This window comes from Bombina bombina, chromosome 2, assembly GCF_027579735.1.
Source record: "Bombina bombina isolate aBomBom1 chromosome 2, aBomBom1.pri, whole genome shotgun sequence".
Lineage (NCBI taxonomy): Eukaryota > Metazoa > Chordata > Amphibia > Anura > Bombinatoridae > Bombina > Bombina bombina.
Window position 1 is genome coordinate 1,340,549,646 of NC_069500.1, and position 72,089 is coordinate 1,340,621,734.

Genomic DNA, 72,089 nt, shown 5'->3' on the forward strand with positions numbered 1-72,089 from the left:
AAGCAAATAGCTATTAAGTAGAAGCTTGAGAGCTTGAGAAAGGCCATCTGCCAAAACGCGTTGCTCTAAATCTGCCCTGTCAAGGTATCCGTAGTTTGTTTTTCCTGACGCTCATGACTATAGTGGGCATTTGAAACTCATAGAGTGAAATTTTCCAGCTCACCGAAAAGGAGTCCTAGGAGAGGGACTAGCCAAAGGAGGTTTGCTGCATAACTAGAGACCACTACCCCAGAAGGGAATCACTGAGGGAGGACATCTTTTGAAATTTATGTACCTAATAACACCTAGATTTAAAATTACTTCCATACTTATGACAAGGATTTCCTGTCTCACTACAGGAATCAGGGATTTTTCTCCTGCTTCTACTTAATAGCTATTTGCTTTTCCACCTGGATCCCGGAGTGAATTTGTATATTCTATTGGCCACATTTCAACGTTCAATTTATGAACTCATTATGAACTCATTGTGACAATATTCATCTATATAGTGGATCTACACATTGAGGCCTATTTATTAAAGTTCATGCGGACCTGATCCAACAGTGCGGATCAGGTCCGCAAGACCTCGCTGAATGCGGAGAGCAATACGCTCTCCATATTCAGCATTGCACCAGCAGCTCACAAGAGCTGCTGGTGCAACACCGCCCCCTACAGACTCGCGGCCAATCAGCCACCAGCTGGGGGTGTCAATCAACCCGATCATACTTGATCGTGTTGAATTGTGACGAGTCCTGTCCGCCTGCTCAGAGCAGACGGACAGGATTATGGAGCAGCGGTCTTTAGACTGCTGCTTCATAACTGCTGTTTCTGGCGAGTCTGAAGACTCGCCAGAAACACGGGCCCACAAGTTCCATAAGGAGCTTGATAAATGGGCCTCATTATCTGGCTCACAGCTGAAGTCCGGTTTTTAACTTAATAAATTGTTTTATATAGACGCATATATTTGCAAACACCGTCTTCACTCTTTCTATTTTAATCACAACACACAGTTACTACAGTGATCTAGCTTCTTTTAGCGCCCCGGCACAAAGGGATTTTTTGTGTTTCCACACTTATTATCTCTCACACCAGCTTTCAGTGACTGATAAAATATCAGAGCTATGACCTTTGCCTGATAATGCTTTTAACAAGTTTAGCAATGTTCCAAAAAGTTTAATGTTCAAAAAGATAGATAAACCCTTTATTACCCATTCCCCAGTTTTGCATAAACAACACTGTTATAGTAAAATACTTTTTATCTCTGTGATTACCTTGAGACCAATTTATCAAGCTCCGAATAGAGCTTGAGGGCCCGTGTTTCTGGCAAGTCTTCAGCAGTTATGAAGCAGCGGTCTAAAGACCGCTGCGCCATAACCCAGTCCACCTGCTCTGATGAGATGGACAGAGATCGGCACAATTCAACCCGATCGAGTACGATCCGGTTAATTGACACCCCCTGCTGGCAGCCGACTTGCCGCTTGTGAGCTGCTGGTGTAATGCTGAATATGGAGAGCGTATTGCTCTCCGCATTCAGCGATGTCTGTCGGACCTGATCCGATCAGCCAATAGAATGCGAGCTCAATCTGATTGGGTGATTGGATCAGCCAATCCGATTGAACTTGAATCAGATTTTTCCTACCTTAATTCTGATTGGCTGATAGAATCCTATCAGCGAATCGGAATTCGAGGGACGCCATCTTGGATGACGTCATTTAAAGGAACCTTCATTAGGCGAGTAGGCATCGGGGAAGAAGGATGGATCCGCGTCGGCTGGAAGAAGATGGCTCCACTCCGCTCCGGATGGATGAAGATAGAAGATGCCGCTTGGATGAAGATGTCTGCCGGTCCGGATGTCCTCTTCTGCCCTGACAGGATGAAGACTTCTGCCGCTCTGGATGTCCTCTTTTGGTCCATCGGTGCCCGGCTGGGTGAACACGACTCAATGTAGGGAGATCTTCAGGGGGGTAGTGTTAGGTTTATTTAAGGGGGGTTTGGGTTAGAGTAGGGGTATGTGGGTGGTGGGTTTTAATGTTGGGGGGTGGTATTGTGTTTTTTTTTACAGGCAAAAGAGCTGATTACTTTGGGGCATGCCCTGCAAAAAGCCCTTTTAAGGGCTGGTAATAGAGCTGTTCATTTTTGTAATTTAGATTAGGGTAGGGAATTTTTTTTATTTTGGGGGGCTTTGTTATTTTATTAGGGGGCTAAGAGTAGGTGTAATTAGCCTAATATTCTTGTAATCTTTTTTTATTTTTTGTAATTTAGTGTTTGTTTTTTTTTGTAATTTAGTTTAGTTTATTTAATTGTATTTAATTGTAGGTACTTGTAGTTAATTTATTTAATTTATTTATTGATAGTGTAGTGTTAGGTTTAATTGTAACTTAGGTTAGGATTTATTTTACAGGTAATTTTGTAATTATTTTAATTAGGTAGCTATTAAATAGTAAATAACTATTTAATAGCTATTGTACCTAGTTAAAATAAAAACAAAGTTGCCTGTAAAATAAATATAAATCCTAAAATAGCTACAATATAATTATTCGTTATATTGTAGCTATATTAGGGTTTATTTTACAGGTAAGTATTTATTTTTAAATAGGAATACTTTAGTTAATAACATTTAATTTATTTTGTTAGATTAAAATTATATTTAATTTAGGGGGGTGTTAGGGTTAGACTTAGCTTTAGGGGTTAATACATTAATTAGAGTAGCGGCGAGGTCCGGTCGGCAGATTAGGGGTTAATAAGTGTAGGTAGGTAGCGGCGACGTTGGGGGGGCAGATTAGGGGTTAATAAATATTATATAGGTGTTGGAGATGTTAGGGGCAGCAGATTAGGGGTTCATAGGGATAATGTAGGTGGCGGCGGTGTGCGGTCAGCAGATTAGGGGTTAAAAATTTTTATTATAGTGGCGGCAATGTGGGGGGACCTCGGTTTAGGGGTACATAGGTAGTTTATGGGTGTTAGTGTACTTTAGAGCACAGTAGTTAAGAGCTTTATAAACCGGCGTTAGCCCAGAAAGCTCTTAACTACTGACTTTTTTCTGCAGATGGAGTCTTGTCGGTAGAGGGTCTACTGCTCACTTCAGCCAAGACTCTAAATACCGCCGTTAGAAAGATCCCATTGAAAAGATAAGATACGCAATTGGCGTAAGGGGATCTGCGGTATGGAAAAGTCGCTGCTTGAAAGTGAGCGTTAGACCCTTACCTACACGACTCTAAATACCAGCAGGCGGCCAAAAGCAGCGTTAGGACCCCTTAATGCTGCTTTTGATGGTTACCGCAGAACTCTAAATCTAGGCGATATTTTTTAAAATACTTACCTTTGCGTTATAGTAAACGTAACACAATCCTCTGCTTTCATTAGCATATTGGTGACGATCCTGCTTCCTCGAATCGTTGCGTGCCAAAGGGGGCACACAACGATTGGTGGAAGCTGGATTCATCATCGCTCTGCTAAAGAAATTAGGAGCTGCGGGCGGAGGATTGGCATTATGTTTACCATAAAGGTAAGTATTTTAAAAAATAAGCATCTTTGTAAAGTTTAATGAATGAAAGTTCCACTTTTTTTTAAGAATTTTTTTAGATACCGGCCACTTATTCATTAAACATTACAATCACTTTAAGTTGATGCCCCTATAACTAGACTTATTAAGAGTACTATTATGCCTACTGATGGATCATGCCCTTTGATTCTATGGAGAAAAGAAGTTAAATCTGAGAAAACTAAATTCTCAGCAATCTGCCATGTTGCAAGTGTTATTGCCTTTGTTTTCTTTATACTTATTGTTAGATCTGCATGTTTATCTGTCCTTTGTTACTGAGCTAATTTCAAATGGATTGAAGATTATAGCTAGTTTCCTGGCTACATCAAACCTGGTAAGGAGAGCTTTGTGGCTGAAGCACTGGGAGGTGGATGCAGATTCAAAGGTAAACCGCTTTAATTTGCCATTTGACAACTCTCATCTGTTTGGAAAACAATTGAATGATTTTATATCTAAAAGGTCTGGAGTGAAAAGTATTTTCCTGCCTAAGTATTTAAGAAATAAATTTGTGTCTAGAGTTCATTGCAGGCAGTCTGATGGTAAGTTTTTCTGGCTTTAGAGATACATTTTCAGGTACAAGCACAGCAGTCCTTTCAGAGAAGAGGGACCTTACCTCAGAGAGGAATTAACAAGCCCCAGGTATCTGGTGCTTGACTATCTGGTTTCTATCCTAGGTCCTTTAGGCGCTCGTTTGCTGCAGTTTCATCTAGCATGGCTGCATTCAATTTCCTGGGTTTTGGAAAGAGTGCAAAAGGTTATTCTCTGGAGTTTGGAGAATGGACAAATAAAGCATAATTTTTTAAAGACATCTTTTCCTGCAGATCCTAAGAAAATGTTGGCTGTTCAAAAGTTTGTGTCATAACAGGCACTTGGCTAGATGAGTAATTTCTGTTCCTGCTGCAGTAAGGCATACTGTACCTTTAAGGAGGCCTAGAAGAACAATTAGGCCCTAATTGTAGCAGGCTTAATAAGTTTTCTGTTTTCAGCATGTGGCTGCTTGTGTATGAAGTTAATTCCTCTTACTCTGGCAATTACTATTTAGATATACTGGTTTGACTTCTGCTTCCCCTGACTACGCTTCTGTTTAACTGTATGTTTGGACTGACTCAGTTTATGACTTAAACTTGTTTGTGGACTCTGCATTTGTGTAATGATTTTGTGCTTCTTTTCCTTGTGAGGCCTTGACCCAGACTGTTTGACTTAGATTACCTTAACCCTGGATTCATCTGTTATCAGAACATCTGCATTTAAGTAACTTATATACAGTAAGGTTATATTTGTCTGCATAGCGAGACTAAACTTTTACATTGGTATGTGTTTCTTTGATATATGGATTTACAAACTTACAGTTACTTTCTAGTACTTAATTGTTGTTTGTTTTGTAGGAGCTGGTTAAAGTACTAGAGAGTGTTTGGCTACTAAGTTTAGTCTCATTGCTTTCTTACCTCTAGCCTTTGTTTGAACACTGTGTTTACGCCCAGTGCTCTATTAAGGGATTGTGGTGAGCTGGGCCTCTCAGCCATTGATTCCAGCTTGTTTCATTCGGAAACAACAACAACCACCTAACACTAAAATGATGTGTGCTTGGATGAGAAAGTGGTTTTCTGTTTGTTACAGTTTGTCTCTATCCTTCTGGAACAGAATGTTAAAGCAGAAGTCCCATTGGCTAAGAGGTGAAGGGGTGTTTACTCTCATCTATTTGCACCCTAAAAGAAGGGGAATACCTGTTCTGGATCTCAAACATCTCAATTCTTTTCCACAAAATGAAGTCTTTCCAGACTATAAAGCTGCTAATCCCTCCAGGTTCCTTTTTGGTCAGCATAGACTTAAAAGACGCTTACTATCATATACCAATCAAACAGTGTCATAAGTAGTGATGTCGCGAACCTAAAAATTTCGGTTCGCAAACAGCGGACTCGAACTTCCACTACTGTTTGCGAACCGGCGAACCGGGTGAACCACCATTGACTTCAATAGGCAGGCGAACTTTAAAACCCACAGGGACTCTTTCTGGCCACAATAGTGATGGAAAAGTTGTTTCAAGGGGACTAATACCTGGACTGTGGCATGCCGGAGGGGGATCCATGGGAAAACTCCCATGGAAAATTACATAGTTGATGCAGAGTCTGGTTTTAAGCCATAAAGGGCCTAAATCACCTAACATTCCTAAATTGTTTGGAATAACATGCTTTAAAACATCAGGTATGATGTTGTATCGATCAGGTAGTGTAAGAGTTACACCCGCTTCACAGTGATAGACCAAACTCCCCATGTAATGCACCGCAAACAACTGCAAACAGTCCATTTGATATGAGTGGTGGCAATGAGGATGAAAGTAGGCACAGTATATGCTGTGAGCCTGACACACAGACTGGCACTAGTGGCAGGCTGGCCTGGCAACTAAAATTAAATAACACTAGCAGACTGATGTAAAAGTTTTTTTAAAAAAAAGTTACACTAATGTTACAACAGATATGAGTGGTGGCACTGAGGATGGAAGTAGGCACAGTATATGCTGGGAGCCTGACACACAGGCTGGCACTAGTGGCAGGCTGGCCTGGCAACTAAAATTAAATAACACTAGCAGACTGATGTAAAAGATTTTTTTTAAAAAAAAGTTACACTAATGTTACAACAGATATGAGTGGTGGCACTGAGGATGGAAGTAGGCACAGTATATTTTGTGAGGCTGACACACAGGCTGGCACTAGTGGCAGGCTGGCCTGGCAACTAAAATTAAATAACACTAGCAGACTGATGTAATAGGTTTTTTTAAAAAAAAATTACACTAATATTACACCAGATATGAGTGGTGGCACTGAGGCTGGCAGTGGCAGGCTGGCCTGGCAACTGAAATTAGATTACACTAGCAGACTGATGTAAAAGTTTTTTTTTTTTTAAATTTACACTAATGTTACAGCAGATATGAGTGGTGGAAAACAGAGCAATTAGGCACAGTATATGCTGTGAGCCTCACACACAGGCTGACAGGCAGGCAAATGCAATTAGATTACAAAAAAAACAAAACGACTGAAGTTCTAGCCCTAAAAAGTGCTTTTTGGGCTGAAGTTCTAGCCCTAAAAAGGGCTTTTTGGGCTGAAGTTCTAGCCCTAAAAAGGGCTTTTTGGGGTGCTGTCCTTACAGCAGAGATCAGATGAGTCCTTCAGGACTGTAGTGGACACTGAATACACTAGCCTAGCTATCAATTTCCCTATAAAATCAGCAGCAGCAGCACTATCCCTCCTCTCACTAAGAATGCAGGATCATAATGAATCTAAAATGGCTGCTGCCCAGGAGCTGGGAGGGTCTGGGAGGGAGTGTCTGCTGCTGATTGGCTGAAATGTGTCTGCAGACTGTGAGATACAGGGTCAAAGTTTCCTCAATGATGACGAATAGGTGGCGGATCGAACATTGCATATGTTCACCCGCCGCGGCGAACGCGAACAAGCTAAGATCGCCGGGAACTGTTCTCCGGAGAACTGTTCGCGACATCACTAGTCATAAGTGTTTTCTACATTTTGCAATGGGCCAAAATCAATTCCAGTTCAAGGCTTTTTCACAGTCCCAATGACCTTTGCCAAGCTTCTCATTACTCTCATTACAAATTTGCACCCTGAAGGGATATAACATTTTATCAACTTGGACACTTTTCTAGTTGTAGCACATTCAAGAGAACAAGCAGCAGAATTAGATCAGGATTCAGTTCTTCATTATCTAAGTCAGCATGGTTGGCTGCTCATTTGGAAAAGAGTCACCTACTACCATCTCAAGAGTTGCAGTAGTGCTGCAGACATGTGCACACTCCTAAAATTACCTTTCTGATTTTCAACAAAGGATACTAAGATAACAAAAAAATTGATAATAGAAGTAAATTGGAAAGTTGTTTAGAAATTTTTATCTCCCCATAATTTCTTGTTTCATATATATATATATATATATATATATATATATATATATATATATGTATATGTATATATATATAGTATCTCACAAAAGTGAGCACACCCCTAACATTTTTGTAAATATTTTATTATATCTTTTCATGTGACAACACTGAAGAAATTACACTTTGCTACAATGTAAAGTAGTGAGTGTACAGCTGTATATAACTCAACACACAGTCATTAATGTCTAAGCCGTCGGTAACAAAAGTGAGTACACCCCTAAGTGGAAATGTCCAAATTGGGCCCAATTAGCCATTTTCCGTCCCCGGTGTCATGTGACTCGTTAGTGTTACAAGGTCTCAGGTGTGAATGGGGAGCAGGTGTGTTAAATTTGGTGTTATCGCTCTCACATTCCTTCATACTGGTGACTGGAAGTTTAACATGGCACCTCATGGCAAAGAACTCTCTGAGGATCTGAAAAAAAGAATTGTTGCTCTACATAAAGATGGCCTAGGCTATAAGAAGATTGCCAAGACCCTGAAACAGCTGCAGCATGGTGGGCAAGACCATACAGCGGTTTCACAGGACAGATTCCACTCAGAACAGGCCTCGCCATGGTCAACCAAAGAAGTTAAGTGCACATGCTCAGCATCATATTCAGAGGTTTTCTTTGGGAAATAGACGTATGAGTGCTGCCAGCATTGCTGCAGAGGTTGAAGGGGTGGGGTGTCAGCTTGTCAGTGCTCAGTCCATATGCGGCACACGGCATCAAATTGGTCTGCATGACTGTCATCCCAGAAGGAAGCCTCTTCTAAAGATGATCACAAGAAAGCCCACAAACAGTTTGCTGAAGACAAGCAGACTAAGGACATGGATTACTGGAACCATGTCCTGTGGTCAGATGAGACCAAGATAAACATATTTGGTTCAGATGGTGTCAAGCATGTGTGGCAGCAACCAGGTGAGGAGTACAAAGACAAGTGTGTCTTGCTTACTGTCAAACATGGTGGTGGGAGTGTCATAATCTGGGCCTGCATGAGTGCTGCCGGTACTGGGGAGCTACAGTTCATTGAGGGAACCATGAATACCAACATGCAATGTGGCATACTGAAGCAGAGCATGATCCCCTCCCTTCGGAGACTGGGCCGCAGGGCAGTATTCCAACATGATAATGACCCCAAACACACCTCCAAGACGACCACTGCCTTGCTAAAGAAGCTGAGGGTAAAGGTGATGGACTGGCCAAGCATGTCTACAGACCTAAACCCTATTGAGCATCTGTGGGGCATCCTCAAATGGAAAGTTGGGGGGCGCAAGGTCTCTAACATCCACCAGCTCTGTGATGTCATCATGGAGGAGTGGAAGAGGACTCCAGTGGCAACCTGTGAAGCTCTGGTGAACTCCATGCCCAAGAGGGTTAAGGCAGTGCTGGAAAATAATGGTGGCCACACAAAATATTCACACTTTGGGCCCAATTTGGAAATTTCTACTTAGGGGTGTACTCACTTTTGTTGCCAACGATTTAGACATTAATGGCTGTTGTTTGTAGCAAAGTGTCATTTCTTTCATGTTGTCACATGAAAAGATATAATAACATATTTACAAAGATGTGAGGGGTGTACTTACTTTTGTGAGATATTGTGTATATATATATATATATATATATATATATATATATATATACTATATATATATATATGTGTGTGTGTGTGTGTGTTAAACAGTATTCATTCCATAACTTGAATGCACTCACAAAGAGTTCTTCAAATCGTTATTTCAAATGTGCAAATAAATATATTTCCAGCCCTGTATATATTCTATCTATCTATCTATCTATCTATCTATCTATCTATCTATCTATCTATCTATCTGTCTATCTATCTATCTTGCTATCTATCCATCTATCTACTTATCAATCTATATTCTGTTGTAATTAACTCTATTTACATTTAAAAGTATGTAAGTATTAATCACTATTAAATACAGTATCAACATAAGCAATTTGTAAGCAAATAATGAATATTACCTTTTACTTATAAATTATATTTAAAAATTGGGTTATAAGAATTATGCAATATTCGAATTAGAAAAATTTGAATCTATATATTTGTTTCTAGTATGTATCAATTTACTAACCACGTGAACTATTGAACTTCTGAATAGAACCACGTGAACTATTGAACTTCTGAATAGTATTTGTTAAATTGAATGTTACAATTGAAATTTTGAATATGGATATTCTATCTAATTATGAATATTCAAAAATGAAAGTAATATTTGATTACCGGAAATATCATTCCATTACCGAATTTTAATGGATATTCATTCTTATCAACATTGGATTGTTTAAAACAAATATTCACAGCACTATTTACACTTTCACCACATTTGACCATCCCTATAAACGAACCAGGTCAAACTAAAATGAAGGGGTATGGAATCTGTTGGCGCTCTACAAATAACCGATAATAATAATAATGATAAAAGGGGGGGTTCGAAGCTTCTCCTCAGACGTTCTGTTCTAGAAATGAAGATCATTTCTGTTTCCTTCCTTTTTTCTCCCACTCAGATAACTCCACCCACTAACCTAACAATGACCTCTTCACATGGCCTACATGGGTGTCACAAACCCTTCATTTCTTTCATTCAGGGTTTCTCTTTATGTTATTTACCTAATTTCTCTACATCACTTTTAGCTGTGTTGAGGAACTTGTATGTAGATACACTAATGTGTACAGCATGTGTGGAAAATGCTGTTATCGAAATAGTCATTCCAAACATTGCACACTAGCATATCAGCATTTGACATTTACTTTTTTTTCTCAAAAGAATTAATATGATATAAATAGTTTAAATATATTATGATTTATATGATGACATTTAAATGTAAACATTAAGTGAATTTGTTCAAGTGTAAACAGCATGCATAATTTTTTTTTTTTTATGGAGTTCTGATAAGGCTTTTCAGAGCTGTCTGTTAATGGAGATTTAAAAAAAAAAGGTTTAGATTTGTTGTTAAGATATAAGGCTTACCATTAGTGCTTTTTTAATGGATTGAAACATTCTTTATATTAAAGTAATATGGAAGCTCAAATTAAACTTTCATAATTCATGTATAGCGTGCAATTGAAAATGCATTTCTAAAATTTACTTGAAATGTTACTTTTTTTCAATGAGAGCATACAGGTGTTTGTCTGGAGCACTATATCAAAAAAATATGTCAGATAATGCATCACTTCGCACAGAAAATTGTTGCAATTACAAATGGTTAGGCATCCTCGTGTTTATTTCTTTTGTTTGTACTGGTATGACACAAAAGGTGGAGAAAACAAAAACAAATTTGACACATTCCATGCAAAACTCCAAAAAATGGACAGGACAAAATTATTGGCACCCTCTCAAAATTGTAAGAAATAATTGCATTCCAAGTTAGTGATGCTCCTGTAATTTGTGATTAAACTCACCTGTATCAATTAACAGGTTCTGACAATATAGAAATCACACCGGAACCAGCTAAAATGGTGAAAAACGTACTCAATTGTTGTGTGTCTCTGTGTGCCATACTAAGCATGGAGAAAAGAAAGAGCAGCAAAGATTTGCCTGAGGATTTGAGAACAAAAATTGTAGAAAAGCATGGACAATCTCAAGGTTACAAGTCCATCTCCAGAGATCTTAATGTTCCTGTGTCCACTGTGCGCCACATTGTCAAGAAGTTTACATCCTATGATACTGTAGCTAGTCTCCCTGGACGTGGACGAAAGAGAAAAATTGATCAAAGATTGCAACAAAGAATTGTTCAAATGGTGGATAAAGAACCTTGATCAACTTCCAGACAAATTCAAGCTGACCTTCAGGCACAGGGTACAAATGTGTCAGCTCGCACTAGACGTCGCTATCTGAATGAAAAGGGACACTATGGTAGGAGACCCAGGAGGACCCCACTGCTGACACAGAAACATAAAAAGCCAGATTAGAGTTTTCCAAAACTTACCTGAGGAAGCCAAAATCCTTTTGGAAGATGTGCTGTGGACAGACGAAAAAAAAATTACAGCTTTTCAGTAAAGCCAATCATTCCACTGTTTTCAGAAAAAGAAATGAGTTTTTTAAAGAAAAGATAACAGTAAAAAAAAAAATTCAAACACAGTGGATGTTCACTGATGTTTTGGGGTTGCTTTGCTGCTTCGGGCACTGTCTTGACTGTGTGCATGGCATTATGAAATCTGAAGACTACCAAAGAATTCTGTGGTACAATGAAGGGTCCAGTGTCATAAAGCTGGGTCTCCATCAGAGGTCATGGGTCTAACAGTAGAACAATGACTGAAAGCACATGTCAAAAAGCACCTAGAAATTGTTTAAGACAAAGCACTGGAGAGTACTGAACTGAGAGACCTGGAGCAGTTGGTGAAGGAAGAGTGGTCCAAAATTCCAGTAGAGAGGTGTAAGAAACTCATTGATGGTTACAGGAAGCAATTAATTTCAGTTATTTTTTCCAAGGGGTGTGCTACCAAATATTAAATTGAGGGTGCCAATAATTTTGGCCCATACATTTTTGGAGTTTTGTCACATGGCCCAATATTGGAGGATGCAAATAAAGGTGTTTGATTAAATAGATACACTCACATTAGGTGAGGAACCCCTGATGGTGCAGAAGGAGCGGTCTGGGGTCAATAACAGTCACCAAGAAGACTGTACTCCTGTAGATGTTCAGTACTCTGCAGAAGGTGATACAGAACACAAAAAGGCACCTATATGGTATTAGTATTGTCTATATAGACAGAAAATGTATAATAAAGGTAAGTATTTCACTCACATTTAGTAGAGCACCTCCCTTGGTGCAGTCAGAGCAAGCTGGGATCAATATAATCACCCAGTAGACTTATATCCGGCAGTCTGGAGCTCCCAATGATCCAAAGAACAGGTGGTAATAGTGGTCTGGCAGCAAGGGGTAAGTATATAAAACTTACTTTATTAAAATGTTAAAATATATAATAGCAACGCGTTTCTCAGCCAACCAGTGGCTGTTTCATCAGGCTTAACAAAATGAGTGCTTCACACTTACTATATAGAATGCAAAATGTAGAGAAGGCGCTCTGGTAGAAAGGAAAACAATGCTGAAAGTGCTATAAAAAGCACTGTACTGAAAAGAGCAAATAATGTCGAGTTCCAGGCAGCAGGGTATATAAAAAGACGAACTTTTATTCCATAAATTAAAAAGGACAAAACCAGGATGTCCTATACACTTACTATATATGCCAGACATACAAACTTCAAGCTTAGATAATGGGCAACACCTGAGTAGGTGTTGCTCAAGTAGACAAGTCCTAAGGGTCAGTAGAACCAATCAAAAATAGGAACATATTATGTGACATAACAATGTAAACAGAGTTCAGTATCAAGACTAAACAACCAAGAATAAGGTATTCACAATACATAGATAATCATTGTTTTAACATATTGTGTATTTTAGCTGATGCAGATTATATCCTATATAATAAAAGGCCAAGTGTGTTTGTCTGAAGCTGTCATGCGCAGTAGAGACTGTGCACGAGGACAAACACATCTAGCCTTCTAACTGTCTTCCTCCTGGCTTCACTTGTGTTGGAGTGGGCGTGGCCGGCGGATGGGCGTGGTCGGCGGATGGTCAGGGCCCAGACGTGACATGGGCAGGGACAGGCGGGGTCGATCATGACGTGGGCGTGGCCGGGCGGGGTCGGACGTGACGCGGGCAGGGCTGGGTGGGGCCAGATGCCGGGCGAGTGCACAGTGAGTGATTGAGAGTAGACAGAGAGCTCTAAAAAGATGGGGATAGAGAGAACAGAAGAGGGGGATAAAGAGAGGGGGGATAGAGACAGCAAAAGAGAGGACGGAGAGTGAGCAAAAGAGAGGGGGAGAGTGAGCAAAAGAAAGGGGGGAGAGTGAGCAAAAGAGAGGGGGGAGAGAGCACAAAAGAAAGGGGGGAGAGAACACAAAAGAGAGGGGGGAGAGCACAAAAGAGAGAGGGGGAGAGAGCACAAGAGAGAGAGCACAAAAGAGAGAGGGGGAGAGAGCGCAAAAGAGAGGGGGGAGAGAGCGCAAAATAGAGGGGGGAGAGAGCCCAAAGGAGAGGGGGGAGAGAGCACAAAAGAAAGAGGGGAGAGAGCCCAAAGGAGAGGGGGAAGAGAGCGCAAAAGAGAGGGGGGAGAGAGCACAAGAGAGAGAGCACAAAAGAGAGAGGGGGAGAGAGCAAAAGAGAGAGAGCACAAAAGAGAGAGGGGGAGAGAGTGCAAAAGAGGGGGAGAGAGCACAAAAGAGAGGGGGGAGAGAGTGCAAAAGAGAGGGGGGAGAGAGAGCAAAAGAGAGGGGGAGAGAAAACGCAAAAGAGAGGGGGAGAGCGCAAAAGAGAGGGGGGAGAGTGAGCAAAAGAGAGGGGGTAGAGAGCACAAAAGAAAGGGGGGGAGAGCACAAAAGAGAGGGGGGAGAGCACAAAAGAGAGAGGGGGAGAGAGCACAAGACTAAGAGCACAAAAGAGAGAGGGGGAGAGAGCGCAAAAGAGAGGGGGGAGAGAGCGCAAAAGAGAGGGGTGAGAGAGCGCAAATGAGAGGGGGGAGAGAGCACAAAAGAGAGGGGGGAGAGAGCCCAAAGGAGAGGGGGGAGAGAGCGTAAAAGAGAGGGGGGAGAGAGCGCAAAAGAGAGGGGGGAGAGAGCACAAAAGAGAGAGCACAAAAGAGAGAGGGGGAGAGAGTACAAGAGAGAGAGCACAAAAGAGAGAGGGGGAGAGAGCACAAAAGAGAGGGGGAGAGAGCGCAAAAGAGAGGGGGAGAGAGTGCAAAAGAGAGGGGGAGCGAGAGCAAAAGAGAGGGGGGAGAGAGCACAAAAGAGAGGGGGGAGAGAGCGCAAAAGAGAGGGGAAGAGAGCGCAAAAGAGAGGGGGAGAGAGCACAAAAGAGAGGGGGTAGAGCACAAAAGAGAGGGAGAGAGCACAAAAGAGAGAGGGGGAGAGTGAGCACAAAAGAGAGAGGGGGAGTGCGAGCACAAAAGTTAGGGGGGGAGAGAGCACAAAAGAGAGGGGGAGAGAGCACAAAAGAGAGTGGGGAGAGAGCACAAAAGAAAGGGGGAAGAGAGCGCAAAAGAAAGGGGGGAGAGAGCGCAAAAGAGAGGGGGGAGAGAGCACAAAAGAGAGGGGGGAGAGAGCACAAAATAAAGGGGGAGAGAGCGCAAAAGAGAGGGGGAGAGAGCTCAAAAAAGAGGGGGGAGAGAGCACAAAAGAGAGAGGGAGAGAGCGCAAAAGAGAGAGGGGAGAGAGCGCAAAATAGAGGGAGAGAGAGCGCAAAAGAGAGAGGGGAGAGAGCGCAAAATAGAGGGGGAGAGAGCTCAAAAAAGAGGGGGGAGAGAGCGCAAAAGAGAGAGGGAGAGAGCGCAAAAGAGAGAGGGGAGAGAGCACAAAATAGAGGGGGAGAGCGCACAAAAGAGAGGGGGAGAGAGCACAAAAGAGAGGGGGAGAGAGACAGCAAAAGAGAGGGAGAGAGACAGCAAAAGAGAGGGAGAGAGAGAGAGCAAAAGAGAGGAGAGGGAGAGAGAGAGCAAACAAGAGGAGAGAGAGCAAACGAGAGGGGGGAAGAGAGACAGCAAAAGAGGGAGAGAGATAGAAAAATAGGGAGAGAGACAGCGAAATAGAGGGGAGAGAGAGAGAGCAAAAGAGAGGGGAGAAAGAGAGAGCAAAAGAGAGGGGAGAAAGAGAGAGCAAAAGAGAGGGGGGAGAGAGAGAGCAAAAGCGAGGGAGAGAGACAGCAAAAGAGGGAGAGAGGCAACAAAAGAGGGAGAGAGACAGCAAAAGAGAGGGGGGAGAGAGAGGGCAAAAGAGAGGGGAGAAAGAGAGAGCAAAAGAGGGGAGAGAGAGAGCAAAAGAGGGGAGAGAGAGAGCAAAAGAGAGGGGGAGAGAGAGAGCAAAAGAGAGGGGAGAAAGAGAGAGCAAAAGAGAGGGGAGAAAGAGAGCGCAAAAGAGAGGGGATATAGAGAGAGAGCAAGGGGTGGGACCGCTGTACTGCAAAAAAATGGCCCGTGTACACGGGCTTTAGGACTAGTAAAATATAATATATATAATATACACCACATTATATGATATATACAATATATACTACACATAAAGTGTGGTTATAGATCCATTCTGGTACCTAGATGAATGTTAGATAACATCTAAGAGTCTTCAAAATCATTTATATACATAGTTTGTCAGTATTAAGCAGCCTATGCGAAGTACAATTTTTTTTTTCTTTTTTCAGTGCAAGATGTGCAATGATTGCTAAATACATCTAACAATGTTGTTTGATTGCCTGATATAATTATCCAGGGAGATACTACCTGATAACAGATAACAGATTTTATACAATACACAAAGAGACATAAATGTGCGCATCAGTCAAATGAATGTACTCCTAACTTTTGTACCCATTGAACGTTATAATAGTGCTTATTCTCACTTACTTAATAGTGTATAAATAACTTGATCGTTGTAGTCTATACTTATTGTAGGTTCTGGCCATAGTAGCGTTCGGACATTTGTCTACAAATGACACTTGGGGCGGGTATAATGATCGATGATGCTGGGGAAGATTTTGGTGACATAGCCTATCGTGATTGGTCCTAAACAAGAGTTGCACTGGTCCTTAAAAGTAATAATGTGTCTATTATATAGGATAGATCATCTAACCTTTCTAGGTTCCTTATATTGATATGATACACTATGCAGAACAGATTATGATTAAATCTCACATATACGGGCTACTTACTTATTATAGCATAAATCCATATCCCTCTCCAACCTTAACATGTGTCATATTAGAAGAATGATCATTACTGGTTACTACCACTTACCAATTACATTCCATTTAACCATATTAAGCACTACACCTTAAGACTAATTATGGTCATTAACATTAATTATTATACACTTAGCACACCACACATTAAACTCACTTCCACAGCTTTATATCTCTAGATACTACAATACACTGTGGACTACTTATTATTTTTTAAGTTGATAGCACCATTTAGGTTTTAGAATGTACTCAACTCGTTAACTGGATCACATATTACAATATAAATAAATACTAAAAAAACTTTTATTATTATATAATATATGCAATTAAATTATACATACTTATTATTTGTATTATAAAAAAATCGTTAAGATGAATCAATTGTTTCTGGCATAATCTATTCTATTGTTAATAGGACATCGATTTATATGGCCACAGAAATTGACGTTTTTATCACAACAATATTCTACAGAGACATTTCACACTATCCCGTAGTATGCCCACCTACTTATATTACGTCCCTAGCTGTTGGCCCAATCATCAACTCTTGTTTAGGACCAATCACGATAGGCTATGTCACCAAAATCTTCCCCAGCATCATTCGATCATTATACCGGCCCCAAGTGTCATTTGTAGACAAATGTCCGAACGCTACTAAGGCCAGAATCTACAATAAGTATAGACTACAACGATCAAGTTCTTTATACACTATTAAGTAAGTGAGAATAAGCACTATTATAATGATCAATGGGTACAAAAGTTAGGAGTACATTCATTTGACTGATGCGCACATTTATGTCTCTTTGTGTATTGTATAAAACTTAATATAATCTATTACCAGGTAGTATCTCCCTGGATAATTATATCAAGCAATCAAACAACATTGTTAGATATATTTAGCAATCATTGCACATCTTGCACTGAAAAAAGAGAAAAGTTTCTGTAATTCGCATAGGCTGCTTAATATGACAAACTATGTATATAAATGATTTTGGAGACTCTTAGATGTTATCTAACATTCATCTAGGTACCAGAATGGATCTATAACCACACTTTGAGGGATATTTATCAAGCCGAAAAAAATGGAAATAAGGGAGGCGCTCAAAGCTAAAGGTATCAACACTAAAACAAATTTAATAAAACATATTAATGATCACAGAATATAAATACAAAGGGACGTCTCCCCAAAATAAATTAAGCTAATATCCTAAAAAGTCTAATGACCGCTAATATCCTAAAAAATCTATTAAACGCTAAAACTAATACAGGTTTAAAAAGCAAACAAGATAATCGGCAGTGCCTATGTAGTTATTGTGATTCAGGCAAAAATAAATATTATTTTAAAACATCAAAACAAATGATAGAGTTCCTTTAATTCAAATACCTCCATGCTGCCTTTTTAGAGAAAAGCCGTAGCTGCCAAATATAATGTGTAGAGGAATATTTATCAAGCCGTCAACCGCAAATACGCTGGAATTCCGCAGCGTAATTGTGGCGTGCCTGATTCGCCTTATTTATCAAAGCCTACAGACCAGCAACAGTTGAAATCTGTGACGTAACATACGATCCGCCGGTCTCAGTCTGACACAGATCGAAGCTTACTTCATTACAGATGTTCCAAATACAAATTTGGCACTGACTACTTTTGCAAGTTATCAAACTGCTAACCGGTACGCTCGCCGCTATTCCGGCCCAGCATACCTGGTTTTCAATCCGCAACCCAGAGACCGCGGATGCCATAGGAATCAACGGGAGTCTGAAAGCAGCGAAAGCTCATGTTCGATGCTGACAGATATCCCATTGATTTCTATGCTAGAATAAAAGTAACGTTTACACCTAACACCCTAACATGTTCCCAGAGTCTAAACACCCCTAATCTGCCGCCTGACATCGCCGCCACCTACATAATATTATTAACCCCTATCTCGCCACTCCCCGACACCGCCGCAACTAAATAAAGTTATTAACCCCTATACCGCCGCTCCCGGACCCCGACACAACTAAATAAAGTTATTAACCCCTAAACTGCCGCTCCCAGAGCCCACCGCAACTGACTAAATGTATTAACCCCTAAACCCCTGGCCTCCCCACATCGCTACCACTTACTAAACCTATTAACCCCTAAACCGCCAGCCCCCATATCACCATAAACTAAATTAAGCTATTAACCCCTAAACCTAACAACCCGCTAACTTTACATTAAATTTTAACTCATCCATATCTTATAATAAATTTAAACTTACCTTTAGAATTAAAATAAACTATATTAAATTATTAATTAACCTACCCTAACTATTATACTAAAATTACATTAAACTATATTAAACTATTAATTAACCTACCCTAACTATTATACTAAAATTACATTAAACTACAAATTAAATTAACTATATTATATATTTAAAAACCTAACCCTACTCAAGTTATTTAAATCTACAATAAAGAATTACTTAGGCCTAGACTTAGAGTTGGGCGGTAGCCGTCAAAACCAGCGTTAGAGGCTCCTAACGCTGGTTTTTACCGCCCTCTGGTATTTGGAGTCAGTCATTAAAGGGTCTAACGCTCACTTTCCATACCGCAGATCCCCTTACATCAATTGAGTATCCTATCTTTTCTATGGGATCTTTCTAACTCCGGTATTTAGAGTCTTGGCTGAAGTGAGCGTTAGAAATCTAACGACAAAACTCCAGCCGCAGAAAAAAAGTCAGTAGTTAAGAGCTTTCTGTGCTAACGCAGCTTTAGAAAGCTCTTAACTACTGTGCTCTAAAGTACACTAACACCCATAAACTACCTATGTACCCCTAAACCGAGGTCCCCCCACATCGCCGCCACTCGATTAAAATTTTTTTAACCCCTAATCTGCCGACCGCCACCTACGTTATACTTATGTACCCCTAATCTGCTGCCCCTAACACCGCCGACCCCTATATTATATTTATTAACCCCTAACCTGCCCCCCACAACGTCGCCGCTAGCTACCTACAATAATTAAACCCTAATCTGCTGACCGCAAAGCGCCGCTACTTACGTTATCCTTATGTACCCCTAATCTGCTGCCCCTAACACCGCCGACCCCTATATTATATTTATTAACCCCTAATCTGCCCCCCACAACGTCGCCGCCAGCTACCTACAATAATTAACCCCTAATCTGCCGACCGCCCTACGTTATCCTTATGTACCCCTAATCTGCTGCCGACCCCTATATTATATTTATTAGCCCCTAATCTGCCCCCCTCAACGTCGCCTCCACCTGCCTACACTTATTAACCCCTAATCTGCCGAGCGGATCTCACCGCTACTATAATAAAGTTATTAACCCCTAATCCGCCTCACTCCCGCCTCAATAACCCTATAAGAAATAGTATTAACCCCAAATCTGCCCTCCCTAACATCGCCGACACCTAACTTCAATTATTAACCCCTAATCTGCCGACCGAATCTCGCCGCTACTGTAATAAATGGATTAACCCCTAAAGCTAAGTCTAACCCTAACCCTAACACCCCCCTAAGTTAAATATAATTTAAATCTAACAAAATAAATTAACTCTTATTAAATAAATTATTCCTATTTAAAGCTAAATACTTACCTGTAAAATAAACCCTAATATAGCTACAATATAAATTATAATTATATTATAGCTATTTTAGGATTTATATTTATTTTACAGGTAACTTTGTATTTATTTTAACCAGGTACAATAGCTATTAAATAGTTAAGAACTATTTAATAGCTAAAATAGTTAAAATAATTACAAAATAACCTGTAAAATAAATCCTAACCTAAGTTACAATTAAACCTAACACTACACTATCAATAAATTAATTAAATAAAATACCTACAATTACCTACAATTAAACCTAACACTACACTATCAATACATTAATTAAATACAATATCTACAAATAAATACAATGAAATAAACTAACTAAAGTACAAAAAATAAAAAAGAACTAAGTTACAAAAAATAAAAAAATATTTACAAACATCAGAAAAATATTACAACAATTTTAAACTAATTACACCTACTCTAAGCCCCCTAATAAAATAACAAAGACCCCCAAAATAAAAAAATGCCCTACCCTATTCTAAATTACAAAAGTTCAAAGCTCTTTTACCTTACCAGCCCTGAACAGGGCCCTTTGCGGGGCATGCCCCAAAGAATTCAGCTCTTTTGCCTGTAAAAAAACACATACAATACCCCCCCAACATTACAACCCACCACCCACATACCCCTAATCTAACCCAAACCCCCCTTAAATAAACCTAACACTAAGCCCCTGAAGATCTTCCTACCTTATCTTCACCATACCAGGTTCACCGATCGATCCAGAAGAGCTCCTCCGATGTCTTGATCCAAGCCCAAGCGGGGGGCTGAAGATGTCCATGATCTGGCTGAAGTCTTCATCCAAGCGGGAGCTGAAGAGGTCCATGATCCGGCTGAAGTCTTCTATCAATTTCATCTTCAATCTTCTTTCTTCCGGATCCATGTTCATCCCGCCGACGCGGAACATCCATCTTCACCGACGACTTCCCGACGAATGATGGTTCCTTTAAGGGACGTCATCCAAGATGGCGTCCCTCGAATTCCGATTGGCTGATAGGATTCTATCAGCCAATCGGAATTAAGGTAGGAAAATTCTGATTGGCTGATGGAATCAGAATCAAGTTCAATCCGATTGGCTGATCCGATCAGCCAATCAGATTGAGCTCGCATTCTATTGGCTGATCGGAACAGCCAATAGAATGCGAGCTCAATCTGATTGGCTGATTGAATCAGCCAATCGGATTGAACTTGATTCTGAGTCCATCAGCCAATCAGAATTTTCCTACCTTAATTCCGATTTGCTGATAGAATCCTATCAGCCAATCGGAATTCAAGGGACGCCATCTTGGATGACGTCCCTTAAAGGAACCGTCATTCGTCGGGAAGTCGTCGGTGAAGATGGATATTCCGCGTCGGCGGGATGAACATGGATCCGAAAGAAAGAAGATTGAAGATGCCGTTGATAGAAGACTTCAGCCGGATCATGGACCTCTTCAGCTCCCGCTTGGATGAAGACTTCAGCCGGATCATGGACCTCTTCAGCTCCCGCTTGGATGAAGACTTCAGCCGGATCATGGACATCTTCAGCCCCCCGCTTGGGCTTGGATCAAGACATCGGAGGAGCTCTTCTGGATCGATTTATGGGGGGTTTGGGTTAGATTAGGGGTATGTGGGTGGTGGGTTGTAATGTTGGGGGGGTAATATTTTTCTGATGTTTGTAAATATTTTTTTATTTTTTGTAACTTAGTTCTTTTTTATTTTTTTGTACTTTAGTTAGTTTATTTCATTGTATTTATTTGTAGATATTGTATTTAATTAATGTATTGATAGTGTAGTGTTAGGTTTAATTGTAGGTAATTGTAGGTATTTTATTTAATAAATTTATTGATAGTGTAGTGTTAGGTTTAATTGTAACTTAGGTTAGGATTTATTTTACAGGTTATTTTGTAATTATTTTAACTATTTTAGCTATTAAATAGTTATTAACTATTAAATAGCTATTGTACCTGGTTAAAATAAATACAAAGTTACCTGTAAAATTAATATAAATCCTAAAATAGCTATAATATAATTATAATTTATATTGTAGCTATATTAGGTTTTTTTTTTACAGGTAAGTATTTAGCTTTAAATAGGAATAATTTATTTAATAAGAGTTAATTTATTTAGTTAGATTTAAATTATATTTAAGTTAGGGGGGTGTTAGTGTTAGGGTTAGACTTAGCTTTAGGGGTTAATACATTTATTAGAATAGCGGTGAGCTCCAGTCGGCAGATTAGGGGTAAATGTTTGAAGTTAGGTGTCGGCGATGTTAGGGAGGGCAGATTAGGGGTTAATACTATTTATTATAGGGTTAGTGAGGCGGATTAGGGGTTAATAACTTTATTATAATAGTGGTGCGGTCCGCTCGGCAGATTAGGGGTTAATAAGTGTAGGCAGGTGGAGGCGACGTTGTGGGGGGCAGATTAGGGGTTAATAAATATAATATAGGGGTCGGCGGTGTTAGGGGCAGCAGATTAGGGGTGCATAGGGATAATGTAAGTAGCGGCGGTTTACGGAGCGGCAGATTAGGGGTTAATAATAATATGCAGGGGTCAGCGATAGCGGGGGCGGCAGAATAGGGGTTAATAAGTGTAAGGTTAGGGGTGTTTAGACTCGGGTACATGTTAGGGTGTTAGGTGCAGACGTAGGAAGTGTTTCCCCATAGCAAACAATGGGGCTGCGTTAGGAGCTGAACGCGGATTTTTTGCAGGTGTTAGTTTTTTTTTCAGCTCAAACAGCCCCATTGTTTCCTATTGGGGAATCGTGCACGAGCACGTTTTTGAAGCTGGCCGCGTCCGTAAGCACCGCTGGTATCGAGAGTTGAAGTTGCGTTAAATATACTCTACGCTCCTTTTTTGGAGCCTAACGCAGCCATTCTGTGAACTCTCAATACCAGCGGTATTTAAAAGGTGCGGCACCCCTTTGGCCGCAGAACTCTAAATCTAGGCGTAAGTTACAAAAAAAACACTAAACTACACAAAATAAAAAATAAATGATCAAATATTTAAACTAATTACACCTAATCTAATAGCCCTATGAAAATAAAAAAGCCCCCCCAAAATAATAAAAAAACACCCTAGCCTACAATAAACTACCAATGACCTTTAAAAGGGCCTTTTGCAGGGCATTGCCCCAAAGAAATCAGCTCTTTTACCTGTAAAAAAAAAATACAAACAACCCCCCAACAGTAAAAACCACCACCCACACAACCAACCCCCCAAATAAAATTATATCTAAAAAACCTAAGCTCCCCATTGCCCTGAAAAGGGCATTTGAATGGGCATTGTCCTTAAAAGGGCATTTAGCTCTTTTTCCACCCAAAGTCCGTAATCTAAAATTAAAACCCACCCAATAAACCCTTAAAGAAACCTTACACTAACCCCCGAAGTTCCACTTACAGTTTTTGAAGACCCGACATCCATCCTCAACAAAGCGGCAGAAGTCCTCAGCAAAGCCAGCAGAAGTTTTCTTCCAAGTGGGCCGATGTCTTTATCCAGACGGCATCTTCTATCTTCATCCATCCAGCGCGGAGCGGCTCCATCTTCAAGACATCCGGCGCAAAGCATCCTCGTCTTCTGACGTCTTTTGGAACAATGAAGTTTCCCTTTAAATGACGTCATCCAAGATGGCGTTCCTTAAATTCCGATTGTCTGATATTTTTTTTTATTTTGTGTAATTTAGTGTTTGTTTTTTTGTAACTTAGTGTTTTTTATTTTGTGTAACTTAGTTGTTAGTTTTTTGTAACTTAGTAATTCTTAATTGTAGATTTAAATAACTTGAGTAGGGTTAGGTTTTTAAATATATAATATAGTTAATGTAGTTTAATGTAATTTTAGTATAATAGTTAGGGTAGGTTAATTAATAGTTTAATATAGTTTAATGTAATTTTAGTATAATAGTTAGGGTAGGTTAATTAATAGTTTAATATAGTTTAATGTAATTTTAGTATAATAGTTAGGGTAGGTTAATTAATAGTTTAATATAGTTTAATATAATTTTAGTATAATAGTTAGGGTAGATTAATTAGTACTTTAATATAGTTTAATGTAATTTTAGTATTTATTTATAAAATATTTTACCAGGAAGGATACATTGAGATTTCTCTCGTTTTCAAGTATGTCCTGGGTCCACAAGACATTGCATTGATACAATAGGGTATAATAAAATACAAAAACAATAATAATACACAATATATGCAAAAAATTTAACATAGAACAGGTAGGGAATATTTAATCAACCATGACAGGTGCATTCTGTTTTGAGATATGTAGAGAGGGATCTCTTAAAGGATATTAGGCTTGGGGAAGGTTTGAAAGTGTGCGGGAGGTCATTCCATAATTGTGGTGCTCTGTAGGAAAAGGAGGATTGAGCTGCTTTATTTTTGTATTGAGGCAAGCTAAATAATGTGCTGGTATTGGATCGGAGGTTATAGGAGGTGGGAATAGCCAGGGAGAGCATTCTGCTCAGGTAGGGTGGGAGCTTCCCAGAAAGGCTCTTAAACACAAGGCAGGAAAGATGGAGGGAGCGTCTGGATTCCAGCGACAGACAGTTTAGTTCTTTTAGCATGTCACAATGGTGGGTCCTGTAGCTACATTGTAGCACAAAGCGGCAGAACGAGTTATACAATGTATTAAGTTTATAAAGGTGAGTTTGCGGTGCAGGTGCATAAACTACGTCCCTGTAATCCATGATAGGCATCAGCATTTGCTGTACAATCTTTTCCTTTACTGTAGGGCTGAGGCAGGATTTGTTTCTGTACAGGGCACCTAGTTTTGGATAAAGTTTAGATGCAAGTTTTTCTATGTGGAGGCCAAAAGATAGATTGGGGTCTAACAAAATACCCAAGTATTTGAAAGAGTGGACTGTGGTCAGCGTGCAATTGGATTTTGTTTTGATGCGTAGATGGGAATTTAGTAATTTGTGTAATTTAGGTCCCGTTCCAAAGATCATTGTGACAGTTTTGTCAGTGTTTAGGAAGACTTTGTTTTTTGAGATCCACTTTTCTACCTCTGTGAATTGGTCTTGGAGCACTGCTTCAAGCTGCGGCAGATCGGAATTGTTTTTATAGATTACCGTGTTGTCTGCGTACATGTGTACAGTTGAGGATTTGCAGACATTAGGCAGATCATTTATAAATAATGTGAATAGTAGGGGGCCAAGAATGGAACCTTGGGGAACACCACACGTGACCGGGAGAGGGAGGGAGTCGCTGTCAGAAACGGAGACATATTGTGATTGATCCGATACATATGATCGAAACCAGGTTAGCGGACAATCACAAATACCTGAGTTTTTTAGTTTGAGCAGTAGTATGTTGTGGTCTACTGTGTCAAAGGCCTTTGCAAAATCAAGGAAAATAGCTCCAGTTAGGTCTCCTTGTTCCATGCCAGTTTGGATGTCGTTGCAAACTTTTAGGAGGGCAGTTGTAGTGGAGTGATTCGGGCGAAAACCTGATTGATCAGGGGTCAGATAGTTAGATTGTTGGTAATACTCACATAGTTGCGTATGGACGCACTTTTCTAAGATTTTTGACAATACTGGGAGCAAAGATATAGGACAATAATTAGAAACCAAGGTTAACTCCCCACTTTTATGGATAGGCACTACTCCTGCAGTTTTCCAAAGTTTAGGTATGTATCCAGACACCAAGGATTCGTTAATTATGGTTGTGACGGGTTTAGCAATTGCCGGCGCACTGAGCTTCAACAGCATTGCTGGGATTTGATCAGGTCCAGACTGGTTTTTCATTTTTAGATTATTAAGGTGTTTCTTTACGACATTGATGGGTACATGTCTAAAATTGAACTTCTCTATATTGGGTCTTTGCTGATTTAGTGGGGCCTAATCCACATTTGTAGTTTCAGGATGCATGTCATTTATTAGTTTGTCAATCAGGGTGGTGGAGCATCCGACAAAATAACTATTAACCCCTTAATGACCGCAGCACTTTTCCATTTTCTGTCCGTTTGGGACCAAGGCTATTTTTACATTTTTGCGGTGTTTTTGTTTAGCTGTAATTTTCCTCTTACTCATTTACTGTACCCACACATATTATATACCGTTTTTCTCGCCATTAAATGGACTTTCAAAAGATACCATTATTTTCATCATATCTTATAATTTACTATAAAAAAATTATAAAATATGAGGAAAAATTGAAAAAAAAAACACTTTTTTTAACTTTGACCCCCAAAATCTGTTACACATCTACAACCACCAAAAAACACCTATGCTAAATAGTTTCTAAATTTTGTCCTGAGTTTAGAAATACCCAATGTTTACATCTTCTTTGCTTTTTTTGTAAGTTATAGGGCCATAAATACAAGTAGCACTTTGCTATTTGCAAACCACTTTTTTTTTTCAAAATTAGCGCTAGTTACATTAGAACACTAATATCTTTCAGGAATCCCTGAATATCCATTGACATGTATATATTTTTTTTTAGTAGACAACCCAAAGTATTGATCTAGGCCAATTTTGGTATATTTCATGCCACCATTTCACCGCCAAATGCGATCAAATAAAAAAAATCGTTCACTTTTTCACAATTTTTTTCACAAACTTTAGGTTTCTCACTGAAATTATTTACAAATAGTTTGTGCAATTATGGCACAAATGGTTGTAAATTCTTCTCTGTGATCCCCTTTGTTCAGAAATAGCAGACTTATATGGCTTTGGTGTTGCTTTTTGGTAATTAGAATGCCACTAAATGCCACTGCGCACCACACGTGTATTATGCCCAGAAGTGAAGGGGTTAATTAGGGAGCATGTAGTGAGCTTGTAGGGTTAATTTTAGCTTTAGTGTAGTGTAGTAGACAACCCCAAGTATTGATCTAGGCCCATTTTGGTATATTTCATGCCACCATTTCACCGCCAAATGCGATCAAATTAAAAAAAAACGTAAAATTTTTCACAATTTTAGGTTTCTCACTGAAATCATTTACAAACAGCTTGTGCAGTTATGGCACAAATGGTTGTAAATGCTTCTCTGGGATCCCCTTTGTTCAGAAATAGCAGACATATATGGCTTTGGCGTTGCTTTTTGGTATTTAGAAGGCCGCTAAATGCCGCTGCGCATCACACGTGTATTATGGCTAGCAGTGAAGGGGTTAATTAGGTAGCTTGTAGGGAGCTTGCAGGGTTAATATTAGATTTAGTGTAGAGCTCAGCCTCCCACCTAAAACATCAGACCCCCTGATCCCTCCCAAACAGCTCTCTTCCCTCCCCCACCCCACAATTGTCCCCGCCATCTTAAGTACTGGCAGAAAGTCTGCCAGTACTAAAATAAAAGCTATATATATATTTTTTTAATGATTTTTTTTAAGCATATTTACATATGCTGCTGTGTACTATCCCCCCTTAGCCCCCAACCTCACTGATCCCCCCCCAAACAGCTCTATCCCCTCCCACTCTAACTTAATGGGCGCCATCTTGGGCACTGGCAGCTGTCTGCCAGTACCCAGTTTAGAAGAAAAAAATGGTTTGTTTTTTTAATTTGTTGAAATTTTCTGTAGTGTAGCTTCCCCACACACAAACCAACCCCCCCACCCCTCCACGATCGCTTTTTGTGCTTTTGCACAAACAAGATTAGGCAGGTTTTATGAAATGATTTTCCGTAGTGTAGCGGTTCCCACCCGCTCCCGCCCCGTGCACGCGCCCGCCCGCCACCCTCCGTGCACGTGCGCGCCCGTGCGCGCCCCCGACGGTCCCGCCCCCGATCCCGCCCCCCGTGACATCACGCGGCACACCGATGGCCGCCCACCCGCCTCCCAATTCGGCTCCCACCCACCAACGATACCGGCCATCGATGTCCGGTGCAGAGAGGGCCACAGAGTGGCTCTCTCTGCATCGGATGGCCATGTGAGGTTATTGCAGGATGCCTCTATATCGAGGCATCACTGCAATAACCGGAAAGCAGCTGGAAGCGAGCAGGATCGCTTCCAGCTGCTTTCCACACCGAGGACGTGCAGGGTACGTCCTCAGGCGTTAACTGCCTTTTTTTTGAGGACGTACCCTGCACGTCCTCGGTCATTAAGGGGTTAAAGGCATTTGCTACTTCTAAGGGGAGTTGCAGGGTTTGGTTGTCCACATTGACAGTGGGGGGTTGGGAGTGGATTGGTGGATTTTGTAAGTTGTTTATGAGTTTCCAAAACTTTCTAGGGTTTGATATGTTATTGTTCAGATTTTCACAGAAATATTGGGCCTTGGACAATTTTGTTTGTTTAGTGCATATATTTCGCCATTGTCTATATACACAGTGATCGTTCATAGAGCCTGTATGCTTGAACTTTGACCACAATGAATCCCGAAACTGGTACATTTGAATGAGGTCAGCTGTGATCCAATTTAAGTGTGCTCCTTTTACTCTCACCTTACACAGCGGGGCATGCAAATTCCAAACTTGTAGGAGTTCAGACTGGAAGAATTCAACTGCAGAACCTAGATCTGGGATCAGGTTTAATCTGTGCCAAGGGAGGTTCTTGATGTCATTTAGAAATGATTGAAGATTCAATTTTTTGAAGGACCTGGTGATTTTAACCTTGGGAGAGGATTTCGTTGCCTTTATTTTGCGCATGCAGTACACTAGGCAGTGGTCACTGAAATTGTTAGGGAGAACACCTGCCTCCTGGATTCGGTCAGGAGAAGTGGAGAGAATCCAATCAAGCAGGGTGTGATTATGGTTTTTGATGTTTATGCGAGTTGGGGAGGAGATTAATTGCGTTAGCTGCAAAGATTTAAACAGCGAGCGACAACTATTATTTTTTGGATTCAACCAATCAATATTAAAATCTCCAAAAAACAAAATTTCACTTTTTGGGTTTTGAGCTATGGTTTCACTAAGGAGATGTGCTATGTTAGAAAGGGAATGTACAGGGGAGCTAGGTGGGTGGTAGATCGCTGCAACAATTATGGATTTACTGCACGGGATCTCAATTGTGCCAGAAAGGAAATCAAAGGTGGCAGGAGAGCTAGATTTTTGTAAGGGGGTGTACTTTGTGGAATTGTCAACATAAATTACAATGCCGCCTCCTCTCTTTGCTCTATCATTTCTATGGCATGAATATCCATGTATTGCAATGGCAGAGTCAGGTATTTTTGCGGTTAGCCACGATTCAGAGATCACAATGATTTTGGGCTTGTATTGTAAACACCAACGGCTAGATTTAGAGTTTTGTCGGTAAGGACCCGCGTAGCTAACGCCGGCTTTTTTCTGGCCGCACCATAAAAATAACTCTGGTATTGAGAGTCCACATAAAAGCTGCGTTAGGCTCCAAAAAAGGAGCGTAGAGCATATTTAACGCAGCTTCAACTCTCGATACCAGAGTTGCTTACGCAAGCGGCCAGCCTCAAAAACGTGCTCGTGCACGATTCCCCCATAGAAAACAATGGGGCTGTTTGAGCTGAAAAAAAACCTAACACCTGCAAAAAAGCCGCGTTCAGCTCCTAACGCAGCCCCATTGTTTGCTATGCGGAAACACTTCCTACGTCTGCACCTAACACCCTAACATGTACCCCGAGCCTAAACACCCCTAACCTTACACTTATTAACTCCTAATCTGCCGCCCCCGCTATCGCTGACCCCTGCATATTATTATTAACCCCTAATCTGCCGCTCCGTAAACCGCCGCTACTTACATTATCCCTATGTACCCCTAATCTGCTGCCCTAACATCGCCGACCCCTATATTATATTTATTAACCCCTAATCTGCCCCCCACAATGTCGCCTCCACCTGCCTACACTTATTAACCCCTAATCTGCCGAGCGGACCGCACCGCTATTATTATAAAGTTATTAACCCCTAATCCGCCTCACTAACCCTATAATAAATAGTATTAACCCCTAATCTGCCCTCCCTAACATCGCCGACACCTAACTTCAAACATTAACCCCTAATCTGCCGACTGGAGCTCACCGCTATTCTAATAAATGTATTAACCCCTAAAGCTAAGTCTAACCCTAACACTAACACCCCCCTAAATTAAATATAATTTAAATCTAACGAAATAAATTAACTCTTATTAAATAAATTATTCCTATTTAAAGCTAAATACTTACCTGTAAAATAAACCCTAATATAGCTACAATATAAATTATAATTATATTATAGCTATTTTAGGATTTATATTTATTTTACAGGTAACTTTGTATTTATTTTAACCAGGTACAATAGCTATTAAATAGTTAAGAACTATTTAATAGCTAAAATAGTTAAAATAATTACAAAATTACCTGTAAAATAAATCCTAACCTAAGTTACAATTAAACCTACACTATCAATAAATTAATTAAATAAACTACCTACAATTACCTACAATTAACCTAACACTACACTATCAATAAATTAATTAAATACAATTCCTACAAATAAATACAATTAAATAAACTATCTAAAGTACAAAAAATAAAAAAGAACTGTTACAAAAAATAAAAAAATATTTACAAACATAAGAAAAATATTACAACAATTTTAAACTAATTACACCTACTCTAAGCCCCCTAATAAAATAACAAAGCCCCCCAAAATAAAAAAATGCCCTACCCTATTCTAAATTACTAAAGTTCAAAGCTCTTTTACCTTACCAGCCCTGAACAGGGCCCTTTGCGGGGCATGCCCCAAGAAGTTCAGCTCTTTTGCCTGTAAAAAAAAACATACAATACCCAAGCCCCCCAACATTATAACCCACCACCCACATACCCCTAATCTAACCCAAACCCCCCTTAAATAAACCTAACACTAAGCCCCTGAAGATCTTCCTACCTTGTCTTCACCTCACCAGGTTCACCGATCTGTCCAGAAGAGCTCCTCCGATGTCCTGATCCAAGCCCAAGCGGGGGGCTGAAGAGGTCCATGATCCGGCTGAAGTCTTCATCCAAGCGGGGCAGAAGAGGTCTTCCATCCGATTAAAGTCTTCATCCAAGCGGCATCCATCCGGAGCGGAGCGGCAGCATCCTGAAGACCTCCGACGCGGAACATCCATCCTGGCCGACGACTGAACGACGAATGACGGTTCCTTTAAATGACGTCATCCAAGATGGCGTCCCTCGAATTATGATTGGCTGATAGGATTCTATCAGCCAATCGGAATTAAGGTAGGAATATTCTGATTGGCTGATGGAGTCAGCCAATCAGATTCAAGTTCAATCCGGTTGGCTGATCCGATCAGCCAATCAGATTGAGCTCGCATTCTATTGGCTGATCGGGACAGCCGCTCTGCTCCGGATGGATGCCGCTTGGATGAAGACTTCAATCGGATGGAAGACCTCTTCTGCCCCGCTTGGATGAAGACTTCAGCCGGATCATGGACCTCTTCAGCCCCCCGCTTGGGCTTGGATCAGGACATCGGAGGAGCTCTTCTGGACAGATCAGTGAACCCGGTGAGGTGAAGACAAGGTAGGAAGATCTTCAGGGGCTTAGTGGAACATCCATCTTCACCGACGACTTCCCGACGAATGATGGTTCCTTTAAGGGACGTCATCCAAGATGGCGTCCCTTGAATTCCGATTGGCTGATAGGATTCTATCAGCCAATCGGAATTAAGGTAGGAAAATTCTGATTGGCTGATGGAATCTTCAGCCCCCCGCTTGGGCTTGGATCAGGACATCGGAGGAGCTCTTCTGGACAGATCGGTGAACCCGGTGAGGTAAAGACAAGGTAGGAAGATCTTCAAGGGCTTAGTGGAACATCCATCTTCACCGACGACTTCCCGACAAATGACGGTTCCTTTAAGGGACGTCATCCAAGATGGCGTCCCTTGAATTCCGATTGGCTTATAGGATTCTATCAGCCAATCGGAATCAAGGTAGGAAAATTCTGATTGGCTGATGGAATCAGCCAATCAGAATCAAGTTTAATCCGATTGGCTGATTCAATCAGCCAATCAGATTGAGCTCGCATTCTATTGGCTGTTCCGATCAGCCAATAGAATGCGAGCTCAATCTGATTGGCCGATCGGATCAGCCAATCGGATTGAACTTGATTCTGATTCCATCAGCCAATCAGAATTTTCCTACCTTAATTCCGATTGGCTGATAGAATCCTATCAGCCAATCGGAATTCGAGGGACGCCATCTTGGATGACACCCCTTAAAGGAACCATCATTTGTCGGGAAGTCGTCGGTGAAGATGGATGTTCCGTGTCGGCGGGATGAACATGGATCCGGAAGAAAGAAGATTGAAGATGAAATTGATAGAAGACTTCAGCCGGATCCTGGACCTCTTCAGCTCCCGCTTGGATGAAGACTTCAGCCGGATCATGGACCTCTTCAGCTCCCGCTTGGATGAAGACTCCAGCCGGATTATGGACATCTTCAGCCCCCCGCTTGGGCTTGGATCAAGACATCGGAGGAGCTCTTCTGGTATGGTGAAGATAAGGTAGGAAGATCTTCAGGGGCTTAGTGTTAGGTTTATTTAAGGGGGGTTTGGGTTAGATTAGGGGTATGTGGGTGGTGGGTTGTAATGTTGGGGGGCTTGGGTATTGTATGTTTTTTTTTACAGGCAAAAGAGCTGAACTTCTTGGGGCATGCCCCGCAAAGGGCCCTGTTCAGGGCTGGTAAGGTAAAAGAGCTTTGAACTTTAGTAATTTAGAATAGGGTAGGGCATTTTTTTATTTTGGGGGGCTTTGTTATTTTATTAGGGGGCTTAGAGTAGGTGTAATTAGTTTAAAATTGTTGTAATATTTTTCTTATGTTTGTAAATATTTTTTTATTTTTTGTAACAGTTCTTTTTTATTTTTTGTACTTTAGATAGTTTATTTAATTGTATTTATTTGTAGGAATTGTATTTAATTAATTTATTGATAGTGTAGTGTTAGGTTAATTGTAGGTAATTGTAGGTAGTTTATTTAATTAATTTATTGATAGTGTAGTGTTAGGTTTAATTGTAACTTAGGTTAGGATTTATTTTACAGGTAATTTTGTAATTATTTTAACTATTTTAGCTATTAAATAGTTCTTAACTATTTAATAGCTATTGTACCTGGTTAAAATAAATACAAAGTTACCTGTAAAATAAATATAAATCCTAAAATAGCTATAATATAATTATAATTTATATTGTAGCTATATTAGGGTTTATTTTACAGGTAAGTATTTAGCTTTAAATAGGAATAATTTATTTAATAAGAGTTAATTTATTTTGTTAGATTTAAATTATATTTAACTTAGGGGGGTGTTAGTGTTAGGGTTAGACTTAGCTTTAGGGGTTAATACATTTATTAGAATAGCAGTGAGCTCCAGTCGGCAGATTAGGGGTTAATGTTTGAAGTTAGGTGTCGGCGATGTTAGGGAGGGCAGATTAGGGGTTAATACTATTTATTATAGGGTTAGTGAGGCGGATTAGGGGTTAATAACTTTATAATAATAGCGGTGCGGTCCGCTCAGCAGATTAGGGGTTAATAAGTGTAGGCAGGTGGAGGCGACATTGAGGGGGGCAGATTAGGGGTTAATAAATATAATATAGGGGTCTGCGGTGTTAGGGGCAGCAGATTAGGGGTACATAAGTATAACGTAGGTGGCGGCGCTTTGCGTTCGGCAGATTAGGGGTTAATTATTGTAGGTAGCTGGCTGCGACGTTGTGGGGGGCAGGTTAGGGGTTAATAAATATAATACAGGGGTCGGCGGTGTTAGGGGCAGCAGATTAGGGGTACATAAGTATAACGTAGGTGGCGGTCGGCAGATTAGGGGTTAAAATTTTTTAATCGAGTGGCGGCGATGTGGGGGGACCTCGGTTTAGGGGTACATAGGTAGTTTATGGGTGTTAGTGTTCTTTAGAGTACATTAGTTAAGAGCTTTATGAACCGGCATTAGCCCAGAAAGCTCTTAACTACTGACTTTTTTCCTGCGGCTGGAGTTTTGTCGTTAGATGTCTAACGCTCACTTCAGACACGACTCTAAATACCGGAGTTAGAAAAATCCCATTGAAAAGATAGGATACGCAATTTACGTAAGGGGATCTGCGGTATGGAAAAGTCGCGGCTGAAAAGTGAGCGTTAGACCCTTTTTTGAGTGACTCCAAATACCGTAGGTAGCCTAAAACCAGCGTTAGGAGCCTCTAACGCTGGTTTTCACGGCTAACGCCAAACTCTAAATCTAGGCCCAAGCTTGCAGTGCATCAATTTTTGGTAGTAAGCTGCGGATATTACAGTGCACAAAGGAGAGGCCTTTTTTAGCTGGAAGGCTAGGAATGGAATTTGTTAGGGGACCAGGGTTAGACTCTACATCATTTGCAAGGGCAAGTAACATAAGGAATAGGAATTTGGAAATCATTTTTGTTTGGCCATATAGTGAATGTGATACTTTATAATTTTGTGAGGTGGGGGTAGGAGGGTTATTTTTTATAACCCTCCACCAGCACTCTGCAGATAAGTTACAGCAACAGAGCAGGCCATGGTGTATGATAATTTGTTTTCCAGTTAGAGGTGTGTGCTTATGGCAGTTATTATGTGAACAAAATTGGAGTGAGAAAAGGGTTATCATGAATAACAGTATGATCATATTTGGATTCATGTTAGTGGTATGAGGTGTGTAGATAAAAAAATAAATAAATAAAAAGTATATACACTATTGATGTGTGATATATAGCTATTTGTAGGAAGAGAGGGTATGTATTCTATAGGGTTGAGTAAAAGGAAGGATGTGCTGATCAGTGTTTGCAGCTGTCATTTAAGGAGAATGAAAGTAGTGTGGTTGATTATCTATAAATGAAGAAATGAGCCTGGGGTGGGTGGGGTGAGGGGCAGGGTGGGAGGGAAACTATTTTCCAGGAGCTACCTGTTTGCAAAGCAGGGGAACAGCTGAGATAAGTTCTGTATTTTCTTGCAAGGCTTGGGTAGATATGTTTTAAAATCAGGCTGAAGGAGAGAGATATATTAGCGTCAGATTGGCCTGCAAACATTTAATGGAATGGGGAGGGAATATCTATGGACATTTGAGCTAAGGGTCATTCAAGCAAAAACACAGGGAAAGTTAAAATTATAGAGATAAGACAGAAGTATTCATGTAGGGGAATAAAACCATTCAAGTACAAAAAAGATATATGGGCCTTAGCTGGTTAAACTAACTTTTAACATAATGGGCAGACATAATGGTGATAAAATATGCATTTTAATTTATAAAAACAAAACAAAAAATAGCCATTACATATAACAATACACACATCAGAAAATAACAGGGTAGGTAAAATATAATGATATTACTATCTTCCAGGAGCTACCTGTTTGCAAAGCAGGGGAACAGCTGAGATAAGTTCTGTATTTTCTTGCAAGGCTTGGGTAGATATGTTTTAAAATCAGGCTGTTTGCAAAGCAGGGGAACAGCTGAGATAAGTTCTGTATTTTCTTGCAAGGCTTGGGTAGATATGTTTTAAAATCAGGCTGAAGGAGAGAGATATATTAGCGTCAGATTGGCCTGCAAACATTTAATGGAATGGGGAGGGAATATCTATGGACATTTGAGCTAAGGGTCATTCAAGCAAAAACACAGGGAAAGTTAAAATTATAGAGATAAGACAGAAGTATTCATGTAGGGGAATAAAACCATTCAAGTACAAAAAAGATATATGGGCCTTAGCTGGTTAAACTAACTTTTAACATAATGGGCAGACATAATGGTGATAAAATATGCATTTTAATTTATAAAAACAAAACAAAAAATAGCCATTACATATAACAATACACACATCAGAAAATAACAGGGTAGGTAAAATATAATGATATTACTATCTTCCAGGAGCTACCTGTTTGCAAAGCAGGGGAACAGCTGAGATAAGTTCTGTATTTTCTTGCAAGGCTTGGGTAGATATGTTTTAAAATCAGGCTGTTTGCAAAGCAGGGGAACAGCTGAGATAAGTTCTGTATTTTCTTGCAAGGCTTGGGTAGATATATTTTAAAATCAGGCTGTTTGCAAAGCAGGGGAACAGCTGAGATAAGTTCTGTATTTTCTTGCAAGGCTTGGGTAGATATATTTTAAAATCAGGCTGTTTGCAAAGCAGGGGAACAGCTGAGATAAGTTCTGTATTTTCTTGCAAGGCTTGGGTAGATATATTTTAAAATCAGGCTGTTTGCAAAGCAGGGGAACAGCTGAGATAAGTTCTGTATTTTCTTGCAAGGCTTGGGTAGATATGTTTTAAAATCAGGCTGTTTGCAAAGCAGGGGAACAGCTGAGTTCTGTATTTTCTTGCAAGGCTTGGGTAGATATGTAGTATAATAGTTAGGGTAGGTTAATTAGTAGTTTAATATAGTTTATTTCAATTCTAAAGGTAAATTTAAATTTATTATAAGATAGGGATGAGTTAATATTTAATGTAAAGTTAGTGGGTTGTTAGGTTTAGGGGTTAATAGCTTAATTTAGTTTATGGTGATGTGGGGGGCTGGCAGTTTAGGGGTTAATAGGTTTAGTAAGTGGTAGTGATGTGGGAGGCCAGGGGTTAATACATTTATTTAGTTGTGGAGGGCTCTCGGAGCGGCGGGATAAGGGTTAATAACTTTATTAGAGTTGCGCTAGGATCCGGGAGCGGCGGGATAGGGTTTAATAACTTTATTACAGTTGTGGTGGGCTCCGGGAGTGTGGGGATAGGGGTTAATAACTTTATTTAGTTGCATAGGGGTTAAACATTCTAGTATAGTGGCAGTGTTTAGTGACAGGGTATAAATAAAGCTGGGAAAAAGCGGAATAGCAGCGAGATCGATAACTGTTAGTTAACAACTTAGTGCGCAGCTTTTTGACAGCTTTTTTTATAAATATGGAGAGCGTATTCAGGTCTGTGGCTGCGATGTTAGGCGAGCGTATTGGTGCCGTCAAATGCATCACAGTTGACGGCTTCATAAGTAGGCCTCTTTATGTGTAGTATATATTGTATATATCATATAATGTAGTGTATATTATATATATTATATTTTATATAATTTGCATCAGCTAAAATACACAATATGTTAAAACAATGATTATCTATGTATTGTGAATACCTTATTCTAGGTTGTTTAGTCTTGATACTTAACTCTGTTTACATTGTTATGTCACATAATATGTTCATATTTTTGATTGGTTCTACTGACCCTTATAACTTGTCTAATTGAGCAACACCTACCTCAGATTTTGCTCATTATCTAAGCTTGAAGTTTGTATGTCTGGCATATATAGTAAGTGTGAAGCACTCATTTTGTTAAGCCTGATGAAACAGCCACTGGTTGGCTGAGAAACGCGTTGCTATTATATATTTTAACATTTTAATAAAGTAAGTTTTATATACTTACCACTTGTTGCCGGACCATTATTACCACCTGTTCTTTGGATCATTGGGAGCTCCAGACTGCCGGATATAAGTCTACTGGGTGACTAGACTGATCCCAGCTTGCTTTGACTGCACCAAGGGAGGTGCTCTACTAAATGTGAGTGAAATACTTACCATTATTATACATTTTCTGTCTATATAGACAATACTAGGCCATATAGGTGCCTTTTTGTGTTCTGTATCACCTTCTGCAGAGTACTGAACATCTACTGGAGTACAGTCTTCTGGGTGACTGTTATTGACCCCAGACCGCTCCTTCTGCACCATCAGGGGTGCCTCACCTAATGTGAGTGTATCTATTTAATCAAACACCGTTATTTGCATCCTACAATATTGGGCCATGTGGTGCTTTTGTGTTTTTATGTTGTCTACATATTTCTGATCCTGGATCGTGGCCTAGATCCTCTACAGATAGCTGCCTTGACCTCTATTACCATCTATCCACTGTGGACATCATTCAATATTGAGACCCATATCTCTTATCTCTTTTGATACCAAGAACTATTTATTAACAATTATCTTTTATGCAACATATATGTTTATTTCTTTAGATAGGGATCTGTACCATCTATGTGATTTGTCAAAGATTATCATATTTCACTCTGCTTATTATATGTGATCACATATATATGTACTTATACTTATATCTACACCTGGTTGTGTGTATATATATATATATATATATATATATGTGTGTGTATATATATATATATATATATATATATATATATATATATATATATATATATATATATGTGTGTGTGTACTATTAATTTATATTATAGTCGGCATAGTTCCATTTAGACTGATTACCTCTAAATTAATATTACTTATTTAACATCACTAATTGTGAGTATTTTATACACGACTTTACAAGGGCGCCCCCTATCTTTATTATTATTTTGGAGTTTTGTGTGGAATTTGTCAGATTTGGCTTTTTCTCTCCACTTTTTGTGTCATACCAATACAAACAGAAGACATAAACATGAGAATTCCTAAACATTTGTAATTGCAAATATTTTCTGGGAAAAGTGGTGCATTATCTGACAGAAATGCAGGGGTGCCAATATTTTTGCAATGACTGTATATGAATAAATGAAATGTCATTATGTTTTGTAAGCACTTACTGAACATTTTTGCTATATGAGGAATCAGTGAGTGCATATGCTATGTGTTTTTATTGATTTTTTAATATTGCAGACCTGGCAGATGTGATCTTTTGTTAAGAGTGCGTAGTTCTAAGGATATACAGTATAAATAAATAAATAAATAAATAACATTGTTACAAATATTGTGCAAACAGTGCTCAAGTGTTGACAAAAATACTAAAATGAAGAAGAAAATTTGCTAATAGATATAATAGATATCATTTTCTTTTTTTTTAATTGCATGCTGACCTCTTAAACAGGGGTTTCCAAACTTGGTCCTTCAGAGGTTTGATAGAATTGAAAAGTCTTTATTGAACTCTTGAGATATGTGATAGCTGCTACTTCAAATTCAGCACCCTTGACCTCTGCCAAGTTGGCCTTTGCCTATACAGTATTTAAATATCAGATGGGTCTTAATATTATAGGTCTGAGTAAGCTTTATTTAACTAAACAATGTTTGGTATTCTATATGTTCTTTCCCTATTTTAATTTGATAGACTTCATACCAGTTTTTATGAAGGTAGGTCATTGAAAAAAATTTAAAATTTTAATTTATATAAGTTAATTAGAACGTGAAAACAAATGTAATAATGCTTCTAACAGCACAATGCACAGGACAAACTTTTGATTTGAAACCCTTGGCTCTTCTGTGGACCTCTTTTCCATCGGAAAGTGGGTCTTTAGTGGTTCATTCTCTTTTCTTCTTTACCAATTCATTCTCCTTTTGTGGTTACTCTACACCCTAAGAGGATCAATAAAGTATGTCTGACTTACGTACCAAAAGGGCATTTTTGGATTCCAGTTCTGACTGCCAGAAGTACTCAGTAGCTTCTCGTGTTGCCTTACTACATAAAGGCACTTTTCTGAATGGTCCAGTGATAGATCTTGGTCATATTCTCAATATCATCTTAAATTCTATTCTGCAAACTAGACTTCCAAGTATGGTCATTTAGATACATAGGGGCCGATTTATCATTTGTCTGGCGGACATGATCTGCTGAAGAGATCTTGTCCACCAGACATCGATAAATATTGACAGCATACGCTGTCGGCATTTATCATTGCACAAGCAGTTCTGGTGAACTGCTTGTGCAATGCCGCTACCTGCAGATTTGCGGCCAATCGGCTGCTAGCAGGGGGTGTCAATCAACCCAATTGTATGTGATTGGGTGAATTGATATCCGCAACCTTAGAGGCGGCGGACGAGTTAAGGAGCAGCGGTCCTGACGGCTCGCGCGGAAACAGGGGTATTTGATAAATAAAAATTAATTGAAATTGTTGAGTAAGCAGGGTAGCAGTGTGTATGTATATATATATATATATATATATATATATATATATAAATCAACACATATATATATAATGATTGTAAGCAATAAAATGCCTGCCATGAGAACAATATTACAGCATAAAATAATTATTTATTTATAAATATTTGTATAATATTACTAATAATGATATAGTATTGTTTCCTTCAAATTTGTATAAGTACCTGCAAAAGCACATTAATGAATTGTGGTCTTCCTTACATGATTACTGGCTCAAGGCTACATGTCAGTAAATTATAATACACATATTTAGTGAACTTTACACTATTGTTTGTTGCGCCAATGTAAGTTCTCCAGCTTGTAAGAACATCTCTTACATTCATCTACGTTCACTTTTTTGTTTTGAAGAAGAAACAGTACTTTGTTAATTGTTTGTGAATAAAATGCTCCAGGCTTTCAACAGAAACCACATAATTATTAGGCAAACCACTTTCAGCTGCTCCCTACGGCATTTTGCCAACATTCAGCTTCAGGTGTCAAATACCACCAGATACCAGCAAAAAGCTATACTGCAGTGATCAAGATAGGCCTCAGTGCACTTTGCATTGTACACTTAATTTAATATCTCACTTGTATGATGGACATTAACCCCTTAAGGACCGGGCACTTCGGACAAAAACTTCCCCAAAAGACCAGATCATTTTTAGCATTTTTGCCATCACCACATTTAAACAGAAATAGAGCTTTTTTTTTTTTTACCTAGCAAAACTATAAATATTGTTTTAGTAGACAACCTAAAGTATTGATGTAGGCCCAATTTGGTATATTTCATGCCACCATTTCACCGCCAAATGCGATCAAATAAAAAAAATGTTACCTTTTTCACAATTTTAGGTTTCTCACTGAAATGATTTACAAACAGCTTGCGCAATCACGGCACACATTGTTGTAAATGCTTCTCTGGGATCCCTTTGTTCACAAATAGCAGACATATATGGCTTTGGCATTGCTTTTAGGTAATTAGAAGGCCACTAAATGCTGCTGCACACCACACTTCTATAAGGGGTTAATTAGATAGCTTGTAGGGTTAAATTTAGCTTTAGTGTAGAGATCAGCCTCCCACCTGACACACCCCACCCCCTGATCCCTCTCAAACAGCTCTCTTCCCTCCCCATCCCCCAAAGGTCACCCCCATCTTAAGTACTGGCAGTAAGTCTGCGTCTGCCAGTAGAAAAATAAAAGTTGTGGGGGTTTTTACATTTTATATTTTCTGCAGGGTAGTATCCCCCCTTACCTCCCAACCTCCCTGACCCCCCAAACCGCTCTCTATCCCTCCCCCTCTACCTATTTGCGGCCATTTTAGGTACTGGCAGCTGTATGCCAGTACCCAGTTTGCTGCAAAATAGGCAATTAAAAAAATATATATATAATAACCCCTCTCCCCCTCATAGAATCCCTTTTCCTCAAATTATCCCACATATTGGGGCATATTTATCAAGCAGTTATGAAGCAGCGGTCACAAAGACCGCTGCTCTATAACCTGTCCGCCTGCTCTGAGCAGGCGGACAGACATTGCCGGAAATTAACCCGATCGAGAACGATCAGGTTGATTGACACCCCCCTGCTGCCGGCTGATTGGCCGCGAGTCTGCAGGGGGTGGCGTTGCACCAGCAGCTCTTGTGAGCTGCTGGTGCAATGCTGAATACGGCGAGCGTATTGCTCGCCATATTCAGCGAGGTCTGTCGGACCTGATCCGCACTGTCGGATCAGGTCCGACAGACCTTGATAAATTGGGGCCATACAATCACGCAGCTGGAGTGTTTTATTTTTTTCCCTGTAGCGTGGCCGAGTTGTCCCTCCCACTTCCGCCCTCCTCCCGCTTCCTCCAGCGATGGGCCGCCCACCCGCCTCCCTACTTATGCTCCCACCCACCAACAATCGTTCCCACCGCTGTCCGATGCAGAGAGGATTTTCCTTCTATTTTCATTCTCTTTTTCTTTTCTCTTCTTCTTTATCTTCTTCTTTTTTTTCTTTTCTTCCTTTTTCTTCCTTTCTCTTTATTTATTATCATTATTTTTTTTTTTCTTTTCTTCTTTTGTTTTTGTTTTTTGTTTTTATGTTTATGTTTGTTCTCCTTTGTTTTGTTTTTGTCTGTGTCTTTGTTGGTTTCTATGATCCGTACCTGTTATTATATTTTGATTTTTAGTTTTATTATTATTTTTATTTTTATTATTATTATTTTTATTTTATTTTATTTTTTTTATGTTTATTTTATTTTTATTTTATTTTATATTTATTATTATTTTTATTTTTATATTTTTTCCATAGTTTTTCTTATTTTTTCTCATTTTTTCTTACTTTTTTCTTATATTGTCTCATTTTCTTTTTTCTTCTTTTTTCTTACTTTATCATATCTTATTTTTCTTATTTTTTCTCAATTTTTCTTAATTTTTATTCTTATATTTTTGTTTTCCTATTCTATACTTAATTTATATCACTTTAGTTTTTCTGCAGTATTCCTTTTAGTTTTCTGATGCGTTTTTGCACATTCTAGCATTTCTTTGGGGTGTTCCTCTTAGTATTCGGCTATTACTGTCACTGTTTCAGCCTTCGGATTCTGCACTGATTGAATTTGAGTCATTCACATGGGTTATGTATTCGCCATTTTAGTATTTTTATTGTTGTGTTTCTGAGACTTTCCCTGTATGTCATTTATGAGTTATGAGTACAGTATGGTACTTTTACCCCTTATATTATCAGTATGAAGTATGTGACTATGAGAGTCACTTGTATAGAATCACATTTATCATTAAGGGGAGCTTACTGATCGCTAAACACGCTTAATATGGCTTATACTCCTAGAGGGTCACGTGTATGTCTATCCTCTCCGTTTTCCTCTTTATTAGTTTGTGTTTGTGGACCATTGGGTGTTTCTCTATACCTCACTGTGGTGTTTTTGAGCGTAGCTTATGTGTGGTTGAAGCCAATGCTCTCTGTCGGCAACATCGATTTGCTTAGTTCTGGGTACATGTTTGTTGTTCATTGTTGCTAGGGCAACATATCATACTGAGAGGTAGGACTCCTTTAGATGACATCAGTAAGATGTGCCAAGATGCACGCCACCTAGACCCACATGGTCACAATTGTTTGTTACACCGTAATATGGATATAGTCCCTCAGCCCAGAACAAGTAGATAATTTCTTGAAACGATTTTTTGTAACAATTCTTTTGTAATGATTTTCTGTAACGGTTTATACAGATGGGACTGATGGAGGTAATTAGACACAAATGCCCTGTATACTTTAAAATTAAGTGATGTTATGGATCCTAAGTGATCCGGTGCTCCTCATGGCTGATATAACGCAACTAAACATTAGGCACAATATTACTAAACACTTTAAAACATATGTTCACTATAATTAAGTGTGCTAGGGACACATATGTGGTATACATGAATAACGTTAGAATTTTATGTAATTATTTGTGATTGTATTTAAGCACTGCATATTATTAGAATGAGAATGTTTTTTGTCACTTGCAGTATATATGCTATTACATATACTTATGTAAAGCTCTGATGATATGTAGTACACTATACACAAGGCATTAATTCAGTAGTACTTGTTTATTGAGGATCACCATGGTAAATCTTTTGGCACAATTTTTTCACTGGGGGAGGGGCTTATTTTGTTTAAATTTTCAGTTGAATGCTGTTTATGTTTGTTTGAGGAAGGGGAGTGTGTCCCCGAAATGTCACACTTGATTTATTAAAACTATTTACTTAAAAGACCAGAGAGTGCCTTCCCTCATCCATATACTTACCTGCTGCCACCCTGGCATTTATCTTTGGAAGTGAGAGTGCTCTCTTTGAACAGTATATATATATAATATTAATGAACAAGTTTGGATTTTAGAATTATTCTGTATTTTTAAACTACTGATTTGAAGTTTTTTACCGGTATGCTATTTTTGTCTGGAAATTAGGGTAAAAAAATCAGTTATATTGTTATTATGATGCTTCGTTTAGTTGTGTGAAGACTGGGGTGGAACCTTGGAATGTTACATTAAACTAAGCACTATTACATAAGACCAGAGGGTGCCTTTTGTGGGCTTGTTTGTATGTTAAGTTTAAAGTGCACCTTGACATTTTTAGAAAGCAAATGGTGAATGCTATGATGCATCTTTGAATATATATATATATAAGTCTTCCGGATAAGAGGTGGTAGCTATCGGCACCCTTGTATGATTTTACCCCTTATGGCATAACTCATAACGGACGTTTCAGGTACTGATGATGTGTATATTGTGATGGTTCTGGAACCACGTGAATATACTTGTGAAGTACTACAGCAGACTGTCAAGTATGAATTCTTAATATCTGATGTTTGACATTGTGGATTCTTATATCCCCTGGTGTGGGGACTCCGCACACTCACCTGATACTCTTGTAAGACTAAAGGGGTTTCACCATACTAGCGTTTAGCACGGATTGCCTCAGCAAGACATGTCTCCCTCTTGTTCCTTTTTGGAGCTTCCAGGTATGTATTTAATGAACCCTGTCGTGGATACCAGGCTATCAAGGGTAAACCTCCAACCCCCTACTACCTAGCCCCCTTCCCTTCTCTCACTGCTTTTTAGACTTTTGAGAGCATTTCTATTCTCCAAGACGCTTGGTTTTGTTCATTTTTGTGTTTTGTACATCCTCACAGAAGAGCCAATCTCTGACCGCCTATTCCCTCTCCGGCCAGCTGGGCTCCTGGAGCTAGCGGCCAGCCCTGCCTCCCTGAATAACCGCTGACACTCACACCAGGTTGCTCCAGCCACCCTTCGCCCCAGAGCTCCACTCTTTTGGGGATTGGTACCCCTTGGGGAAGGCAAGAGGTGGGGTGATTGCCAGAAGGAAGCTCCCTTGGGAAACGGGGGTTTGGACCCCCCATCAACTCCTACTTCCCCTTGGCCTTCCTGGTGTATAGTTCCAGTCCCCAGCCACGGATTACATTGCTTTTTGGACTTGTTGCCGGCATCTGGGGACCAAGGGCTTTCCAACGACACCCTGGAAGTGCTGCCGCTTCCCGGGACCACCCCAGAATAGCCACTGTACCGCTCGGACTCTATAAGACAATGGACACTATGGGGGGCGCCAGCCTGTCTAGAGGGGCAGGAATGGCGGGAGATCTGAGGGTCTAATCAGACTCCTTATCAAGATGTGGTAGTGTATATATTCCATAATAAAGTTGTTCTTTTTGTTTCACCCAAATTCTAGTCTGTCTAGTTATTTGGGGGGCTTCACTGTAATCACTTTCTCCGCTACATAGTGGCATGTTCCAGGTATAGGAAGGACCCTTTGGTGGAGCTACCCAGTCAGGGTAGCCAGTATCCGTCACAAACCCTTTTCAGCATAATTCTGGAATCTATAAGTTTCAATGGATGCTGTTCATTTTATATGGACTAAGATACATTTGATTTATCCTGGATATATATATTATTTCATATGAAAATAATTCACTACTGGCCAGATGCAGGAACTTTATCAAACCTTGCGATACATGAACCACCTTGGTGTATCTCTTTGAATATATCATCTGTTTTTTTACTTTTTATTTTTACTTCCTGGGAAGTCTTCATATAAAAAGGACGATTCACTTAACTGTAATGTGTGATATTTTCTTTATACGTTATTGTGTCTTTAAATAAATATGTATATGTAAAATCTATTCACTTATGTTTCTTATCTAGTGTGTCATTTGCATACTGCTGGGTCACAAAAATATTTTCTCTTATAATCAGTGCTGGTTAAGATAGACTTATAGGCCTCTATTTATCAACCTGTCAACTTACCTGCATTCGCCGGCACCAATACGCTCACCTAAGATCGCCTAACATCGGACCTAAATACGTTCTCCAAAATTATCAAAAAAGCTGTCAAAAAGCCGCACACCAAGTACGGGGCGAAGAGCAACGGACTGTTGTTAACTAACACTCATTGATCTCGCTGCTCTTCGGCTTTTTCGCAGCTTTCTTGCTACCCTGTCACTAAAAAAAGGGTGTGTGCTCAATCTGCGCTGGGAAAGTTACCAATAAACCACTGGGTAAATGGAGTATCCTCAAACTCCACAAAGACAAATACAATCATACAATAGTAATAAAAATATTACTATAATAACCCCTGGCGCTAACGTGTAGCTTAAATTGGTAGTGCAAAGGATTCTAATTAATGTATACTATAAACAATAAATCTCCTTAGTGAGGTAGTTCTAATTTGTTCGAAATTTCCTTACATATATGTATAAAACTGGGATTAATTGGTTATAAGTAACAAACCCAATTAGGGATGCGCTTAAGGATGAATCAGAGTAGTGTGAGTAAAAAATGAACAATTTTATTACAATCTTATCATGCAAAAAATACTTTCTAAAACCAAATTTATCAAATAACACTCTGATCAGGCGTTTGACAATGTAGTATCAATAAAATCCCTTAAAACTCAAATTAGATAAATGTTCACTTATTACTTACACCGAAAATGCTCTCTGAAGTCCCAGCTGTCTCTCTATAGCGGTCCTGGATTAGATCACTGCTGGATGGATCACCGAGAAGGAATCCCTTGTCTTTCACGATCCGTATTAGCACTCGCGCCAGACAGACCAAACAGTGCTCTGGGTCTCCGTGCGGTCTCGACGCTGGCAATTAGTTCCAGTCACCTGTGTGTTAGAAGAGTGGGCGGAGCATAATAAGGATGTCATCTATATAATGCTTGTAGGACACCAGGTTTGCTCCAAAGTTGGTATTACTGAGAAAGAAATATTCCCAAAAACCCATAAACAAATTTGCATAACTTGGAGCAAACCTGGTGCCCATTGCTGTTCCTCTTTCTTGATTAAAAAACTGAGATTCATAGCTAAAGAAATTATGTGTTAGAATGAATTTGATAGAGTCTATAAGGAACCCTTTCTGTTCCTCTTTCAAGGTCTCATCTTTATCTAAAAAATATTTAACAGCTAATATACCGTCATGATGATTTATACAGGTATATAACGACGTCACATCACACGTGGCAAGGAGGTAATCCTCCTGCCAGGTGATGGTGTCTACTAATTTCAAAACATCTGTAGAATCTTTTAAGTATGACGGTAATGTCTTGACATATTTTTGTAAAAAAATATCCAGATATTCCGATAAATTTGCTGTCAGGGATCAGATTCCTGAGATAATCGGCCTACCTGGTGGATTAATTAGTGTTTTGTGAATTTTTGGCAAGCAATATAGTAGGGGAATTTTCGGAAATTTGGGCACTATATAGCCTCTCTCTTTATCATTAAGTATTCCTTTGTCATATGCAGAATCTATTAATTTTATTAATTCCTCATTATATCTTTTCGTTGGATCTCTTAGTAATTTTTTATAAGTGTCGTTATCTTTTACAATATTCTCACACATTATTTGATAGTCTGCTCGATCTAAAATGACTATTCCCCCGCCCTTGTCTGCGGGCTTTATAATTATATCATCCATCTCCAATTCACTAATGATCAATTTTAAAATTGAGGATATAGAATTTAAAAAAAGATGGAACGATATCCTAAAGCAAGCCTCTTTTAACCTTCTAAGATTGATCAAAGATTATAGGGGTGAAATTCTGAAAAAATTGGAGAATGAGATTAGAGAATTAGAAATTCAGCTAAAAGAATTTGAGAATAATATGGAATATATAAACAAAGAAAAAGAAATTAAGAAACTGTTAGCTAGCACTAAGGAAGATATTCTAAGAGTTAAAATAAGAAAATTTGAAAGGGACCGTGAGGATTATTTATCCCACATAAATCAACCAAATTGGGATAATTATATCTCACATACATGGAGACATACAAAATTTACAGAGAAAGAAAATAATAGGAGTGAACCCAAAAAAACAGAAAGGGCTAACACTAACAACTCCCAATATTATAGGAGTAATGAACAGAGAAAGTATGGGGATTATAATGAAATATCAGGACATACTAGGGCCAGAAATTATGAAAATTATGAAAATTATAATTATTCACAAAAACAGCATAATTTTGGGAATAACTATGACTCCAGCTATAATCATAATACAAATATACCTAACAGTAATGAATATGGCCACATGAGGGGCAATAAACAAAGCCCAAGATTAAGGGATTTCAACTATAGAGATCAATCATATAATGTAAGACAAATGTATCAGAGGGATCATAGACCATATAATTATAGTGATGGTAAACAACAACAAAAAAATAGCAATGAGAACTATAGATCAAATTATAATAATAGATCTCAATACAACCAACAAGGTGAAAATAGATATAATTCAGATCGAGATAATAGTAATGATTGGAGGCTGTCTAATAGGTATGCCCCATTGCAAGACACTAGGGAAACTGACCAAATAAATCAACATGCATCTACTTCTTCTTCCTCCACCTCTACTTCCACTCACCCTTTTTTAGGACAAGGCCAAAATTCATTTGCAAGTCCACTACCGCAAAGAGATTTAAGAAAAAGAAGGGCATCAGACAGAGAGGAAAGAGAGGTGGAAGCAGGAGACTCAAAAAAGACCCGATTCTAAGGAAACCAAGTAATAACTTAGGTATTTTTAATCTCAGTAAGAAAATATTGAATTCAGAACATGAAGAATTATTAGGAAAAGGTCTATCTTTCGCACCAAGTTGCAAACTTAATAAATTTGAGACATACATTGATGCACATAAATTTGTCAGAAAATTGACTGTAAAGAGATGGTTTCAAAAAAGTGAAATAGAAAAAATGGCTGGGGATACCTTAACTAATAAGAGTGAATATGTACACACAGACCTAAGAAGCAAGTCTATATTCTACCCCAAGCATGAGAAAGGCCCTATAATAGAGACATTTGAGAAATTAATCCTGAGGGACATTGAAAATCTGACTGAGGATAAAATAAATAAAACATATAGCAATTTAAGTAGGAAACAACTAATGATCATTAGTGAATTGGAGATGGATGATATAATTATAAAGCCCGCAGACAAGGGCGGGGGAATAGTCATTTTAGATCGAGCAGACTATCAAATAATGTGTGAGAATATTGTAAAAGATAACGACACTTATAAAAAATTACTAAGAGATCCAACGAAAAGATATAATGAGGAATTAATAAAATTAATAGATTCTGCATATGACAAAGGAATACTTAATGATAAAGAGAGAGGCTATATAGTGCCCAAATTTCCGAAAATTCCCCTACTATATTGCTTGCCAAAAATTCACAAAACACTAATTAATCCACCAGGTAGGCCGATTATCTCAGGAATCTGATCCCTGGCAGCAAATTTATCGGAATATCTGGATATTTTTTTACAAAAATATGTCAAGACATTACCGTCATACTTAAAAGATTCTACAGATGTTTTGAAATTAGTAGACACCATCACCTGGCAGGAGGATTACCTCCTTGCCACGTGTGATGTGACGTCGTTATATACCTGTATAAATCATCATGACGGTATATTAGCTGTTAAATATTTTTTAGATAAAGATGAGACCTTGAAAGAGGAACAGAAAGGGTTCCTTATAGACTCTATCAAATTCATTCTAACACATAATTTCTTTAGCTATGAATCTCAGTTTTTTAATCAAGAAAGAGGAACAGCAATGGGCACCAGGTTTGCTCCAAGTTATGCAAATTTGTTTATGGGTTTTTGGGAATATTTCTTTCTCAGTAATACCAACTTTGGAGCAAACCTGGTGTCCTACAAGTGTTATATAGATGACATCCTTATTATGCTCCGCCCACTCTTCTAACACACAGGTGACTGGAACTAATTGCCAGCGTCGAGACCGCACGGAGACCCAGAGCACTGTTTGGTCTGTCTGGCGTGAGTGCTAATACGGATCGTGAAAGACAAGGGATTCCTTCTCGGTGATCCATCCAGCAGTGATCTAATCCAGGACCGCTATAGAGAGACAGCTGGGACTTCAGAGAGCATTTTCGGTGTAAGTAATAAGTGAACACCTTAAATTTGGCTCTCTTCCTGTCTGTTCATTTGGATTTCAAATCTCGTTACAGCTCCGGCTAAACATCACTAACTTCCAGCTGACGTGGATCTTCCTTGGTTCCTATTGGGATCTTTGCTCTTTACTTTGAAATAACCATTTGTAATAGTGATTGTTTCATTGTTATTATATGTATTTATTTTTATTTTATTTATCTAATTTGAGTTTTTAGGGATTTTATTGATACTACATTGTCAAACGCCTGATCAGAGTGTTATTTGATAAATTTGGTTTTAGAAAGTATTTTTTGCATGATAAGATTGTAATAAAATTGTTCATTTTTTACTCGCACTACTCTGATTCATCCTTAAGCGCATCCCTAATTGGGTTTGTTACTTATAACCAATTAATCCCAGTTTTATACATATATGTAAGGACATTTCGAACAAATTAGAACTACCTCACTAAGGAGATTTATTGTTTATAGTATACATTAATTAGAATCCTTTGCACTACCAATTTAAGCTACACGTTAGCGCCAGGGGTTATTATAGTAATATTTTTATTACTATTGTATGATTGTATTTACCCTGTCACTAAGCACCCACACTATACTATACTGTTTACCCCCTATACCGCCACTCCCGGAGCCCACCGCAACTCTAATAAAGTGTTTAACCCCTAAACCGCCGCTCCCGGAGCCCACCGCAACTCTAATAAAGTGTTTAACCCCTAAACCGCCACTTCCGGAGCCCACCGCAACTCTAATAAAGTGTTTAACCCCTAAACCGCCACTCCCGGAGCCCACAGTAACTCTAATAAAGTGTTTAACCCCTAAACCGCTGCTCCCAGAGCCCACCGCAACTCTAATAAAGTGTTTAACCCCTATACCGCCGCTCCCGAAGCCCACCACAACTCTAATAAAGTGTTTAACCCCTATACCGCCACTCCTGGAGCCCATCGCAACTCTAATAAAGTGTTTAACCCATAAACCGCTGCTCCCAGAGCCCACCGCAACTCTAATAAATTGTATAACCCCTAAAGTTAGGGGGTGTTAGGGTTAGGGTTAGACTTAGGTTTAGAGGTTAATAAATTTAATGTAGGTCGCGGCGGCGGCATTGGGGGCAGCAGATTAAGGGTTAATAAATATAGGCAGGTGGTGGCAGTATAGGGGGGGCAGATTAGGGGTTAATAAATATAGGTAGGTGGCGGCGATGTAGGGGGCAGATTAGGGGTTAATAAATATAGGTAGGTAGCGGCGATGTAGGGGGGGCAGATTAGGGGTTAAGAAATTTAATATAGTGGCGGCGGTGTGGGGGGGCAGATTAGGGGATAATAAATATAATGTAGGTGGCGGTGGTGTAGAGGACGGCAGATTAGGGGTTAATAAATATAATGTAGGTGGCGGCGGTGTGTGGGGGGCATATTAGGGGTTAATAAATATTATGTAGGTGGCGGCGATGTAGGGGGCGGAAGATTAGGGGTTAATAAATATAATGTAGGTGGCGGCGGTGTAGGGGCAGCAGATTAGGGGTTAATAAATATAATGTAGGTGGCGGTTGGCTCTGGGAGTGGCGGTTTAGGGGTTAATAATTGTATTTAGTTGTGGTGGGGTCTGTGAGCGGCAGTTTAGGGGTTAAACTATTTATTTAGTTGCGGTGGTATCCGGGAGCGGCGGTTTAGGGGTTAATAAGTATAATGTAGGTGGTGGTGGTGTAGGGGGGGCAGATTAGGGGTGTTTAGACTCGGGGTACATGTTATGGTGTTAGCTGTAGACGTTCCCATAGGAATCAATGGGATATTGGGCAGCAGCTAACATGAGCTTTCACTGCTTTCAGACTCCCATTGATTCCTATTACTCCAGGGCGGTGGATTGAAAACCAGGTACCGGAAAAGTGCCGGAAACTGGGCCGGAAAAGTGCCGGAAAAGTCAGATTGTGCCGAACTTGAGTTCGGAACATCTGGAGTGACGTAAGCATCGATCTGTGTCGGTCTGAGTCTGGCGGATCGTATGTTACGTCACTGAATTCTACTTTTGCTGGTCTGCAGGGTTTGATAACTAAGGCGAATCAGGCTTGTCACAAATACGCTGCGGAATTCCAGCGTATTTGCGGTTGACAGCTTGATAAATAGAGGCCATAGATTCTTTTGGGGACCGATATTTTCTTTTTTTTTGTCATATATATATATCAGAGAAAGTTAAACAATTTGAATGCTATTTGTATATGGGTATGATAGGTATACTTAGCATGTTTGCAGAATGACTTTTTGAAATTTTTATTATTTTAAAAATATTGTTTCAATTATTTTTTTTTTAATCATTGAAGAAACACCGTTTTCTGATTTGTTGAAATTTTCATCTGAAATCAAGAAGAACAGAGCAAGAAATTATTTTCAAAAAGAAAATGGCCACAGCTGATATTATCTATAACTGGATTTTTAACAGTTTTCATTTTTGTAAATCATAAAACTGCTATAAAAATAAATAATGACATTAAAAAAATATTTATTTTTATTTAAAAATTTAATAAATTAATAAATAAACTAAATAAACTAAAAAATCTATTTGAAACTATCTACTGTGACAGGTTTAATATATTTTTTGGGATTTCTGATTTTTTTGAAAAACCTTTGAGAAAACTCTCAGTCCCAACACAACAACAAATGGTTAAATCTCATGACACAATTGCCAATATAAAAACAGTTTAAAAAGATTAAATTACTGTATTATAATCATGAAAATGTGATTTCCGTTATCTTGCATTTCCTACAGATCTTGTTAGCTTTACAAGATATCATGTATATTAAATAAATGCATATGTAAATTTATGTCCCACCTATTACCAATTGTCTATACCAGTGATGGTGAACCTTGGCACTTTAGATGTTTCAGAACTACATTTCCCATGATGCTCAACTGGACTAAGGATCATGGGAAATGTAGTTCTGAAACATCTGCAGTGCCAAGATTCTCCATCACTGGTCTATATTATCAATTAATACTCAAATTTGTATAAAAGGTTGGTTTTCACTTATCATATGACAAGGTTTTCACAAGCTGGTAAAATGTAAGGCAAAAGTCTGTAAATTGTGTCTTAAATAAAAAGCAATGCAGGATTTTGTTAAGTGATATTTTAAGGCAGTCAATGAGGCCTATTTATGAAGGGTCTTGTGGACCTGATCCGACAGTGCGGATCAGGTCCGCAAGACCTCGCTGAATGCGGCGCGCATTACGCTCTCCGTATTCAGCATTGCACCAGCAGCTCACAAGAGGGCCACCAGCAGGGAGGTGTCAATCAACCCGATCGTATTTGATCGGGTTGAATTGCGGCGATTCCTGTCCGCCTGCTCAGAACAGGTGGACAGCGTTATGGAGCAGCGGTCTTTAGACCGCTGCTTCACAACTGCTATTTCTGGCGAGTCTGAAAACTCGCCAGAAACAGGGCCCTCCAAGATCCATACGGAGCTTGATAAATGGACCTCTATGTGTTTCCTTAGCAAATGCTTGCATTGTTTGGCTACCAGTACAATGTCATAATTTATGTATTTGCTCCCTCAGATAAATCAGTCAAACAGTTGTATAACTGCAATTTCTTTTTAAATGTTTCTCTTCAATATACATCTCTATATCACAAAACTGAGTGAGTTTGTATTTCCTATGTATATTCCTATGACATCAATCCTGCTCATGGTAGTTCTGCACCTTTATACAGCACCTTCAACACCCTTCTGCAGTCTGTGCACCCTCATATAGCATCTAGGTTTAACTGTTTGTCCAATAAAATTGTTGTAAAAATGATTTAGTGAGATCTTGGGTCTGAATACCCTTAACATAATTTTATTTTTAAAAAAAGTTTATATTTTTTTAAAAACTGAAATAGAACATACTCATATGTTCTATTTGCACTGTCTATTAATGCTCATTGACTGCTGTCACAGATACCAGATGGCTAAGGCTACCCCCCACCCCCCTACAACCTCACCCCTGTTGTTTCTCAGTGGTTTTGGGCTCCTCAGAGCAACCTCAATCTCTGGAAGCTTTTGGTTGCATGGTTTTGTGTTCCAAACTTGTTTAGAAAAGAGCTGGTGTATGACCAGGAAAACCCTCCTAGGCTGACTGGGCTCCTGGAACTCCTGGTCGGCCGCCTCACAACGGACACCCGCCTAACCCCTCTCAGGCTGTCCAGGCTCCTGGAACTCCCGGTCGGCCACAGGACAGCAGGACACCCACTAACTTTACCCCTGGTCGCTCCAGCAACCATGTGCCCCAGATCTCTTTTGGGAATTAGTAGCCCCTAGGGAGGACAAGAGGTGGGCAAATTACTGGAGGGGAGCTCCTTTGGGAACCGGGGGTTTTGGACACCTCTTACCCCATAACTTCAACGGACTGTAACTCCGATCCCCAGTAACAAATCATGCTGATTTTTGGACTGGGAAATCTGGGGACGAAGAGCTTTAAAATGACACCCTGGAAGTGCTGCTGCTCTACCAGGATCACCCAAAAAACGCCACCCCTATGTATTGAGATTATGTGGGACTGTGACTGCTATGGAGGCACTAGTCAGTCTGGAGGGGCGGGAATGGCGGGAAAATAGTGGGATTGTCCTTTGTGTTATCAAGATGAGCTGTGTGTATAAAAGGAGTGTATGTTTTACAATAAAATCAGTTCTTGATTCACCTGAAGGCTAGTCTGTCTAGTTATTTGGGTAAGCTCCAGCTAAAATCCCTTTCCTGAGCTACATAGCAGCCTGTTCCAGGCAGAGAAAGGATCATCAAGCAGAGCTACACAGTCTGGGTAGCTGGAGTCTGCCACAGGGTGGGACCCTGGGTACTGATATTGTGGGGCATCAGGGGTAGCTACAGGCTGTGGTCACTTGCCCGCTACATAGCTGCAGTCGGCAGGAAGGAAGCAGGACCCGTTTGGCGGAGCTACCCAGTCGGGGTAGCCGGGGTATCCATCACATTTGGTGGCAGCGGTGGGATCTGCTTCTTCCACACGATTCCTGCTTACAGAGAAGGGCCACAGTAGCTGGTAACTATGGAAGCCGAGTACCTAAGGAGAGTAAAGGAGGCACTGACCCAGCTGGATGATCCTGGTTCTGAACTGGACCATCTAAGCTGCAGGAGCATTGTCCGCCGGCAACTATGGAGGGAGAGGCTTCAACAAGAAAAGGATTGTGATGGAAAGGTCTTCCCCACAAATGACAAATGATGAGAGGTACTGGGTCCGGTGGGACTTGCAAGTGATTTTCCTGGGAGAGCAGCCCATGGAGGAATGGCTATCGGATCTAGATCGACTGGTCCGGGCAGAGATGTGGGTGGAGGACGGCTATTGGGACCTCCGATGGCTCACTATGCAAGTACGGCTATGGCTGGAGGATTGCTCTCCCACAGAGGTCTTGGGCTTTGGCGGCCCTGGTTTACTATTGGAAAAGTTGACAGAAGACCCAGAATTTGGGAGCGGGGCGGAACTGAGAGTAACGAACATTGGTCACTCCCGAGAGCAGCTGTTGGATCTCTCGGGGGTATCCTGGCTGGTATCCAATATGGTATTGCTTATTGTCCAAGAATAGGGACTAGAAAAGGCATACAAGAGGCTGCTAGACTGAGTTCTGCAGCATGACACGGAGTCTGCACAGAGCTGTGGTGCAGCACTCTGGGAATCATGGAGGTTGGCCTCAGATGAGTGGCAACTGAGCATAAGTGACGACGAGCTGCTAGATACAGATCAGCAGCCTGGGCCCGAGCTTATAGACCTGGAAAAAGGAGCCACCCCAGCAGAAGCGCTGGCAACAGGGCACAGAGCCGCCGGCCTCTGCCCAGCACCTGTAACAGCTCCAGGAAACCAGGGAGAGGAGGAAGTTGTCCTCCCTCCCCTTACAGAAAACCCCTTGCAGGGAGAGATGGATGTCAATAACTCTCCCCAGTGGCAGAGCCAGAAGAGGAGACAGTCGGTTTCTCTCCCCAGCGGCAGAGCCATCCCCTGGGAGTGGAGGTAGTTGTCCTCCCTCCCTGTAAACAGAACCCCTTCCTGGGAGAGGAGACAGTTGGTATCTCTCCCCAGCGGCAGAGCCAGGAGCTGGGAGAGGAGACAGTCAGTCTCTCTCCCCAGCGGCAGAGCCATCCCCTGGGAGCGGAGGTAGTCATCCTCCCTCCCCGTAAGTAGAACCCCTTCCTGGGAGAGGAGATAGTCTGTCTCTCTCCCCAGCGGCAGAGCCAGGATCCAGGAGAGGAGACAGTCTGTCTCTCTCCCCAGCGGCAGATCCATCCTTCAGGAGCAGAGGTAGTCATCCTCCCTCCCCTTACAGAGAAGCCCTTGCAGGGAGAGATGGATGTCAATAACTCTCCCCAGTGGCAGAGCCAGGAGCCAGAAGAGGAGACAGTCAGTCTCTCTCCCCAGCGGCAGAGCCATCCCCTGGGAGTGGAGGTAGTTGTCCTCCCTCCCTGTAAACAGAACCCCTTCCTGGGAGAGGAGACAGTTGGTATCTCTCCCCAGCAGCAGAGCCAGGAGCTGGGAGAGGAGACAGTCAGTCTCTCTCCCCAGCGGCAGAGCCATCCCCTGGGAGCGGAGGTAGTCATCCTCCCTCCCCGTAAGCAGAACCCCTTCCTGGGAGAGGAGATAGTCTGTCTCTCTCCCCAGCGGCAGAGCCAGGAGCCGGGAGAGGAGACAGTCTGTCTCTCTCCCCAGCGGCAGATCCATCCTTCAGGAGCAGAGGTAGTCATCCTCCCTCCCCTTACAGAGAAGCCCTTGCAGGGAGAGATGGGTATTGATATCTCTCCCCAGCAGCCGAATCCCTTTCTGGGAGAGGAGACAGTTGGTCTCTCTCCCCAGCAGCAAAACCCCGTACAGGGAGCAGAGACAGCCGGTCTCCCTCCCCAGCGGCAGCACAGTTTCCCATGGAGTGGAGGTAGCAGACCTCCCTCCCCAGCAGTAGATCTCCTTCTCAGGAGAAGAGACAGACGGTCTCTCCCCTCAGTAGCTTGGCAGGGTCTATACCCTTTTCTTGTCCTGGAGTATATCTCACAGGGGGCAGGCCAGGTGGGTACCTGCTCATGCAGTTGGTGCCACAAGTTTGGGCACCCAATATTTGCCTATTTGCCTGCCCCACCAAGGAGCAACGTCCACCAACAGCTGGGAAACTGGCAATGGCTTTGTTGGATACCCGCTCCTGCATTTGGTGCCACCAGTTTGGGCACCCGAGTCTTGCCGGCCCCACCAAGGAGCAACCTCAACCTAAAGTCTGGGTTGGGTATACAGCCGGGAAACCGGTACTGGCTTTGTTTGTGGGTGGGTCAGCCGGTACTCAACAGAGTGTCACAGAGGGAGACAGTTTGGCCATGGAACTTAAGGACACTGGAACTTGTGGAACAGCAATTGTTTGGGAGCCGGCCTCAGCAAACTTGTTTGGGACTTTGCATTATGTGACTATCCCTGCGCCCAGGGTGCAGGGTATAAACACCAGAAGGAACCCCCCAGGATGCCCCAAGCTCAGGAGAGATTGGATAACCTCTCCCAGCAACCAAGAAGTGGAGGGCCACTGTCGGACAGCCCCAGGCCGACCCGTAAGGGTCTAACCGGGTCTGTTCAACTGGAGGGGGGGAGATGTCATGGATACCAGATGGCTAAGGCTACCCCCACCCCCCTACAACCTCACCCCTGTTGTTTCTCAGTGGTTTTGGGCTCCTCAGAGCAACCACAATCTCTGGAAGCTTTTGGTTGCATGGTTTTGTGTTCCAAACTTGTTTAGAAAAGAGCTGGTGTATGACCAGGAAAACCCTCCCAGGATGGCCAGGATCCTGGAACTCCCTGTCGGCCACCTCACAACAGACACCCGCCTAACCCCTCTCAGGCTGTCCAGGCTCCTGGAACTCCCGGTCGGCTACAGGACAGCAGGACACCCGCTAACTTTACCCCTGGCTGCTCCAGCAACCATGTGCCTAAGGGGTCCGCTCTTTTGGGGATTAGTAGCCCCTAGGGAGGACAAGAGGTGGGTGGCCTGTGAAATCTGGGGACTGAGAGCTTTAAAATGACACCCTGGAAGTGCCACCGCTCCACCGGGATCACCCCAAAACCACCACCCCTAGGTATTGAGATTATGTGGGACTGTGACTCCTATGGAGGCGCCAGTCAGTCTGGAGGGGCGGGAATGGCGGGAAAATAGTGGGATTGTCCTTTGTGTTATCAAGATGAGCTGTGTGTATAAAAGGAGTGTATGTTTTACAATAAAATCAGTTCTTGATTCACTTGAAGGCTAGTCTGTCTAGTTATTTGGGTGAGCTCCTGCTAAAATCACTTTCCTGAGCTACATAGCAGCCTGTTCCAGGCAGAGAAAGGATCATCAAGCAGAGCTACCCAGTCTGGGTAGCTGGAGTCTGCCACAGGGTGGGACTCTGGGTACTGATGCTGTCGGGCATCAGGGGTGGCTACATAGCTGCAGTCGACAGGAAGGAAGCAGGACCCGTTTGGCGGAGCTACCCAGTCGGCGCAGCCGGGGTATCCATCACAACTGCTATGTACTTCCTGTGATGTTCTTTGGACAGTAGTTACTTGCCGCTAATTATCACTGAGCATTAGTTGGAAGAACCTTTAAGCAGTAGAAGGACGCACACAACTGTAACTGGGAAATTTGTGTAAAAGTATTTATTTTTACTTCATCATTTTTCAGGCTAAAGCAATCGAACACATTTAATTAATATTCTTTCATGTGGATTACATAATATTTTAAATCCCTTTAGCCATCTATGAGCCAGATTATGAGTGGAGCGCAAATTAACACTCCCGCTTGAACATTAATTGCGCTAGAAGTAAGATTTTACACTTGTATTATGAGTTGAAAATAACCCATCTAGTACAAAAATCCAAACTTAGAATATAATCTTTCAAGCATAAATCGCTATTGCGCTCAATTGATCACTTTTACTTGTAATACCTGATAAGTGCAAACCCTCACAATAAACCCCTTATCGCTCAAACGCAAATGTTTGTGCTCTACTCGTAATCTAACCCTATGTACAAAAACTGTTTTTGGTGCATCACAATTACGTTATGTAGTACAAAAATTTGTGGGGGGAAAAAATACTGGCGCTATTTTCTATGCACACACTTTTTTTTAGTAGAAACCCCATTAATCCGTTTCATGTTGTAAAGCTGAATGTTATTAACACCAGCTTTGGGGCATGATACCTACATTAAACATGGCAACTGTAACCACTTCCTTTCTTTCCTAAACTTGGCAGATGACAAACTGATGTAAGCAGATCATCGTATTGCCTGTGCAGTAAGACATAGATGATCAGAGATTGCATTCTGCAAGGTTTCAACACTCACTTGCTTTTTAATACAATTCTTATAACTGAGCTTACATACAAATTTTACATTTTGAAGAACCGCATTAACCAGTGTACTGATCTCTTAATCCTAAAAATACACACACAAGTTATGGTGCTTTTGGCTGTCGGCTACCTTAAAAAAGTGATGCAATAAGTTCTTAGATCCAGTTCAATGCCAGATGGAGTGCATGTGTTGGTAACTGTCCAGAAGTTTTATTTCATAAAAGCTGACCTGTCTGCTTCAATAATCTTAAAAGTGTAGATCTTAATTGCAGTTTCCTCTCTGTTGAATAGGCTTTACACTAGATTTACAGGAAGGTACAGATCATTTGTGCTACGCACATGTACTGAGAATTGTTCTAGAAATGTGCTTGAAAGTAGATTCTCTGCCAAGCTTCAAGTTTGTTATTAAAAAAAAAAGGAAATTATTTGCACTGGGAATTTGGAGCAGTGCAAAGTGATTGCATTTTAATTGCGATCCTTTTTTTACACGAAAATGTGCCATTGTGATATGACTTGAGATGCTCAAAATAAGTAACAAGATTCTGTCCAATTAGTTTTTTTTAACATAAGCACTATGGGCTCCATGTCATAAATGGCGGGCGGACAGCTTCTCAACTCGCAAAGCTGTCTGCCCGCCTTCGCTACACACGGGCAGTGGATCTGTTGATCCGCTTGCCCGTATGTATCATTACACACTCATCGGAGTGTGTAATGCCCGCCCCTTCAATCGCGCGATCAATCACGCCACTAAAGGGGCTGTCAATCACCGAGAGCGAGCGCGCTCTCGGGGATTTTCCCTTGCCACCTTACATTGCGGGAAGCAGGCTCGCATATGCGAACATGCCCCGCAAAGGCTCTGGAGCAGCTTTCGCTGCTTCGTACATGCACTCCTATGGGAGAGAGAGTATTTTTCTATATACTATGTATAATCACGTGTCTATGGGTAATGATAGTGTAATATGCAGTATTGGCAAAGGTAGAGTGTTACAGATATTTGTAATAAATAAATAATAATAATAACAAAGCTATTTATGAATTTAGAAATGTTGTATTGAATGCAACGTGTAAAGAGGCAAATGGAAGTGACAGTAAAGTTAAAGGGATATGGAACTCAAAAATGGTCTTTTGTGATTCAGACAGAGCAAAGCATTTTATAAAAGTTTCCATTTTACTTCTATTATCAAGAAGAGATCACTAAGTAGGTATCTGGAGCACTATGTGGCAGGAAACAGTGCTGCCATATAGTGCTCTAAAATTTTGATAACATTCTTGCAAAACTGCTGCCATATAGAACTCCAAATAGGGGCCAGCTCCTAAGCTTATGTCCCTGCTTTTCAACAAGATACAAAGAGAACAAAGAAACATTTGATAATAGAAATAAATGAGAAAGTTGTTTAAAATCACATGCTCTCTGAATCATTAAGAAAAATATGGGGTTTCTTATCCCAATATTAAACTTTCATGATTCATATAAAGCATTCCATTTTAAACAACTTTCCAATTGACCTATTTGATCAAATATGCTTTGTTTTCTTGGTAGCCTTTGTTGAAAAGCATACCTAGTTAGGCTCAGGAGCCACAATTCAGTACTGGGAGCAAGGTGGTGATTGGTGGCTGCACATCTATGTCTCTTATTATTGGCTCACCAGATGTATTTAGCTAGATCCCAGAAGTGCATTGCTGATTCTTCAACAAAGCATATCAATAGAATGTAGCACATTTAAAACTAAGTAAATTGGATATTTGTTTAAAATTGTATGCTCTGTCTGAATCATGAAAGAATATTTTTGGTTTTATGTTTAAGAGGACACATAACAGAACTATAAAAAGAATAGGGATACACTTATATTTAAAGGGGCATTGAAGTAATTTACCTTTTCCGTTTTTCTGTATATACAATAGGGCATGTTACAATGTATTACATTTTTATTTGGAAAAGTGATTTTTGTTTACTGAAAAAACTGTTTCAGTTTATTCTTCAGAGGAATGTCTGTGTCCACCAATAAAGCAATGAGAGATCTGCCTGCCAGACAGTGAGCAATCATTTCCTAAAAGGAGAGTAAACATAGTAATATTGTTTTTCTGCTGTTTTGCAATATATTCACGTTAAGTGAGTTTGAAAAAAAGTGAATGTATTACCAACTTGATTGCTGCAATTGTTTTTCAATAGCCAAACATCACCCACCACTTGCCTTTTTTAGAGGAGCCAATTAGGGCTTGTTACTAGAATAGAGACAGCTAGAAACTGCCATTTTGTCAGCTTAAGTTCTAGGGCCCAATAACACATGCGGTGTCGGGCGCAAAAGCCGGTGTCGCCAATTTTTAGTCTAGCGATCACATATACAACGCCGTATACAAGTGTGCTGTGTATATTTCCCCTATCGCCAGCTGTTGTTACTCCCATAAACTAACATAGAACTGGGTTCGGCAGTCGGTATTGCAAATTCAGCGCAAGGACCTACGCACGCATAAAGGAGGAATTTTACTCCATTTTCACTTCGCCACACATAGGCAGGCGCAGCAAGCTTTGCGCTGAGTATATAAGTACCGTAGCTCCCTGAAAGCCTTAACAAACACCTAACCAAGAGAAATATCAACCTCTAATCTGCCATCACCCACCGCAATAACTAATAAAATGTAATAGCCACTAAACCACCAAACCCCCACATCGCAACATACCTAAAAAACACCTATAATACAAGTTTTGAGCGCTATAGGGAAAGTAAAGAACGCCACAAATGTGGCGTTATTTAATTCCCTATATCGCTGCTATTACAAGTTTAAAAAAACACTGCTTGTGCGCGCGATATGGAGATTTTAAGCTCCATACCGTTCCCAAAACAAGCGATTTGTTTGACGTGCTCATTCACGCTTTCCCCATAGACATCAATGGGGAGAACTGGCAAAAAAAAAGTCTTTCACCTGCGATCGCGGAAACAAAAGCTCTGTAACGCAGCCCCATTGATGTCTATGCGGAAAAAGAAACTACAGTTTAAACCTAACACTCTAACATAAACCCTATGTCAAAACACCCCATATCTGCTGCCCCGACATCGCCGACACCTACATAATGTTATTAACCCCTAATCTTCCGCTCCCGATATCACCAACGCCTAAAAAAAATAATTAACCCCTAATCTGCCGCTCCCAATATCGCCACCACTGTACTAAAGTTATTAACCCTTATTCCGCGGCACCCCAACATCGCCGCAACTATATTAAAGTTATTAACCACTATTCTGCTGATCCTGATATCACCGCTACCTAAATAAAGCTATTATCGCCTAAACCTCTCGCCTCCAACATCACTAACACTAAATAAACCTATTAACCCCTAAACCGCCAACCCCCCACATCGCAACAACCTAAATTAAACTATTAACCTCTAACCCTAACGTAACCCTAACACCCCCTAACTTTAACATAATTAAACTAAATCTAAATTAAACTTACAATTATTAATTAAATAAACCTATTAACCCCTAAACCGCCAGCCCCCCACATCGCAACAACCTAAATTAAATTATTAACCCCTAACCCTAAACCTAACCCTAACACCCCCTAACTTTAAAATAATTAAAATAGATCTAAATTAAATTTACAATTATTAACTAAATAATACCTAGTTAAAACTAAATACTTACCTGTAAAATAAAACCTAAGCTAGCTACAATATAACTAATAGTTACATTGTAGCTAGCTTAGGTTTTATTTTTATTTCACAGGTAACTTTGTATTTATTTTAACTAGGTAGACTAGTTAGTAAATAGTTATTAACTATTTACTAATTACCTAGCTAAAATAAATACAAACTTACCTGTAAAATAAAACCTAACCTGTCTTACACTAACACCTAACCTTACAAAAAATAAAAAAAACTACCATTACAAAAAAAAGGAAAACTAAATTATCCAAAAAAATAAAGATTATTCCTATTCTAATACCCTTAAAAAAAAGAACACCCCAAAATAAAAAAAAACCTAATCTAGAATAAACTACCAAGGCCTTAAAAGGGCCTTTTGTAGGGCATTGCCCTGAGTTAATCAGCTCTTTTGCTCCCAAAAAAATACAAACACCCCTAACACTATACAAACCCCCAACCCCCAAACTACCAAGGGCCCTTAAATGGGCCTTTTGGGGTGCCCTTAAAAGGACCTTTTGTAGGGCATTGCCCTGAGATAAACAGCTCTTTTGCTCCAACAAATACAAACACCCTCTAACACTATACAAACCACCACCCCCAAACTACCAAGGGCACTTAAAAGGGCCTTTTGTAGGGCATTGCCCTAAGTTAAACAGCTCTTTTGCTATACAAAATAAAACACCCCCTAAAAATATACATTACACAAAATAAAAAACGAAATCATCCAAAATAAAAAAGAATTACACATAATCTAACAGCCCTATCAAAATAAAAAGCCCCCCCCCCAAAATAAAAAAAAACCTCTAGCCTACAATAAACTACCAATAGCCCTTAAAAGGGCCTTTTGTGGGGCATTGCCCCAAAGATATCCGCTTTTTTTACCTGTAAAAAAAATACTAACCCCCCAACAGTAAAACCCACCACCCAACCAACCCCCCCCAAATAAAAAACTATCTAAAATAACCTAAGCTACCCATTGCACTGAAAAGGGCATTTGTATGGGCATTGCTCTTAAAAGGGCATTTAGCACTTTTACATTGCCCAAACCCTAATCTAAAAAAAACCCCACCCAAAAAAACCTTATAAAAACCTAACACTAACCCCTGACGATCCACTTACAGTTGTTGAAGTCCCGCTTGAAATCTAGCTGGTGAAGTCATCATCCATGCAGCAAGAATTCTTCATCCAGGCAGCCCTTCTATCTTCATCCAGCCGGCGAAGTCCTCATCCATGCGGCAAGAAGTCTTCATCCAGACGGCCTCTTCGATCTTCATCCAGCCGGCACGGAGCGGGTCCATCCTGAAGACATCTGGCGCGGAGCATCCTCTTCATACGGTCACCACCGTATACTGATTCTTCAATGCAAGTGACGCAATCCAAGATGGTGTCCCTTGCATTCCTATTGGCTGAAAGATTTCAATCAGCCAGTAGGATTAAGCTCTCATTCTATTGGCTGTTCCAATCAGCCAATAGGATTGAGCTCTCATTCTATTGGCTGTTCCAATCAGCCAATAGGATTGAGCTCTCATTCTATTGGCTGTTCCAATCAGCCAATAGAATAAGATGATAACTTCGCCGGCTGGATGGATCCTTCAAGCGGGACTTCAACAACTGTGGATCGTCGGGCGTTAGTGTTAGTTTTTTTAAGGTTTTTTTGGGTGGGGGTTTTTTTAGATTAGTGTTTGGGCAATGTAAAAGAGCCAAATGCCCATACAAATGCCCTTTTTTTGGTCAATGGGTAGCTTAGGTTATTTTAGATAGTTTTTTTTTATTTGGGGGGTTGGTTGGGTGGTCGGTTTTACTGTTGGGGGGGTGTTTGTATTTTTTTTACAGGTAAAAGAGCTGTTATCTTTGAGGCAATGCCCCACAAATGGCCCTTTTAAGGGCCATTGGTAGTTTATTGTAGGCTAGGGTTTTTTTTTTATTTTGGGGGGGCTTTTTTATTTTGATAGGGCTATTAGATTAGATGTAATTCTTTTTTATTTTTGATAATTTGCTATTTTTCGTATTTAGTTATTTTTTTTGTAATTAGATACTTTTTTTAATTTTTAAAGTAGTTTTCATGTGTAGTTTAGTTTTATTTAATTGGTAGTTAGTTTAATAGTTATAATAGTTTAATTGTTAGTTTAAAATTAGTTTTTTTAATTTGACAGGTAAGTTTTAATTTAATTTAAGATAGGGAAATTGTAATATTAATATAAAGTTAGGGGGTTGTTTAGGGGTTAATAGTTTTAGTATATTCCGTTGTGGGGGCTTTCGGTTTAGGGGTTAATAGTTTATTTTAGTTTATTTCGTTGTGAGGGGCTTGTGATTAAGGGGTTAATAGGTTTATTATAGAGGCGGTGTTGGAGGATGGCAGATTAGGGGTTAATAATATTTAAATAGTGTTTGCGATGCGGGAGGGCAGCGGTTTAGGGGTTAATAAGTTTATTATAGTGGCAACGATGTCGGGGAGCGGAGGAATAGGGGTTAATACATTTTATTAGGAGTTAATAGGTAGTTTATGGGTGTTAGTGTACTTTGTAACAGTTTAGTTATGAGTTTTATGTTACAGCTTTGTAGCGTAACACTCATAACTACTGACTTTAGATAGCGGTACAGATCTTGTAATTTTAGACTGTAACGCTCGGTTTTTAGCCTCACCGCAAAACTCCTATTATCGGCGCTATGGGAATCCCATGAAAAAATGTCATTTTTAGGAGTGCGGGATTGACGTTGTGGTACAGGCTAAAAGGCTTGCGTTACACCTATACCAACAACACTTGTAATAGCTGCGGTGCTGTTTTAACGCTGAAAATGACATATTTTCAGCATTACAAGACGCAACGCAAAACTTGTAATCTAGGTGATTGTGATTAACCCCTAAACCACCAACCCCCCACAATGCAAACTACCTAATTACACTATTAACCCCTAAACCAGTGATTTTTAACCTTTTTTTTTGCCGTGGCACACTTTTTTACATTAAAAAAATCCTGTGGCACACCACCATCCCAAAATTTAAAAAAAATCACACATTATAGCCTAATACAGCATATATATATATATATATATATATATATATATATATATATATATATATATATATATACACACACAAACACACACATACTGTATGTATTGTGCTGTTATGCCATGCCTCCTACAAACTACCCCTGCACTGGGAGTAAAAAACAAGCAAAGTTTAAAAAATATGTCACACTGTTGTCAGTCTGCCGTGGCACACCTGAGGATCTCTCATGGCACACTAGTGTGCCACGGCACACTGGTTGAAAAACACTGCCCTAAACCACCAATCCCCCACAAAGCAAACTACCTAATTAACCTATTAACCCCTAAACCGCTAACCCCCACAACACAAAGTATTAAACTAATAATTAAGCCCCCTAACCTAACACCCCCTACATTAACCCCAATTACAATATACTAGCATAAAATAAAAAAATACTATCTACATTTAAAAATAATAAACATTTACACTAAATAAAACAAATTACTCTAAAAACCCCAACATTACTGAAAATAAAAAAAACTACCCTTACTCAAAATAAACTAAACCCTAAGATTACATAAAAATAAAAAAACCTAAGATTAAATTAAAATAAAAATCTAAGATTATAAAAAATAAAAAAATCTGAGATTACAGAAAAAACAAACTACATTATCCAAAATAAAAAAAGTTATTCCTAATCTAAAAACAAAAAATCCACCCCCCAAAAAACACCCACTAATCTAACAATAAACTACCAATAGGATGTAAGCAGATCTAATCCTATTGGCTGATTTGAAATTTTCAGCTAATAGGAATGCAAGGTACTCAAATATAAAATGGGTACCTCACATTCAATCTTCAGTGTGCGAAGGACGATCGCATAAAGAGGAGCCTCCACGTCAGTGCCGCTGTCGATCCATCTTTGCTCCGTGCAGTCTCCGCTCTGAGTCCCCTAGATGAAGACTGAAGATAGTGCCGCCTCTGGTCCGCGACACTGGGATGAAGATTGAAGATGGAGCCGCCTGGAAGAAGACCTTCACCGCCGGACTTCAGGAATGGTGAGTACCTATTTCGGGGTTAGTGTTAGGCTTTCTGTTTTTTTTTTAGATTAGGGCTTTTTTTATTTTCATGGGCCCTAAAAGAGCTTATTGCCCTCTTAAGTGCAATGGCCATACAAATGCCCCTTTAGGGGCAATTGGTAGATTATATTTTTTTAAGTTAGGTCTTTTTTATTTTGGGGGGTTTGGCGGGTGGGGGGTTGTACTGTTCGGGGGTATTTTTTAAGTAAAATAGTTGTTAAACTTAGGGCAATGCCCTACAAAAGGCCCTTTTAAGGGCTATTGGTAGTTTATTGTTAGATTAGGGGGTGCTTTTCTTTTGGGGTGGTGTTTTGTTTTTAAGGGGGGATTAGATTAGGAATAACTTTTTTATTTTGGATAATGTAATATTAATTTTTTTTAAGTTTTGTAATCTTTAGATTTTTTATTTTAATTTAATCTCAGGGTTTTTTTATTTTTATGTAATAGTTTTTTTTTAATTTTGAGTAAGGGTAGATTTTTTATTTTCAGTAATGTTAGAGTTTTTAAAGTAATTCGTTTTTTATTTTATGTTAGTGTATTGCAATTGGGGTTAATTTAGGGGGTGTTAGGTTAGGGGGCTTAGTTATTAGTTTAATACTTTACATTGTGGGGGGGTTGGCAGTTTAAGGGTTAATAGGTTAATTATGTAGTTTGCGTTGTTGGGGGGGTTTGCAGAGTAGGGGTTAATAACCTTATTAGGTACTTTGCGATGTGGGGATTGGCGGATTAGGGATTAATAGTGTATTAAATTAGATTGTGATGTTGGGGGTTTGCGGTTTAGGGGTTAATGCTTTTATTAGTAGTTTGGGATGTGGGGGGATGGTGGCTATAGGATGCCAATTTAATTTTTGGGAGGCGAGTTAGATTTTTACGGGCGATTTTAACTTTTTTGTTTTTTACTTAGTGGCTGGCATTTCATATACGGCCGAAAGTTACTGGCGACTACAGAAATGTGTATTTACGAACATTTCTGAATCTCGCCAGTTTATCTGATTTTCGGCAGTATATCATCTGCTGGTGACGTATATGTGATTCACCCGATGTGCGAGGTGATCTTACGTGCAGCCTGGGTTTCAGCAGTTATGCTGAAACCTACACCGCATATGTAATCTCGCCCCTATTGTTTTGCAGTTAGTTATCTTAAATTGTAATCTTTGTTGTGATATTTACTGTCGCTTTAAGATTTGTGCATGGTTAGGCTTGTGAAGTCTACCTTGTCCTCAGAATCATAAATTCAGAACTTAAAAAGTTTTATGTTTCAGAGTAAAATTACAATTTACTACACATATTTAAAGGGGCATGACACCCAAAATTTTTAGTTCATGATTCAGAGTATACAATTTTAAACAGCTTTCCAATTTACTTCTATTATCTAATTTGCTTTATTATCTTGGTATCCTTTGTCGAAGAAACAGCAATGCACATGTGTGAGCCAATAACATGAAGCATATATGTGCAGCCATCAATAAGCAGCAGTACTGAACCTTCCTAGGTATGCTTTTTTAACAAAGGATACCAAGAGAGGTTGTGAGAGTGTGTATTCAACTATATTAATTACTAATATCCTATAGTGAACACTGACAGATTCATCTTAAAAAGAAAGCAAGTTGCAAAAGAAAAGAGACAACAGGCCTTTATCAAGAACTATTGCTCCAAAAAGCAGGTTACCTTTGGTTTGAGCAATAGGTCTTGATAAAGGTTTGTTGTACAAGCCAAACAGTCATCTGAGACTATTTTTATGTAATCACTAACGAAGAACTTCAATGATAAGAGTGGTAAAAATGCAATACAACAAAACCACAGAACTAGGTTAAAAACTGATCTTTTATTTAGAAACATGACTCTAAATACAACGCAAAGATACTCACTTACATGCATACAGAGAGAAGTGCACTCACAGGAACGAACAACTGCACACAGCTAGCTTAAGAAGCACAATATGCGCTAAATTAAAAGTGGAGCTCTAATTTATTGCACACCGGCAAACTGGCAAATTCACCCATTTACTGGTGTGCAATAAATAACCAGCCATTACAAGTGGCTAGTTATTGCTACTGTGAGCTCTAGCAATTAGTGCTCAGAACATTATCCAGAGATCGGATCTCTGGTTCATTTCCCCCAATTTTTCAAAATAAAGTAGCGTTTTATTTTTTTAACGGCTAGATTTAGAGTTGGGCGGTAGCCGTCAAAACCAGCGTTAGAGGCACCTAACGCTGGTTTTTACCGCCCTCTGGTATTTGGAGTCAGTCAGGAAAGGGTCTAATGCTCACTTTGCAGCCGCGACTTTTCCATACCGCAGATCCCCCTACGCCATTTGCGTATCCTATCTTTTCAATGGGATCTTTCTAACTCCGGTATTTAGAGTTGTGGCTAAAGTGAGCGTTAGAAATCTAACGACAAAACTCCAGCCGCAGAAAAAAGTCAGTAGTTAAGAGCTTTCTGGGCTAACGCCGGTTTATAAAGCTCTTAACTACTGTGCTCTAAAGTACACTAACACCCATAAACTACCTATGTACCCCTAAACCGAGGTCCCCCCACATCGCCGCCACTCTAATTAAATTTTTTAACCCCTAATCTGCCGTCCGCACGTCGCCGCAAGCTACGTTATACTTATGTACCCCTAATCTGCTGCCCCTAACACCGCCGACCCCTATATTATATTTATTAACCCCTAATCTGCCCCCCCTCAACTTCGCCTCCACCTGCCTACACTTATTAACCCCTAATCTGCCGACCGGACCGCGCCGCTATTATAATAAAGTTATTAACCCCTAATCCGCCTCACTCCCGCCTCAATAACCCTATAATAAATAGTATTAACCCCTAATCTGCCCTCCCTAACATCGCCGACACCTAATTTCAAGCATTAACCCCTAATCTGCCGACCGGAGCTCACCGCTACTATAATAATTTTTTTAACCCCTAAAGCTAAGTCTAACCCTAATACTAACACCCTCCTAAGTTAAATATATTTTAAATCTAACGAAATAAATTAACTCTTATTAAATAAATTATTCCTATTTAAAGCTAAATACTTACCTGTAAAATAAACCCTAATATAGCTACAATATAAATTATAATTATATTGTAGCTATTTTAGGATTAATATTTATTTTACAGGCAACTTTGTAATTATTTTAACCAGGTACAATAGCTATTAAATAGTTCATAACTATTTAATAGTTACCTAGTTAAAATAATTACAAAATTACCTGTAAAATAAATCCTAACCTAAGTTACAATTAAACACTACACTAGCAATAAATAAATTAAATAAAATACCTACAATTATCTACAATTAAACCTATCACTACACTATCAATAAATTAATTAAATACAATACCTACAAATAAATACAATGAAATAAACTAACTAAAGTACAAAAAATAAAAAAGAACTAAGTTACAAAAAATAAAAAAATATTTACAAACATTAGAAAAACATTACAACAATTTTAAACTAATTATACCTACTCTAAGCCCCCTAATAAAATAACAAAGCCCCCCAAAATAAAAAAAATGCCCTACCCTATTCTAAATTAAAAAAGTTCAAAGCTCTTTTACCTTACCAGCCCTGAAAAGGGCCCTTTGCGGGGCATGCCCCAAAGAATTCAGCTCTTTTGCCTGTAAAAACAAAACATACAATACCCCCCCCAACATTACAACCCACCACCCACATACCCCTAATCTAACCCAAACCCCCCTTAAATAAACCTAACACTAAGCCCCTGAAGATCTCCCTACCTTGTCTTCACCTCACCGGGTTCAGCGATCGGTCCAGAAGAGGGTCCGAAGTCTTGATCCAAGCGGCGGCTGAAGTCGGAAGTCCATCATCGGGATGAAGTCTTCTATCAAGCCGCATCTTCAATCTTCTTTCTTCCGGAGCGGAGCGGAGCCATCTTCTTCCCAGCCGACGTGGATCCAACCTCTTCAAGCGACGCCTACTCGCCGACTGACGGTTCCTTTAAATGCGCCTACTCGCCGACTGACGGTTCCTTTAAATGACGTCATCCAAGATGGCGTCCCTCGAATTCCGATTGGCTGATAGGATTCTATCAGCCCATCGGAATTAAGGTAGGAATATTCTGATTGGCTGATGGAATCAGCCAATCAGATTCAAGTTCAATCCGATTGGCTGATCCAATCAGCCAATCAGATTGAGCTTGCATTCTATTGGCTAGCGGTGCGGGTCAGTCGGCAGATTAGGGGTTAATTATTGTAGGTAGGTGGAGGCGACGTTGTGGGGGGCAGATTAGGGGTTAATAAATATAATATAGGGGTCGGCGGTGTTAGGGGCAGCAGATTAGGGGTACATAGGTATAATGTAGGTAGTGGCGGTGTACGGAGCGGCAGATTAGGGGTTAAAAAAAATATGCAGGTGTCAGCGGTAGCGGGGTCGGCAGATTAGGGGTTAATAAGTGTAAGGTTAGGGGTGTTTAGACTCGGGGTGCATGTTAGGGTGTTAGGTGCAGACTTAGGAAGTGTTTCCCCATAGAAAACAATGTAGCTGCGTTAGGAGCTGAACGCTGCTTTTTTGTTTTTTTTTCATCTCAAACAGCCCCATTGTTTTCTATGGGGGAATCGTGCACGAGCACGTTTTTGAAGCTGGCCGCGTCCGTAAGCACCGCTGGTATCGAGAGTTGCAGTGGCGTTAAATATGCTCTACGCTCCCTTTTTTGGAGCCTAACGCAGCCATTCTGTGAACTCTAAATACCAGCGGCATTTAAAAGGTGCGGGGAAAAAAAAGCATGCGTAGCTAACACACCCCTTTGGCCGCAGAACTCTAAATCTAGCCGTATATAAGAAAAAAAGCATCTTTATTTTTTAGGGGTTAAAAGTTGGCGGGTGTGGCGTGTTAGAAAAAAAACGGCACTGAAAAGTGCCTTTACATTGCAGTCTATGTGCTCCCTGAAAATATATATGTATATGCTTATATACATATATATTTACGTGTTATTATGTGTATCATGGCATGAGATCTAGGCTCCCATTGGAGCCTATGGAAGTGTGTTCTCATGAGCACAAGGCTTCAAATGCGACCTCGACATTTGAGTGCACTGGTATTACTAAGTTGAGCGCAAATATCACTTTTGCAGAAGCAATATTTTGCGCTCAACTTGTATTTAGGCCCTATATGAGTTCTGTTTTGCACCAGAGTTGAATAATAATATTGCTATTATGTTATAGCAGCTCCCATATGGCTAGATTATGAGTTTTGCGGTAAGAGCTGCTCTTTACTAATTTGCAAGTTATTGTCACCGCTCACCTCCCTACAGCGGTGGTATTACAGGTTTGCAAAAACCTGGCGTTAGCAGGCAATGTTGCAGCGTAAAGCAAAATTGAGCTCCATACTGCACTCCAATACCAGTGCTGCGCTGAGCTGGGGTGAGCGGGTTTTACGTGCTCGTGCACGATTTCCCCATAGACATGAATGGGGAGAGCCGGCTGAAAAAAAGCCTAACACTGGCAATAAAGGAGCGTAAAGCTCAGTAACACAGCCCCATTGATTGCTATGGGGAAACTAAATTTATGTTTAAACCTAACACCCTAACATG